General features: G+C 40.3%; 1 protein-coding gene across 2 annotated transcripts; it reads left to right on the top strand.

The window, feature by feature from the left end:
* Nucleotides 1–27515: 27515 nt before the first annotated feature.
* Nucleotides 27516–55642, top strand: NAT16 (N-acetyltransferase 16 (putative)). Of its 2 annotated transcripts, none has more exons than XM_063449672.1 (4): nt 27516–27586; nt 52745–53090; nt 53608–53832; nt 54032–55642. In XM_063449672.1, the coding sequence occupies exons 2-4, from the start codon at nt 52893–52895 to the stop codon at nt 54581–54583; spliced, it is 975 nt and encodes a 324-aa protein (XP_063305742.1). In that variant the 5' UTR covers nt 27516–27586; nt 52745–52892; the 3' UTR covers nt 54584–55642. The 2 variants fall into 2 exon arrangements, with proteins under 2 accessions (XP_063305742.1, XP_063305741.1); XM_063449671.1 differs by lacking the exon at nt 27516–27586 and adding an exon at nt 27658–27701.
* The last annotated feature ends 16447 nt before the right edge of the window (nt 55643–72089 follow it).

Here is a 72089-nt window from a genome sequence, read left to right on the forward strand (position 1 = left end):
TAGTGGATGCAGAGTGTGTGTTAGTGTAGTGAATGCAGTGTGTTAATGTGTAGTGAATGCCGAGGGTGTGTTAGTGTGTAGCGGATGCAGAGTGTGTGTTAGTGTAGTGAATGCAGAGTGTTAATGTGTATTGAATGCAGAGAGTGTTTGAGTAGTGGATGTAGTGTGTGTACAGTGATGTAGTGTGTGTTTGTGTAGTGGATGTAGTGCTTGTATGTACTAGATGAAATGTGTTTAGTGGATGCAGTGTCTGTAGTGGATGTAGTGTGTGTATTAGCCGCAGTGTCTGTGTATAGTGAATGCAGAGTGTTTCAATTTGTGGTGGATGTAGTGTGTGTACTGTGAATACAGGATGTTTGTGTAGTGGATGCTGTGTGTACAGTTGATGCAGAGTGTATGTTAGTGTAGTGAATGCAGAGTGTGTGTCAGTATAGTGAATCCAGAGTGTGTGCATAGTTAAGTGAATGCAGAGTGTGTGGTAGTGTGTAATAAATGCAGAGTGTGTGTTAGGGTGTAGTGAATGCAGAGTGTGTCAGTGTAATGAATGTAGTGTGTGTGTAAATTTGTAGTGAATGCAGAGTGTGTGTTAATGTGTAGTGAATGCAGAGAGTGTGTTAGTGTAGTGAATGCAGAGAGTGTGTTAGTGTGTAGCGGATGCAGATTGTGTGTTAGTGTAGTGAATGCAGAGTGTGTTAATGTGTAGCGAATGCAGAGTGTGTGTCAGTATAGTGGATGCACTGAGTGTGTTAGTGTGTAGTGTATGCAGAGTGCATGTTGTATTAGTGAATGCGGTGTGTGTATTGTTTTAGTGTATTAGTGTATGCAGTGTGTGTGTTAGTGTATGCAGTGTGTGTTGTATTAGTGTATGCAGTGTGTATGTTGTGTTAGTGTATGCAGTATGTGTGTTGTGTTAGTGTATGCAGTGTGTGTGTTGTGTTAGTGTATGCAGTATGTGTTGTGTCAGTGTATGCAGAGTGTGTGTTGTGTCAGTGTATGCAGTGTGTGTGTTGTATTAGTGTATGCAGTGTGTGTGTTAGTGTATGCAGTGTGTGTGTTGTATTAGTGTATGCAGTGTGTGTTGTATTAGTGTATGCAGTGTGTGTTGTGTCAGTGTATGCAGAGTGTGGGTTGTGTTATTGTATGCAGTGTGTGTTGTGTTAGTTTATGCAGTGTGTGTGTTGTGTTAGTGTATGCAGAGTGTATGTGTGTTGTGTTAGTGTATGCAGTGTGTGTTGTGGCAGTGTATGCAGAGTATGTTTTGTGTTAGTGTATGCAGTGTGTGTTGTGTCAGTGTATGCAGAGTGTGTGTTGTGTTAGTTTATGCAGTGTGTGTTGTGTTAGTGTATGCAGTGTGTGTTGTATTGGTGTATGCAGAATGTGCTGTGTTGGTGTATGCAGAGTGTGTTGTGTTGGTGTATGCAGAGTGTGTGTTGTGTTAGTGTATGCAGTGTGTGTTGTGTTAGTGTATGCAGTGTGTGTGTGTTGTCAGTGTATGCAGAGTGTGTGTTGTGTTAGTGTATGCTGTGTGTGTTGTGTCAGTGTATGCCGTGTGTGTTGTGTCAGTGTATGCAGAGTGTATGTTGTGTTAGTGTATGCAGAGTGTGTGTTGTGTTAGTGTATGCAGTGTGTGTTGTGTTGGTGTATGCAGTGTGTGTTGTGTTGGTGTATGCATATTGTGTGTTGTGTCAGTGTATGTAGTGTGTGTGTGTTGTGTTAGTGTATGTAGTGTGTGTTGTGTTAGTGTATGTAGTGTGTGTGTGTGTTGTGTCAGTGTATGTAGTGTGTGTTGTGTCAGTGTATGCAGAGTGTGTGTTGTGTTAGTGTATGTAGAGTGTGTGCTGTGTTAGTGTATGCAGTGTGTGTTGTGTTGGTGTATGCAGTGTGTGTTGTGTTGGTGTATGCAGATTGTGTGTTGTGTCAGTGTATGTAGTGTGTGTGTTGTGTTAGTGTATGTAGTGTGTGTGTGTGTTGTGCCAGTGTATGTAGTGTGTGTGTTGTGTTAGTGTATGTAGTGTGTGTGTGTGTGTGTATGTAGTGTGTGTGTGTGTTGTGTCAGTGTATGTAGTGTGTGTGTGTGTGTTGTGTTAGTGTATGTAGTCTGTGTGTTGTGTTAGTGTATGTAGTGTTAGTGTATGTAGTGTGTGTGTGTTGTGTCAGTGTATGTAGTGTGTGTGTGTGTGTAAATGTGCAATCTGGGTGGGAGGGGGAGGGGGAGGGGAGGAAGAGGCATTTTCATATAATTGTTTAAAAAAAAATTACATTAAATTGTTTCTCCCCCCTCCCTGCTTACCTTTGTCCAGGGAGGGGGGGGATTCCATACCTGGTGGTCCGGTGGGGGCCCCCCCGGCTCCCTGTTACCGCAGAGGGGGCCCAAGCAGCACACAGCTTCTTCTCTTCTCTCCTCCAATAACTCTCGCGAGACCCGCGGAGCATTGCCATGGCAACCGGGTCTCGTGAGAGTTATTAGCAGAGAGGAGAAGAGTAGAAGCAGTGTGCTGCCTGGGCCCCCTCTGCGGTAACAGGGAGCCGGGGGGCCCGCGGCTGCAAACATAGATAGTGATATTCGCTATCTATGTGTGCAGAGAGGGAAAGTGGGGCCCAGGACTGCCAGAGCAGCCCGGGCCCCCCAGGACCGCCGGGCCCGTGACAACCGTCATGGTTGTCACACCCTGATGGCGGCCCTGCAGGAGAGGAGTCATGGGGGTGGGGGCGATGAAAACCCACTAACAGTTTAAATTATATGCTTTCCTGAAGAGGTGTGTTTTCAAAGATTTTTTGAAGAAGTGGAGACTGGGTGAAAGTCTTACGAAGAAGGGAAGAGAGCTCCACAGAAAAAGGTGCAGCCCTGGAGAAGTCTTGGAGGCGAGCATCAGATGTGGGAGTACGGACAGAGGTATATGTGTGCATGTATCAGAGTGTATATATGTGTGCAAATGTATCAGATGGTTTATATTTGTGTGCATGTATCAGAGGGTGTATATATGTGTGTGTAAATGTATCAGATGGTTTATATATGTGTGTAAATGTATCAGATGGTCTAAATATGTGTGCATGTATCAGATGGTGTATATTTGTGTGCATGTATCAGATGGTGTATATATGTGTGTAAATGTATCAGATGGTGTATATACGTGTGCATGTATCAGAGTGTATATATGTGTGTAAATGTATCAGAGTGTATATATGTGTGCATGTATCAGATGGTGTATATACCTGTGCATGTATCAGAGTGTATATATGTGTGCATGTATCAGATGGTGTATATATGTGTGTAAATGTATCAGATGGTGTATATATGTGTGTAAATGTATCAGATGGTGTATATATGTGTGCATGTATCAGATGGTGTATAGACGTGTGCATGTATCAGAGTGTATAGATGTGTGCATGTATCAGAGTGTATAGATGTGTGCATGTATCAGAGTGTATATATGTGTGCATGTATCAGAGTGTATATTTGTGTGCATGTATCAGAGTGTATATATGTGTGTAAATGTATCAGATGGTGTATATACGTGTGCATGTATCAGAGTGTATATATGTGTGTAAATGTATCAGATGGTGTATATATGTGTGCATGTATCAGAGTGTATATATGTGTGTAAATGTATCAGATGGTGTATATATGTGTGCATGTATCAGATGGTGTATATATGTGTGCATGTATCAGAGTGTATATATGTGTGTAAATGTATCAGATGGTGTATATATGTGTGCATGTATCAGATGGTGTATATACGCGTGCATGTATCAGAGTGTATATATGTGTGCATGTATCAGAGTGTATATATGTGTGTAAATGTATCAGAGTGTATATATGTGTGTAAATGTATCAGATGGTGTATATATGTGTGCATGTATCAGATGGTGTATATACGTGTGCATGTATCAGAGTGTATAGATGTGTGCATGTATCAGATGGTGTATATATGTGTGCATGTATCAGAGTGTATATATGTGTGTAAATGTATCAGATGATGTATATATGTGTGCATTTATCAGATGGTGTATATACGTGTGCATGTATCAGAGTGTATATATGTGTGTAAATGTATCAGATGGTGTATATATGTGTGCATGTATCAGATGGTGTATATACGTGTGCATGTATCAGAGTGTATAGATGTGTGCATGTATCAGATGGTGTATATATGTGTGCATGTATCAGAGTGTATATATGTGTGTAAATGTATCAGATGATGTATATATGTGTGCATTTATCAGATGGTGTATATATGTGTGCATGTATCAGAGTGTATATATGTGTGTAAATGTATCAGATGTGTATATATGTGTGCATGTATCAGAGTGTATATATGTGTGTAAATGTATCAGATGGTGTGTATATATGTGTGCATGTATCAGAGTGTATATATGTGTGTAAATGTATCAGATGTGTATATATGTGTGCATGTATCAGAGTGTATATATGTGTGTAAATGTATCAGATGGTGTATATATGTGTGCATGTATCAGATGGTGTATATATGTGTGCATGTATCAGATGGTGTATATACGTGTGCATGTATCAGAGTGTATATATGTGTGCATGTATCAGATGGTGTATATACGTGTGCATGTATCAGAGTGTATATATGTGTGCATGTATCAGAGTGTATATATGTGTGTAAATGTATCAGATGGTGTATATATGTGTGTAAATGTATCAGAGTGTATATATGTGTGCATGTATCAGAGTGTATATATGTGTGCATGTATCAGATGGTGTATATATGTGTGCATGTATCAGATGGTGTATATATGTGTGCATGTATCAGATGGTGTATATACGTGTGCATGTATCAGAGTGTATATATGTGTGCATGTATCAGAGTGTATATATGTGTGTAAATGTATCAGATGGTATATATGCGTGTGCATGTATCAGATGGTGTATATATGTGTGCATGGGGAGGGGGGGGGGGGAGAGGGGGGTCCCCAAAGAGGAAAAGAGGAAACATGACTGAAAATGTGAGGGTGATATGATATGGGCAATGTTATAGTAATGTGGTTACATATGCAGTATACAAGGAGCAATAAATAGATATATGTATATACACAGATGACTGAGTGCATATGGAATAATGTATATGTGAGAGAGTAATTATTGTGCTGTTTGTGCATACTGAAATAATAATATGTGTAAACATTACTTTCCAGGACACCCAGTTTACTCGGATTATGGCAGTGTTTGTTGATTTGTGAATCCCTTGGTAGTGAAAGGGTTAAAGGGCAGAGTGACAGTTTTATACATAAGAAAACGTCACAAACGTCAAAATGAAAGCTGCGTTTTCTTCTATATAGCTTGATATGGTAAATAGCCTGATACAATATGTATTTAATGTATCACTATAACATTCTCTTACAGCTCAATTTCCGGAATTGTCTCTTTTATCTCTTCCATCATATCGCTTGGGCTGTATCTGTCCTCTTTCTCATAATTTCTTCTGCTCTCCAGCAAATCCTCCTCTCTCCTGCCTTGATTCCTCTCACCTCTAACCTTTCCCTCCCTCTATCTCCATCATTATATATCCACCTGCATCGATTAACCCTTTGACCTTTACACATGCCTTCCTCATAAAGATCCATCTCTTCAATAACTCTGTCTATCTGTGCTTTTCCTCTACATCCTCTGAATAATGTGTTGGTGCCCGGTTATTAACGTAAGGACATGAAAATAAAATATGTCTGAGCTTCACCTTCACCCAACAAACAAGCCTGATGGATCCTGAAAGTTTGCCAAATATGCCTTTCGATTAGCCAATAATAAAGGTATCCATTTTGTATTGTATTCTCTACATCGGGGTAGGCAACCTTTAACACTCCAGATGTTGTGGACTATATCTTCCCTGATGCTTTGCCAGCATCATAGCTGTATCAGCATCATAGCTGATGCATTATGGGAGATGTAGTCTACAGTAGCTGGAGTGCCAGAGGTTGAGGACATCACTTTCCAGCTTGCCTAGATTTAATTCACATTGACTCCTTTTGTTTTTCGACATGTTCTATACCATTGTTCCTGCATTACTTCCTTTCTCATTCATCCTTGTGTTTTCTTCATGTATGACTGATAGCACGTGGCTGTATCATGTTAGGTTAACGGGTACACACTGGGAAGACAAATTGAAACACACTCTCAATGACAACAAAATTAAATAATAATAATAATATAAAGATCAACATAAACATAATAAAGTTATACTCTAAGGAAGTGGGTGTAAACTCTTGGTTCATGACCCAAAAATGGGTACCAGTTTTTTGAACAGGCACATTATATTCATCAGGTCCCAGGCAGCTGCCTTCAATAAATAGTTACCATAGCAACAATGGGTTTCCTAATCCAATCATCAGACACTATACAACTGTGGGAGGTATGTGTCCTGATATCTGTGTATTAGAATAAGGTGAGAGGTATGTGTCCTGATATCTGTGTATTAGAATAATGTGAGAGGTATGTGATCTGATATCTGTGTATCAGAATACGGTGAGAGGTATGTGCCCTGACATCTGTGTATTAGAATACGGTGAGAGGTATGTGATCTGATATCTGTGTATTAGAATAAGGTGAGAGGTATGTGCCCTGATATCTGTGTATTAGAATGCGGTGAGAGGTATGTGTCCTGATATCTGTGTATTAGAATACGGTGAGAGGTATGTGATCTGATATCTGTGTATTAGAATAAGGTGAGAGGTATGTGCCCTGATATCTGTGTATTAGAATAAGGTGAGAGGTATGTGTCCTGATATCTGTGTATTAGAATACGGTGAGAGGTATGTGTCCTGATATCTGTGTATTAGAATAACGTGAGAGGTATGTGCCCTGATATCTGTGTATTAGAATACGGTGAGAGGTATGTGCCCTGATATCTGTGTATTAGAATAAGGTGAGAGGTATGTGTCCTGATATCTGTGTATTAGAATACGGTGAGAGGTATGTGTCCTGATATCTGTGTATTAGAATACGGTGAGAGGTATGTGTCCTGATATCTGTGTATTAGAATAAGGTGAGAGGTATGTGTCCTGATATCTGTGTATTAGAATAAGGTGAGAGGTATGTGTCCTGATATCTGTGTATTAGAATAAGGTGAGAGGTATGTGTCCTGATATCTGTGTATTAGAATAAGGTGAGAGGTATGTGATCTGATATCTATGTATTAGAATAAGGTGAGAGGTATGTGTCCTGATATCTGTGTATTAGAATAACGTGAGAGGTATGTGTCCTGATATCTGTGTATTAGAATAATGTGAGAGGTATGTGCCCTGATATCTGTGTATTAGAATAAGGTGAGAGGTATGTGTCCTGATATCTGTGTATTAGAATAAGGTGAGAGGTATGTGTCCTGATATCTGTGTATTAGAATAAGGTGAGAGGTATGTGTCCTGATATCTGTGTATTAGAATATGGTGAGAGGTATGTGTCCTGTTATCTGTGTATTAGAATAAGGTGAGAGGTATGTGTCCTGATATCTGTGTATTAGAATAAGGTGAGAGGTATGTGATCTGATATCTGTGTATTAGAATAACGTGAGAGGTATGTGATCTGATATCTGTGTATTAGAATAACGTGAGAGGTATGTGTCCTGATATCTGTGTATTAGAATAATGTGAGAGGTATGTGTCCTGATATCTGTGTATTAGAATAAGGTGAGAGGTATGTGTCCTGATATCTGTGTATTAGAATAAGGTGAGAGGTATGTGATCTGATATCTGTGTATTAGAATAACGTGAGAGGTATGTGATCTGATATCTGTGTATTAGAATAACGTGAGAGGTATGTGTCCTGATATCTGTGTATCAGAATAATGTGAGAGGTATGTGTCCTGATATCTGTGTATTAGAATAAGGTGAGAGGTATGTGTCCTGATATCTGTGTATTAGAATAAGGTGAGAGGTATGTGTCCTGATATCTGTGTATTAGAATAAGGTGAGAGGTATGTGTCCTGATATCTGTGTATTAGAATAAGGTGAGAGGTATGTGATCTGATATCTGTGTATTAGAATAAGGTGAGAGGTATGTGTCCTGATATCTGTGTATTAGAATAAGGTGAGAGGTATGTGTCCTGATATCTGTGTATTAGAATAAGGTGAGAGGTATGTGTCCTGATATCTGTGTATTAGAATAAGGTGATAGGTATGTGTCCTGATATCTGTGTATTAGAATAACGTGAGAGGTATGTGTCCTGATATCTGTGTATTAGAATAATGTGAGAGGTATGTGTCCTGATATCTGTGTATTAGAATAAGGTGAGAGGTATGTGTCCTGATATCTGTGTATTAGAATAATGTGAGAGGTATATGTCCTGATATCTGTGTATTAGAATAAGGTGAGAGGTATGTGTCCTGATATCTGTGTATTAGAATAAGGTGAGAGGTATGTGATCTGATATCTGTGTATTAGAATAACGTGAGAGGTATGTGTCCTGATATCTGTGTATTAGAATAATGTGAGAGGTATGTGATCTGATATCTGTGTATTAGAATAAGGTGAGAGGTATGTGTCCTGATATCTGTGTATTAGAATGAGGTGAGAGGTATGTGTCCTGATATCTGTGTATTAGAATAAGGTGAGAGGTATGTGTCCTGATATCTGTGTATTAGAATAAGGTGAGAGGTTTGTGATCTGATATCTGTGTATTAGAATAACGTGAGAGGTATGTGATCTGATATCTGTGTATTAGAATAACGTGAGAGGTATGTGTCCTGATATCTGTGTATTAGAATAATGTGAGAGGTATGTGTCCTGATATCTGTGTATTAGAATAAGGTGAGAGGTATGTGTCCTGATATCTGTGTATTAGAATAAGGTGAGAGGTATGTGTCCTGATATCTGTGTATTAGAATAAGGTGAGAGGTATGTGATCTGATATCTGTGTATTAGAATAAGGTGAGAGGTATGTGATCTGATATCTGTGTATTAGAATAAGGTGAGAGGTATGTGTCCTGATATCTGTGTATTAGAATAATGTGAGAGGGATGTGATCTGATATCTGTGTATTAGAATAAGGTGAGAGGTATGTGTCCTGATATCTGTGTATTAGAATAAGGTGAGAGGTATATGTCCTGATATCTGTGTATTAGAATAAGGTGAGAGGTATGTGATCTGATATCTGTGTATTAGAATAAGGTGAGAGGTATGTGCCCTGATATCTGTGTATTAGAATAAGGTGAGAGGTATGTGTCCTGATATCTGTGTATTAGAATAAGGTGAGAGGTATGTGTCCTGATATCTGTGTATTAGAATACGGTGAGAGGTATTTGCCCTGATATCTGTGTATTAGAATTACGTGAGAGGTATGTGCCCTGATATCTGTGTATTAGAATAAGGTGAGAGGTATGTGTCCTGATATCTGTGTATTAGAATAAGGTGAGAGGTATGTGTCCTGATATCTGTGTATTAGAATAACGTGAGAGGTATGTGTCCTGATATCTGTGTATTAGAATACGGTGAGAGGTATGTGTCCTGATATCTGTGTATTAGAATAAGGTGAGAGGTATGTGTCTTGCTATCTGTGTATTAGAATAAGGTGAGAGGTATGTGTCCTGATATCTGTGTATTAGAATAAGGTGAGAGGTATGTGCCCTGATATCTGTGTATTAGAATAAGGTGAGAGGTATGTGCCCTGATATCTGTGTATTAGAATAAGGTGAGAGGTATGTGTCTTGCTATCTGTGTATTAGAATAAGGTGAGAGGTATGTGTCCTGATATCTGTGTATTAGAATAAGGTGAGAGGTATGTGTCCTGATATCTGTGTATTAGAATAAGGTGAGAGGTATGTGCCCTGATATCTGTGTATTAGAATAACAAGAGAGGTATGTGCCCTGATATCTGTGTATTAGAATTACGTGAGAGGTATGTGCCCTGATATCTGTGTATTAGAATAAGGTGAGAGGTATGTGCCCTGATATCTGTGTATTAGAATAAGGTGAGAGGTATGTGCCCTGATATCTGTGTATTAGAATAACGTGAGAGGTATGTGTCCTGATATCTGTGTATTAGCATAAGGTGAGAGGTATGTGCCCTGATATCTGTGTATTAGAATAAGGTGAGAGGTATGTGCCCTGATATCTGTGTATTAGAATAAGGTGAGAGGTATGTGTCCTGATATCTGTGTATTAGAATAATGTGAGAGGTATGTGATCTGATATCTGTGTATTAGAATAAGGTGAGAGGTATGTGCCCTGATATCTGTGTATTAGAGTAACGTGAGAGGTATGTGCCCTGATATCTGTGTATTAGAATAAGGTGAGAGGTATGTGTTCTGATATCTGTGTATTAGAATAAGGTGAGAGGTATGTGTCCAGATATCTGTGTATTAGAATAAGGTGAGAGGTATGTGTCCTGATATCTGTGTATTAGAATAAGGTGAGAGGTATGTGATCTGATATCTGTGTATTAGAATAAGGAGAGAGGTATGTGTCCTGATATCTGTGTATTAGAATAACGTGAGAGGTATGTGCCCTGATATCTGTGTATTAGAATAAGGTGAGAGGTATGTGATCTGATATCTGTGTATTAGAATAAGGAGAGAGGTATGTGCCCTGATATCTGTGTATTAGAATAACGTGAGAGGTATGTGTCCTGATATCTGTGTATTAGAATAAGGTGAGAGGTTTGTGATCTGATATCTGTGTATTAGAATAATGTGAGAGGTATGTGCCATGATATCTGTGGATTAGAATAAGGTGAGAGGTATGTGTCCTGATATCTGTGTATTAGAATAAGGTGAGAGGTATGTGTCCTGATATCTGTGTATTAGAATAATGTGAGAGGTATGTGTCCTGATATCTGTGTATTAGAATAAGGTGAGAGGTTTGTGTCCTGATATCTGTGTATTAGAATAATGTGAGAGGTATATGTCCTGATATCTGTGTATTAGAATAAGGTGAGAGGTATGTGTCCAGATATCTGTGTATTAGAATAAGGTGAGAGGTATGTGTCCTGATATCTGTGTATTAGAATAAGGTGAGAGGTTTGTGATCTGATATCTGTGTATTAGAATAATGTGAGAGGTATGTGTCCTGATATCTGTGTATTAGAATAAGGTGAGAGGTATGTGCCATGATATCTGTGTATTAGAATAAGGTGAGAGGTATGTGTCCTGATATCTGTGTATTAGAATAACGTGAGAGGTATGTGATCTGATATCTGTGTATTAGAATAACGTGAGAGGTATGTGTCCTGATATCTGTGTATCAGAATAATGTGAGAGGTATGTGTCCTGATATCTGTGTATTAGAATAAGGTGAGAGGTATGTGTCCTGATATCTGTGTATTAGAATAAGGTGAGAGGTATGTGTCCAGATATCTGTGCATTAGAATAAGGTGAGAGGTATGTGTCCTGATATCTGTGTATTAGAATAATGTGAGAGGTATATGTCCTGATATCTGTGTATTAGAATAAGGTGAGAGGTATGTGTCCAGATATCTGTGTATTAGAATAAGGTGAGAGGTATGTGTCCTGATATCTGTGTATTAGAATAAGGTGAGAGGTTTGTGATCTGATATCTGTGTATTAGAATAATGTGAGAGGTATGTGTCCTGATATCTGTGTATTAGAATAATGTGAGAGGTATATGTCCTGATATCTGTGTATTAGAATAAGGTGAGAGGTATGTGTCCAGATATCTGTGTATTAGAATAAGGTGAGAGGTATGTGTCCTGATATCTGTGTATTAGAATAAGGTGAGAGGTTTGTGATCTGATATCTGTGTATTAGAATAATGTGAGAGGTATGTGTCCTGATATCTGTGTATTAGAATAAGGTGAGAGGTATGTGTCCTGATATCTGTGTATTAGAATAAGGTGAGAGGTATGTGATCTGATATCTGTGTATTAGAATAACGTGAGAGGTATGTGATCTGATATCTGTGTATTAGAATAAGGTGAGAGGTATGTGTCCTGATATCTGTGTATTAGAATAAGGTGAGAGGTATGTGTCCTGATATCTGTGTATTAGAATAAGGTGAGAGGTTTGTGATCTGATATCTGTGTATTAGAATAATGTGAGAGGTATGTGTCCTGATATCTGTGTATTAGAATAAGGTGAGAGGTATGTGTCCTGATATCTGTGTATTAGAATAAGGTGAGAGGTATGTGATCTGATATCTGTGTATTAGAATAACGTGAGAGGTATGTGATTTGATATCTGTGTATTAGAATAAGGTGAGAGGTATGTGTCCTGATATATGTGTATTAGAATAAGGTGAGAGGTATGTGTCCTGATATCTGTGTATTAGAATAACGTGAGAGGTATGTGATCTGATATCTATGTATTAGAATAAGGTGAGAGGTATGTGCCCTGATATCTGTGTATTAGAATAACGTGAGAGGTATGTGCCCTGATATCTGTGTATTAGAATAAGGTGAGAGGTATGTGATCTGATATCTGTGTATTAGAATGCGGTGAGAGGTATGTGTCCAGATATCTGTGTATTAGAATAACGTGAGAGGTATGTGTCCTGATATCTGTGTATTAGAATAAGGTGAGAGGTTTGTGATCTGATATCTGTGTATTAGAATAAGGTGAGAGGTATGTGTCCTGATATCTGTGTATTAGAATAAGGTGAGAGGTATGTGATCTGATATCTGTGTATTAGAATAACGTGAGAGGTATGTGATCTGATATCTGTGTATTAGAATAAGGTGAGAGGTATGTGCCCTGATATCTGTGTATTAGAATAACGTGAGAGGTATGTGATCTGATATCTGTGTATTAGAATAAGGTGAGAGGTATGTGTCCTGATATCTGTGTATTAGAATAAGGTGAGAGGTATGTGTCCTGATATCTGTGTATTAGAATAAGGTGAGAGGTATGTGTCCTGATATCTGTGTATTAGAATAAGGTGAGAGGTATGTGATCTGATATCTGTGTATTAGAATAAGGTGAGAGGTATGTGTCCTGATATCTGTGTATTAGAATAAGGTGAGAGGTATGTGTCCTGATATCTGTGTATTAGAATAAGGTGAGAGGTATGTGATCTGATATCTGTGTATTAGAATAAGGTGAGAGGTATGTGTCCTGATATCTGTGTATTAGAATAAGGTGAGAGGTATGTGATCTGATATCTGTGTATTAGAATAACGTGAGAGGTATGTGTCCTGATATCTGTGTATTAGAATAAGGTGAGAGGTATGTGATCTGATATCTGTGTATTAGAATAAGGTGAGAGGTATGTGTCCTGATATCTGTGTATTAGAATAACGTGAGAGGTATGTGTCCTGATATCTGTGTATTAGAATAAGGTGAGAGGTATGTGCCCTGATATCTGTGTATTAGAATAACGTGAGAGGTATGTGCCCTGATATCTGTGTATTAGAATAAGGTGAGAGGTATGTGATCTGATATCTATGTATTAGAATAAGGTGAGAGGTATGTGCCCTGATATCTGTGTATTAGAATAAGGTGAGAGGTATGTGTCCTGATATCTGTGTATTAGAATAAGGTGAGAGGTATGTGATCTGATATCTGTGTATTAGAATAACGTGAGAGGTATGTGTCCTGATATCTGTGTATTAGAATAAGGTGAGAGGTATGTGATCTGATATCTGTGTATTAGAATAAGGTGAGAGGTATGTGATCTGATATCTGTGTATTAGAATAAGATAAGAGGTATGTGTCCTGATATCTGTGTATTAGAATACGGTGAGAGGTATGTGCCCTGATATCTGTGTATTAGAATAAGGAGAGAGGTATGTGCCCTGATATCTGTGTATTAGAATAAGGTGAGAGGTATGTGTCCTGATATCTGTGTATTAGAATAAGGTGAGAGGTTTGTGATCTGATATCTGTGTATTATAATAAGATAAGAGGTATGTGTCCTGATATCTGTGTATTAGAATACGGTGAGAGGTATGTGCCCTGATATCTGTGTATTAGAATAAGGTGAGAGGTATGTGTCCTGATATCTGTGTATTAGAATAAGGTGAGAGGTTTGTGATCTGATATCTGTGTATTAGAATAAGGTGAGAGGTATGTGTCCTGATATCTGTGTATTAGAATAAGGTGAGAGGTATGTGTCCTGATATCTGTGTATTAGAATAAGGTGAGAGGTATGTGTCCTGATATCTGTGTATTAGAATAAGGTGAGAGGTATGTGCCCTGATATCTGTGTATTAGAATAAGGTGAGAGGTATGTGTCCTGATATCTGTGTATTAGAATAAGGTGAGAGGTATGTGTCCTGATATCTGTGTATTAGAATAAGGTGAGAGGTATGTGATCTGATATCTGTGTATTAGAATAACGTGAGAGGTATGTGTCCTGATATCTGTGTATTAGAATAAGGTGAGAGGTATGTGTCCTGATATCTGTGTATTAGAATACGGTGAGAGGTATGTGATCTGATATCTGTGATGTAGAATTATTAAAAAATCTTATTGTATTTATATTGAATTGCTGCTCTAACTCTGTATTAACCTGATACTGTGACAAATCCTCCATTTTGTCCTCATAACCTGACTTCTTCATATGAAAACTACATTACATGACAGAATTTCTCAGCACATCTAATACAATAGACAAGGACAGTATTCTCCATAAGGATATGACTAACCCAGGAACTGTTGAATTTCCTCTAACTCGCAACATAATATAATTTAAAGGCCATGAGAACACAGTAGTAATGAAATGTTCTATTCATAAGAGACCTTGCACCTAACCACGAGATTTGACATCACCGACCGAGTAAAATGACGCTCAAGACCCCTTGTCCCCCACCCGTGTCCGAAAAAGTACCACCTCTTGGTGGGTGGACACGGAACTAACCACTTAGCTTTTGATCCAATTAATTATAATGATAGGTGGACACTAACCCAGACACTTAACAATTAATCCAATTAATGATGTTTATTCACTGATATCTTGATAATCAATGATGACGAAAATGTCTCTTAAAAGGGCCTGCGCGCCCGCTGATTCTGCACTTGCCAATAAATTTCCTCGAAGTTATTTTAACCTGAACTCCGTGTGTCAGACTGAATTACTTCAGCGTATATACGCAATTCAATTCTCTTTAATTTGGACAGGAACAGATAGACACTTAAACATTTTGGTTTACTGAAAAAGTACCATAACAACTTTGGCGCCCGAACAGGGACTCCGGGCTATGTCTGGCCGGTGAGCCGTCCTAAGGAAGACAAGGGTGGACGGAGGAATCCAGGGGGAAGGAAAGGGAGACTGATCACCTCCAGTTACACGGTAGAGACTTCTGCAGAGCCACCGGTACGTTCCGGCCCCTTTGATTGACCCGTCCACGTGTCTGTGACTGCTTCCCGGGAGGACATCAAAGACAGGTAATATCTTGCCCGGAGTCTTATTACCCATTTGTTACCTGCATTTAGTCTATCTGTTGCCTGGGTGTGTCTAGTTTGGTTGCCCGGGCTGAATGTTTATTTGTTTCCCCTTTTTGGGATAAAGGGGGGTGGACCAGTGGTAGTTTGCTTGAGGGTCCTGTGTTTGTCTGTTTTCCCCTTTTTGGGATAAAGGGGGGGTGGACCCGGGGGATTTGCCTGGAGTCCTGTTGCCTGTTTTACTCCTTTTAGGAGCCACGTGTTTGTGGCTGTAGGGAAAAAGGGGGGTTGACCTGTGGATGTGTTCCTGGGGGTCTTCTTTGCCTGTTTACTTCTTTTAGGAGCCTCGTGGCTGTGGCTGTAAGGAAAAAGAAGTTTGTGGAATTGTGGGATCTGTGTAGAATCATAGTTTCCTGTGATCCAATTTTGTGTCACTTTGATAGCCTAGCTAGCTTCACTGTGCGCTTTCGGACCATCCAGCTCTAGTTGAGTTGGGGACGTCCTGACCCGGACCATCCAGCTCTAGTTGAGTTGGGGACGTCCTGACCCGGACCCTTCGGCTCTAGTTGAGTTGAAGGTCCACTGATTATTTTAACTGTGGTAGGAGACTTAGCCTTGTGGCAGGGGACTCAGTTTCCTGGGGGGATTCAGGCAGGCATTGCTTGTTTTCCGCATCACGTGGTAGTGAGACTTATAGAGTGGGTTTTATAAGGGCACTACGGGAGTGAGGGTGGCGTGGCCACTTTAAGTGGACTGCTGTAACGAGGGAGGCTAGAAAGGATTTCGGACCGGTGTTAGCTGTTATCCTTGGCCGCTGGTAGTGAGACTTGAGGAAGTCATTCTCCGAGCGGGGACACTACGAGGTTGAGAAAGGTGACTTTGGAGTAAGCACATGTAGAAGGAAAGGGATTACTGTTGATTTCATTTGAACTGTGATGCATGCACTGTATTTCAACTGTACTGTTGTCTTGTTTGTTTAATGTGGAGTCATTTAAACTCCTGTATCTGTCTCTAAGGATTTTCCTTCCCTTACTCTTTACCTTTTCTACACTTCCTGTACTATTGTACTATCCACTCCCATTCCTCTTAATAGAGAAGTGATTGGTCACACACTTCTCACCTCGCTCCAATCCGTGTCTACCACCCCGGGTAGGCGGATTCAGTGACTAGTCTACGTTTTGGGAAGACGCACTTGAGAAAGACCCACGATTCTCAGGTGGCAGTCGAGCATTGTAGACGTTCCGGTTCAATTTTCCTTATCTTTCCCTATATCTGGGACGCTGGTGTAGGGGAGAAGGGATCATGGGGCAGGATTTAAGTAAGCCCAGTAAGGGCTGGTTAGCATGTGATTTAGTTGATGACAGAGAGGGTGAGGAGATGGTTAAAGGTGTTGAAAAGATTGCAAAAGTTTGTAAAATAGCTGTGCCGACATGTGGTAGATTACAACCAGAAAGTTGGCGTAGATTGTTGATGGAAAAGAAAGGCAAGCTTGCAAATTATGATTTATTAAAAACAGCTGAAGCATGGTACAGAGTAGCAAAGGCTATTCAGCAAGAAGGTTGGGTTGAGGAAGAAATAATTCACAAGGGTGTGAAATTGTTTGTGTACCATAATAATTATGTTGCTGGGGCTCTTCCTCAGCCAGCGCCCCAAAATGGCGCCCGGGGGATGTCTATCCCAAAGGTCCAGTCAGCAATGGGAGATTGCCAGCTGACTATGTATCCCACTCCCAGTCCTCCCAATCCCCATCCCGTCACCTCTCCCGTTTGCCCGGTCCTAAATTCTGATGGATCCTACTTTTCCCCTTCTCCTTCCCTAACATTCCCATCATCCTCATCCATCCCCAAGCCACCTTCTGTGTCTAATGCTAACATCTCATCTGCCATTCCTTCCTCACACTTTGTCTCCGTAGATAATCCTACCCTCCCATCTGCATCTGCCCAGTTCACTAACCCCTCCTCTCCTGCCACTGTCAATCTTGCTGATCCCACTCCGGCTCCTCCTCCTTCAGGCACCTTTACTGACTCTTCCCCACCCTCTCCCTCGCCCGCCCCGACCACAGCCCAGTTTCCCACCCCCTCTGCTAATCCCTCCCCAACCTCACTGCCCACTCCAGGTTCCGCCCCAACTCCCACCCAAATGGCCTGGCCATACCCCTTCCCATACCCCTATCCTCACTGGCCATACCCCTTTCCCCAAGCCACTCCCCAGGTTCCGGTCATGCCCAGTCCGGTTCAGTCTGCCCCGGATGTGCCCACATCCAACATGGCCGCCACATCTTCCCTTAACCCCAATGCAACTTCCTTCCCCGCCTCCAATATGGCGGCCCCCAGCCATTCAGCACCCCTGATGCCGGTGCTTCCCGGTGATTACCGGTCCCAAGATTATGACCCAATGGCAACTCCCGCCTCCGGAGCTCCCTCCTATCCCCCGGCCCTGTCTCCTCAGGTGATCCCCTCACGCAGAAGGTCCCAGATAATAGAGCTAGATGAGGGAGAGGATGACAGGCTGTCCCAGGTTTCAATGGAGGCTGCGAGAGCCCACCGTTCTATTGAAGATCCCTTCGGCCATCAGGGTCGGGGAGAACAGGCCCCTCCTAAATATGTCGCTTTTAACCCCACACAAGCTAGTGCTTTAATGAAATCTCTCCCTGACCCAGAGAAACAGCCTATGCCTTTTTACCGAGGGATAGTTCAGATACAAAAGACTTATTCCGCCGCCTGGCGTGACCTACTGAGCATTTGTGCTATTAAAGCAGGGGATGCATATTGGCCCAGCATGGCCCGCCACCTCAGTACAGATCTGCTTACAAGTGATGTTGATTATCCCTCCGGAGTAACCTTTTGCAATCAATTGAGAGATTGGGCTAAGGATAAACTTGCAGATCAAGCTGCTGGCCTTACTGATGTTGTGCAAGACAAAGGAGAATCAGTGGAAAGGTTTCATGCAAGATTATATCAAATGTTTACAGATTTGGGATTTGATCTCACTGACAAAATTCATTCACAAATGCTATCAGGTGCGTTTGTCCAAGGTGTTAAAGATTCCATACGCAAGGGAATCATTGCTGCACGCCCTGAATACAAGGTTGTTCCCCTAGATACGTTACTCCTAGTTGCTAGAGGTTTGGAATCTGCCCAAACCCCCAGAAGACCCAATTCAGCTCCTCTCATGGTGGCCCGTGCCACCCCCATCACCCCTGGCACCAAGGGTGTCAAGTTAGAGGACGTAACATGTTTTAATTGTGGGGCTAAGGGACACTACAGAAGTGACTGTCCAGAACCCAAAAGGGAACCGGGGGAGCCCAAAAAGTTTCCTACAGGGGAGCCCAAAAAGTTTCCCAAGCCTGCCCCGGCCCCTAAGACCATGAAAACGGTTCCAATTGTTGAGGAACCAGATGATGATTAGGAAATTGGCAAACCTGTGTCATTAACCCCTGTCATGGCAGTGTTTACAGGGGATAAGGGAGGGGGGCCACTTGCCACAGTAACTTTACCCATTGAAGGCCAACCTACCACATTTCTTATTGACACAGGCGCAGCCCGAAGTGTTCTCAGAGAACAAGACCTGCCAGACCCATCTTTCTTGTCAAGTATTGATGTCTCCTGTGTTGGAGTGGATGGCCAACCGAGACACAGTCCTCTAACAACCCCTCTGCGGGTTGGCACAAGCTTACTTGCTCGTTTTGTAGTTTCCTCCACATGCCCAATTAACCTGTTAGGCGCTGATGTCCTTTCACGCCTGCAGGCGTCTATAACCTTCACTCCAGATGGACAGGTAGAAATGTCTACACCTCTATCTGTTTCTGACACTTCAGCCCTGTGCTCCATACCTTTGATGCTGCAATTAGATATATCCAATGAGCAAGCAGCAGAACCTAGGTCCAATTTCCCAGATGAGTTAAGAACTCAGGTGCCTGCTAAGTTATGGTCCTCAGGCCCAGAGGATATAGGTCATCTAAATGTCCCACCTGTGGTGGTTAAGCTTATCCCAGGAGCTAAGTTACCAAGGAAACCACAATATCCTCTAAAACCAGCACAGGCTGCAGCCATTTCTATTCACATCAAAGCGCTCCTGGAAAAGGGTGCTTTAGTGGAGTGTAAATCAGAATGTAATACTCCATTATTTCCTGTGAAGAAGAAGACTCTAAAAGGTGAGCCAGTAAAGTACAGGATGGTTCAGGATCTCCGTGCAGTCAATGAAGCCACTGTCCTGGACACCCCTCTTGTACCAAACCCCCATACCCTGCTCTCTGGCGTCCCACCTTCTGCAAAGTATTTCACAGTCATTGATCTAGCTAATGCCTTTTTCAGTGTTCCATTAGATCCATCCTGTCAATACCTGTTCGCTTTCACCCATGAAATGCAACAATATACATGGACTGTCATGCCCCAAGGGGCACAAAATTCTCCAAGTCAATTTGCCAAAGCCATGTGTACTATTCTTGACCCATGGCAAGCTGAACACCCAGAAGTTGTTTTACTCCAGTATGTGGATGATTTGTTGCTCTGTGGAGATGATATACCCACTACTGAAGAATGTTCAATTAGTCTGCTTTGCTATTTGGCAGAACAAGGATGTAAAGCTTCGCTTCTCAAGCTGCAATTCTGTCAACCTTCTGTGATTTTCCTTGGACATTGCCTATCTCAAGGTACCAGACATCTTACTCGGGACCGAGTCAGAACAATTCTGGACATTCAACCCCCAAGGACTTCAAAATCTCTTCATGCCTTCTTAGGCCTCATTTCCTACTGCAGAGCATGGATCCCAGAGGCCTCTCTGCTTATGCAACCTCTCTACGATGCACTCAAGTCAGATCCATTCGGCCTGACCAACGAAGCTCTGGACAATTTCAAATCTCTTAAGCGTGCCATTGCTTCTGCTCCTGCCTTGGGCCTACCTGATTACTCCAAACCTTTCAAATTATTTGTCTCTGAAAGACAAGGCCACGCAACAGGAGTTCTCACCCAAACTAATGACTTAAGAGGCCGCCAGAGGCCTATTGGATATTTCTCATGTCAACTGGACATTGTGGCCAGAGGGACCCCTTCCTGTCTCAGGGCTGTTTTTGCTGCAAGAGAGCTCATAGAAAGAACCTCAGACCTGGTCCTTGGCCACCCCCTGGTTGTTTTGGCCCCTCATGACATTTCTGCCATCATCAACCAAGTCCAGCTCAAGCACGTGTCTCCAGCCAGACACCTACGCCTGCAGTGCCATCTTCTTCTACCTGACAACATTTCCATCCAAAGATGTCAAGTTCTTAACCCATCCACTCTTCTTCCACTCCCTGAGGGGGGTATCTATTATGGATTTATCACAGATGAAACCTACATTTACCTGCTTTGTGGATGTATCAAGAAAGTCATGCATCCACATTTGACATTTTATGAAGATGAAAAGCCTCTCTGTGAAGGCCCAGATTACGCCTTCTGTACCATGTGGTACAAACCAGACATTACTCCCGAGCCTTGCTATGAAGATGAGCTCTACCATTGGACTGATGTTAAGCTCACTGCTCAAGACTTCTATTGTGACTCTGAAGGCAATAGCATGGTCTTGGTCCAATTACCTCAACAACTTAACTACCTTTACCGCCATTGGGATACTGCTATCCCACATATTCCTGTTACCAAATTGAAGACAAAGTCATGGAATGATCTTGGGCCCATGGCAAAGTTATGGGCCACCATGGATGAAGAACAGCTACAGGAAAATGGTATTGTCAAATACCCAACAACTGACCTTCTGGAAGCATGGCCACGCCACTTCCTAGAAAAAGAATTTAAAGACCTAGTTATAACAAATGACTATGACCCTGAAACTCCTCATGACTGTTTCGAACAGATGAAAATGGAAACAGTACACTTACCAACTGTGCATGAGAATCCATTACCGGATCCGGATTTTACTCTGTTTGTGGACGGTTCAAGGTATGCTGATGAAGAAGGAAAATACCATACAGGATATGCCGTAACCACAACAGGGGAAGTTCTCAAGTCATCACCTCTACCGCCAGCAATGTCTGCGCAAGAAGCTGAATTGCAAGCCCTGACTTCAGCATGCAAGATTTCCAAAGGAAAACGTGCCAACATCTATACAGATTCAAGATATGCTCTGGGTGTGGCACATGACTTCGGCCTCATTTGGAAGACAAGAGGATTTCTTACCACTGCCGGTACACCAGTCAAACACAGCTCTGCAATCAAGGAACTAATGGATGCCCTCCTACTCCCTGAAGAAGTGGCCGTTTTGAAAGTAAAGGCACATGGGAAATTGGATTCAGATGAAGCAAAGGGCAACCATTTGGCTGATCAGGCTGCTAAGCAAGCAGCCAGAGATTTGCAGGAAGTGGATGAAGAAGTGTCCGGTCAAGAAGAAGAAGTTCCTATCTTTACCTTACAAACTCTTCCTACTGACCTAAGAATTCTACGAGAACAACAAGCTATAATTACCCCTGAAGAAATCCAGAAATGGAAGAAGAAAGGAGCTGTCCTAAAGGACGGAATTTACTACAACAATTCTAAATTTTGCCTTCCAAGAAGCTTATACCCAGCAGTTGTCCAATGGGCCCATGGGCCTGCACATCTGTCAAAAGACCTAATGGCCGCCCTCATTCAAAAATATTATGAAGCACCTGGAATCACAACCCTGATCAACAGCTTCTGCAGGGCCTGTGTCATTTGTGCAAAATGTAATCCAGGAAGACCAATCAAGGTGCCTGCAAAGCACCTAGCAAAACCCATGTACCCATTCCAGAGAATTCAAATTGATCATATCCAAATGCCCAAGAGTGGGTCTCATGAATATGCACTAGTAATGGTGGATATGTTCTCAGGCTGGCCAGAAGCCTACCCTGTAGCCAATATCACTGCAAAAACAACCGCAAGACGCCTACTTACAGACATTGTATGTAGATTTGGACTTCCAGAAGTCATTGAAAGTGATCAAGGCCCAGCCTTTACAGCAACAGTGACTAAAGAAATTTGGACTGCTCTGGGAGTGACCCTAGCCTTCCACACCCCTTACCACCCACAAAGTAGTGGTAAAGTAGAGCGCATGAATGGCACTCTAAAAGCCAGAATGTTAAAAATGTCACAAGAAACAAAAATGCCCTGGCCAGAAAGTCTGTCAATAGCTTTGTTCAGCGTTAGGCACACACCTAGAGGGAAACACTCGTTATCCCCATATGAAATTCTATTTGGGACAGCACCCAGGCTAGGTTGTTATTATCCACAGCAGTTACAGCTTCAATCAGATGTTTTAGTAGACTATGTAACTGAACTTGCAAGTGCCTTGAACAAAATACATGCCCAAGTTTTCTCTTCAATTCCAGATCCTGATCTGAACACAGGTACCCATAACCTGCTTCCCGGAGATTGGGTTCTGGTTAAGAAGTTCGTGCGGAAAAGCTCCCTGGAACCAAGATTTGACGGGCCATTCCAAGTTCTCCTGATCACCGCAACTTCCGTCAAATTGGCCGGCAGGCCACATTGGATCCACGCTTCCCACTGCAAGAAGTCTCCTGCCCCAGAGGAAGCAGATACCGCACAACCATGTACCTCTGGTACATTGTCTCCTTAATTAGTTTAATTAAGGCCCAGCAAGTAGCCATCACTAAAGATGCTAGTGGGTACACCTTCTGGTATAATTCATCATGTACCCGTGTGGCTACCTATACCTTTGATTATTGTGACATCGTAGAATGCCCATTCACTACAACACAAATCCAGAATATCTATAGAGATATCCCTCATGTAAAAGATCCATATGTTTGTGTAGTTGACAAACAATGGGGGCATGATTGTGGCCATTGGGGGGCGGCGGGATGGAATGCCGGACCTTCCTGGGGCTACAAGCCAAAAAGTGCCTTATCTAAAGTAGATGATCATGGTAGGTCCCTCCTTCAAAGAATGACTCTGAGAAAGCCTGGAGGAGGCACACCAATGAAATTAATTCTTAATGTTGAGCATCCAAGCCCAACAGATGCAGACCAGTATGTATTGGGAATGTACTGGAAAAAGGGTTCCTATACTAAATTAGGGCATTTCTACCTTAAAGATATGTGTAATTCCCCTGAGTGGCAAGGAGCTACTCATATGGTCACAAACCCATTAAAACCACACATCCAGTCCTTTAAGGACATGATGGCCATTGCTAACCCCACCTTTGAAGATACTATGGCCGCTGAAACAGGTTTTAATGATGTTAATCTATGGTTAGAATGGATGAAATATAATGCCAACAAACATAACCGAACCGCATGCTATGTGTGTGGTGGTGCCCGGCCTCATCTGGGCACTGTACCTTTAACCCTGCCAGTAGATGAAGAAAAATGCATTTTAAGTCTTTTTGCCTACCAATATAATTTCAACAGGTCTCAATGTCAAGCATGGACAGCGGAGTATCCACTTATAGCCAAAAATGTAAGACCTCCTCATGGTGTTACCGTATATAAAGGTAATTACACTTGCTATGTCAAACATGATGGGATTGGTAAATTTGTGGGTAACTTTCCCGCAGGTTATTGTACTACATATAGAACTGTTCCTGTACGTTTGCTGCAGCAGCACACTAGGTCACTGGGAGATATTTACTGGTTGTGTGGGGATTTACAGTTAAGATCCAGAATGGACACAGAGTGGTGGGGGGAGTGTACATTGGCCAAGGCCATTATGCCTATACACATTATTTCTGACACACACACCAACACCCATGAGTCCAGCCACACTAAGGCTAAGCGTGAAGCCCCAGTAAAAGGAAGTTTTGACCCTCACATTTACATTGATGCCATTGGGGTGCCTAGGGGGGTACCCAATGAATTTAAAGCAAGAGATGAAGTTGCTGCAGGATTTGAATCAATTTTTACCATAGTTACTGCAAACAAGAACTTAAATTGGATAAACTACATTTATTACAATCAACAGCGTTTCGTTAATTACACTAGAGATGCCCTCCAGGGATTAGCCGAACAATTGCAGGCAACATCCCAAATGGCCTTCCAAAATAGAATAGCCCTGGATATGATCCTAGCCGAAAAAGGAGGGGTATGTAAAATTTTGCCCGACACCATGACATGTTGTACCTACATCCCAGAAAACACAGGTCCTAATGGTAAAGTTACATTAGCCATAGCAAAATTAAATGACCTCTCAGAAGAATTAAAAAGGAATTCTGGGATAAAAGATCCCTGGGACAGATGGTTTGGTTGGATGACGGGTTGGAGAAAGGCTTTAATGCATATTGGTATGGCAATACTAATTTCTCTTTTTATCTTTGCTCTTCTCTTTTGTTGTGTCTTCCCCTGCCTGAGGAAAGCTCTCACGAAGACTATTGACCAAGCGGCACCCACTTTCACACTACTTGATGTTGATGACCAAGATTTCCAGGATCTCAACTCACCCTGTTTGCCGCTGCAATCCATCCCTTTTGATGATAAAGTGCGAGAGTTCTAGGAAGGGACTAGATTAGGGACAGCATCTGTCGGTGAATGGTAAAGGCCCCATGTGGAGAAGTGGTGGGTTAGCTGCCATGGGATACCCTTGGGTGTGAAGTGTTCGAGAGCCATACTGACAGATGAGCTAGCCTAGTAGGGTCAGAAAATAGGGACAGACTTGCACTTTGCATTAACACCTAGCTAGCGGCCACGGGGTTTCTGTGCCTTTGGGCTAACACGTCTTCTGGTATTAACAAATAAAGTTTTTATCTCTTAGAATCTAACATTTCATAGGGGGGACTGATGTAGAATTATTAAAAAATCTTATTGTATTTATATTGAATTGCTGCTCTAACTCTGTATTAACCTGATACTGTGACAAATCCTCCATTTTGTCCTCATAACCTGACTTCTTCATATGAAAACTACATTACATGACAGAATTTCTCAGCACATCTAATACAATAGACAAGGACAGTATTCTCCATAAGGATATGACTAACCCAGGAACTGTTGAATTTCCTCTAACTCGCAACATAATATAATTTAAAGGCCATGAGAACACAGTAGTAATGAAATGTTCTATTCATAAGAGACCTTGCACCTAACCACGAGATTTGACATCACCGACCGAGTAAAATGACGCTCAAGACCCCTTGTCCCCCACCCGTGTCCGAAAAAGTACCACCTCTTGGTGGGTGGACACGGAACTAACCACTTAGCTTTTGATCCAATTAATTATATTGATAGGTGGACACTAACCCAGACACTTAACAATTAATCCAATTAATGATGTTTATTCACTGATATCTTGATAATCAATGATGACGAAAATGTCTCTTAAAAGGGCCTGCGCGCCCGCTGATTCTGCACTTGCCAATAAATTTCCTCGAAGTTATTTTAACCTGAACTCCGTGTGTCAGACTGAATTACTTCAGCGTATATACGCAATTCAATTCTCTTTAATTTGGACAGGAACAGATAGACACTTAAACATTTTGGTTTACTGAAAAAGTACCATAACATCTGTGTATTAGAATAAGGTGAGAGGTATGTGCCCTGATATCTGTGTATTAGAATAAGGTGAGAGGTATGTGTCCTGATATCTGTGTATTAGCATAAGGTGAGAGGTATGTGTCCTGCTATCTGTGTATTAGAATAAGGTGAGAGGTATGTGCCCTGATATCTGTGTATTAGAATAACGTGAGAGGTATGTGTCCTGATATCTGTGTATTAGAATACGGTGAGAGGTATGTGATCTGATATCTGTGTATTAGAATAACGTGAGAGGTATGTGTCCTGATATCTGTGTATTACAATAAGGTGAGAGGTATGTGTCCTGATATCTGTGTATTAGAATAAGATAAGAGGTATGTGCCCTGATATCTGTGTATTAGAATACGGTGAGAGGTATTTGCCCTGATATCTGTGTATTAGAATAAGGTGAGAGGTATGTGTTGCATTCCCCAACTTGGTGGAGACCCCAATAACACTGGGAAGAGTCTATTGAATCCATGCCTTGTACATTTTTTGGGTCTAAAAATATAAAATTGCAATCCGAAAGACACCCTGTTTCTCTGAAAAAAGAGTAAACTATCTTTAAATCTATTCAACTTTACTCATTCTCCTTCCAAATAACAATGTAACTTATCAATCCTACAATTCATTATCTGTTATTGTTATCTCAACTGCTCACGTCTTCTTCTTATACCCCTGCTTCTCTTACATTTCTACCCATGCCACCTACTACTAAACCTTCTTCTTCTACATCTCTGCTTATCAACCATGAACCCAAACCATTCCCCCACTTTTATACACATGGATGTTAAATTGACGTCAAATTGTCCTAATTCCATACAATTAAATCCATCTTTCATACACGTATACTCCCCCTCTATAACATTGTATCTCTTATCTATCGATATTTCTCCGTTATCCTTTGCTATCCATTTCTCCTACACCTATTATCTCTCTTTCTCTCTCCTACAGTACTTCTGTATCCCTTTTTCCAACAATGCACCCTTCATCTTTCTCTCCCTCCTACATTGTTACCATGCTCACCCACATCTCTCCCTGACCAATCTAAACAAGGGAGCTATGTAAGAATATGACACGTATAAAATAACTGCAAATGTATCTTCTTTCCCCTCTTTCTTTTTGTCTGTGTCTCTCCCATCGATGTACATTTTTTTTTTTAAAACCACCTCCATCTTCTCTCTCTTACATTCCTCCTTCACTTCTCTGTGCCCACGTGCCAGTCTCTGAGTGGGTACTGTGTGGGAAAAATAGGGGGAGGGTAACTGTTACCCGCCTGGGCTCATTGCCTTCTCTCTTTTCGATGCCTGGCACAAACATGAACACGCTTTCTTTATTATCTGTTGGCAGATTGGGCGGAATGGGGGGGGGGGGGGAGGGTGACATAGATTGGCACCAACTCAGTCAGGTGACAGATCAATGATTTCTCTTTAATGTCTCATATTTTAGATCATTCCTCCTTAATTTACCCTCTGCATCTATTCTGCCTTGCCTACAGAACCTTCTCTGTCTCCATCTCTGTGCCCATCTCTGTCTCTGGCAATTTGAGGCTGAATAAATGAATGTCTGTGGGAGGGATAGAGGGAGAGAGGGATAAGGAGAGAGAGAGAGAGAGATGACAGGAGGGAGAACGGTAGGGGGGGTCTAGATGTTCTTTCCTCCATAAAGGGGGAGGGGAGCAGAAAAAAGGATTTCTGATCGGGGAGGGCAGAGAGGGATGATATAGGGAGACAGATGCAGAGAGCAGAGAAAGAAGCAGAGAGAAAGAAAACGACAGAGAGAGAGAGAAAGGGAGAGAGAGAAGAGGATTGAGCTGGGAGCATCCATCCGGTAACTTGTCTCATGCTGTTTTATTACCATCTCATGTTTCTATATGTCTTGAATAGACTCCATTTATATTCCACAGAGGGACAATACTATGCATTAATTAGGGATGTGATGACAGGTATGTGACCTGATAACAAAGTACCAGTTAGAGGCAAGATGTAGGGATCCTGGTATCTGTGTGTTGCAATTTGAAGAGAGGTATGTGTCCTGATATCTGTCGATTAGGAGAGGAGACGTATGTGTCCTGATATCTGTGTATTAGAATAAGGTGAGATGTATGTGATCTGATATCTGTGTATTAGAATATGGTGAGAGGTATGTGTCCTGATATCTGTGTATTAGAATAAGGTGAGAGGTATGTGTCCTGATATCTGTGTATTAGAATAAGGTGAGAGGTATGTGTCCTGATATCTGTGTATTAGAATACGGTGAGAGGTATGTGTCCTGATATCTGTGTATTAGAATAAGGTGAGAGGTATGTGTCCTGATATGTGTGTATTAGAATAGGAGAGGTATGTGTCCAGATGTCTGCTATTGCAATAAGGGTACTGATATCTGTGTATTAAATAGAGGACGAGAGGTAAGTGTTCTGACAAATGTTTATTAGAAGGGGGGAGACGTAAGTGAATTAAATGAAGGGGAGATGTAAGTGTCCTTATATCTGTGTATTATGGGGTAAGTGTCCTAAAATATATGTTTTAGAATAACGTGAGAGGTATGTGCCCTGATATCTGTGTATTAGAATAAGGTGAGAGGTATGTGTCCTGATATCTGTGTATTAGAATACGGTGAGAGGTATGTGCCCTGATATCTGTGTATTAGAATAAGGTGAGAGGTATGTGTCCTGATATCTGTGTATTAGAATAAGGTGAGAGGTATGTGTCCTGATATCTGTGTATTAGAATAAGGTGAGAGGTATGTGCCCTGATATCTGTGTATTAGAATAAGGTGAGAGGTATGTGTCCTGATATCTGTGTATTAGAATAAGGTGAGAGGTATGTGCCCTGATATCTGTGTATTAGAATAAGGTGAGAGGTATGTGCCCTGATATCTGTGTATTAGAATAAGGTGAGAGGTATGTGTCCTGATATCTGTGTATTAGAATAAGGTGAGAGGTATGTGTCCTGCTATCTGTGTATTAGAATAAGATAAGAGGTATGTGTCCTGATATCTGTGTATTAGAATAAGGTGAGAGGTATGTGCCCTGATATCTGTGTATTAGAATAACGTGAGAGGTATGTGTCCTGATATCTGTGTATTAGAATAAGGTGAGAGGTATGTGTCCTGATATCTGTGTATTAGAATAAGGTGAGAGGTATGTGTCCTGATATCTGTGTATTAGAATAAGGTGAGAGGTATGTGTCCTGATATCTGTGTATTAGAATAGGAGAGGTATGTGTCCTGATATCTGTGTATTAGAATAAGGTGAGAGGTATGTGTCCTGATATCTGTGTATTAGAATAAGGTGAGAGGTATGTGTCCTGATATCTGTGTATTAGAATACGGTGAGAGGTATGTGCCCTGATATCTGTGTATTAGAATAAGGTGAGAGGTATGTGCCCTGATATCTGTGTATTAGAATAGGAGAGGTATGTGTCCTGATATCTGTGTATTAGAATAAGGTGAGAGGTATGTGTCCTGATATCTGTGTATTAGAATAAGGTGAGAGGTATGTGTCCTGATATCTGTGTATTAGAATACGGTGAGAGGTATGTGCCCTGATATCTGTGTATTAGAATAAGGTGAGAGGTATGTGCCCTGATATCTGTGTATTAGAATAGGAGAGGTATGTGTCCTGATATCTGTGTATTAGAATACGGTGAGAGGTATGTGCCCTGATATCTGTGTATTAGAATAAGGTGAGAGGTATGTGCCCTGATATGTGTGTATTAGAATAGGAGAGGTATGTGTCCAGATGTCTGCTATTGCAATAAGGGTACTGATATCTGTGTATTAAATAGAGGACGAGAGGTAAGTGTTCTGACAAATGTTTATTAGAAGGGGGGAGACGTAAGTGAATTAAATGAAGGGGAGATGTAAGTGTCCTTATATCTGTGTATTATGGGGTAAGTGTCCTAAAATATATGTTTTAGAATAACGTGAGAGGTATGTGCCCTGATATCTGTGTATTAGAATAAGGTGAGAGGTATGTGTCCTGATATCTGTGTATTAGAATACGGTGAGAGGTATGTGCCCTGATATCTGTGTATTAGAATAAGGTGAGAGGTATGTGTCCTGATATCTGTGTATTAGAATAAGGTGAGAGGTATGTGTCCTGATATCTGTGTATTAGAATAAGGTGAGAGGTATGTGCCCTGATATCTGTGTATTAGAATAAGGTGAGAGGTATGTGTCCTGATATCTGTGTATTAGAATAAGGTGAGAGGTATGTGCCCTGATATCTGTGTATTAGAATAAGGTGAGAGGTATGTGCCCTGATATCTGTGTATTAGAATAAGGTGAGAGGTATGTGTCCTGATATCTGTGTATTAGAATAAGGTGAGAGGTATGTGTCCTGCTATCTGTGTATTAGAATAAGATAAGAGGTATGTGTCCTGATATCTGTGTATTAGAATAAGGTGAGAGGTATGTGCCCTGATATCTGTGTATTAGAATAACGTGAGAGGTATGTGTCCTGATATCTGTGTATTAGAATAAGGTGAGAGGTATGTGTCCTGATATCTGTGTATTAGAATAAGGTGAGAGGTATGTGTCCTGATATCTGTGTATTAGAATAAGGTGAGAGGTATGTGTCCTGATATCTGTGTATTAGAATAGGAGAGGTATGTGTCCTGATATCTGTGTATTAGAATAAGGTGAGAGGTATGTGTCCTGATATCTGTGTATTAGAATAAGGTGAGAGGTATGTGTCCTGATATCTGTGTATTAGAATACGGTGAGAGGTATGTGCCCTGATATCTGTGTATTAGAATAAGGTGAGAGGTATGTGCCCTGATATCTGTGTATTAGAATAGGAGAGGTATGTGTCCTGATATCTGTGTATTAGAATAAGGTGATAGGTATGTGTCCTGATATCTGTGTATTAGAATAAGGTGAGAGGTATGTGCCCTGATATCTGTGTATTAGAATAAGGTGAGAGGTATGTGCCCTGATATCTGTATATTAGAATAAGGTGAGAGGTATGTGTCCTGATATCTGTGTATTAGAATAAGGTGAGAGGTATGTGTCCTGATATCTGTGTATTAGAATAAGGTGAGAGGTATGTGTCCTGATATCTGTGTATTAGAATAAGGTGATAGGTATGTGCCCTGATATCTGTGTATTAGAATAAGGTGAGAGGTATGTGTCCTGATATCTGTGTATTAGAATAAGGTGAGAGGTATGTGTCCTGATATCTGTGTATTAGAATAAGGTGAGAGGTATGTGCCCTGATATCTGTGTATTAGAATAAGGTGAGAGGTATGTGTCCTGATATCTGTGTATTAGAATAAGGTGAGAGGTATGTGCCCTGATATCTGTGTATTAGAATAAGGTGAGAGGTATGTGCCCTGATATCTGTGTATTAGAATAAGGTGAGAGGTATGTGCCCTGATATCTGTGTATTAGAATAAGGTGAGAGGTATGTGTCCTGATATCTGTGTATTAGAATAAGGTGAGAGGTATGTGTCCTGATATCTGTGTATTAGAATAAGGTGAGAGGTATGTGATCTGATATCTGTGTATTAGAATACGGTGAGAGGTATGTGTCCTGATATCTGTGTATTAGAATAAGGTGAGAGGTATGTGTCCTGATATCTGTGTATTAGAATAAGGTGAGAGGTATGTGTCCTGATATCTGTGTATTAGAATAAGGTGAGAGGTATGTGATCTGATATCTGTGTATTAGAATAACTTGAGAGGTATGTGCCCTGATATCTGTGTATTAGAATACGGTGAGAGGTATGTGCCCTGATATCTGTGTATTAGAATGCGGTGAGAGGTATGTGTCCTGATATCTGTGTATTAGCATAAGGTGAGAGGTATGTGCCCTGATATCTGTGTATTAGAATAAGGTGAGAGGTATGTGCCCTGATATCTGTGTATTAGAATAAGGTGAGAGGTATGTGCCCTGATATCTGTGTATTAGAATAAGGTGAGAGGTATGTGTCCTGATATCTGTGTATTAGAATAAGGTGAGAGGTATGTGTCCTGATATCTGTGTATTAGAATAACTTGAGAGGTATGTGCCCTGATATCTGTGTATTAGAATAAGGTGAGAGGTATGTGATCTGATATCTGTGTATTAGAATAAGGTGAGAGGTATGTGCCCTGATATCTGTGTATTAGAATAACGTGAGAGGTATGTGCCCTGATATCTGTGTATTAGAATAAGGTGAGAGGTATGTGTCCTGATATCTGTGTATTAGAATAAGGTGAGAGGTATGTGTCCTGATATCTGTGTATTAGAATAACGTGAGAGGTATGTGCCCTGATATCTGTGTATTAGAATAAGGTGAGAGGTATGTGTCCTGATATCTGTGTATTAGAATAAGGTGAGAGGTATGTGTCCTGATATCTGTGTATTAGAATAAGGTGAGAGGTATGTGATCTGATATCTGTGAATTAGGAGAAAGTGATAGGTAGGTGTCCATATGCATGTCTGTGTATCGGGTGCTCCTGGGAGCCAGTGGGAGATATATGCCTTTGCCTTAATGTCTGAATTAGGAAGACATGAAGGTGTGTGTCCCCTTATATATGTGTGTTAGGAGATTGCGGGATGTATATGTATATTGTATAAGGACGAGGTAAAAAGTATTCTGATGTCCGTGCATTAGGAATATGGAAGTCGTACCTGTCATGATGACTGTGAATTATGGGAATGTAAGAGCTTTATGTCCTTATATCTGTGTAGTAGAAAGATGGGAGAGGTAAGTGTCCTGAAATCTGTGTATTAGAAATAGGGGAGAGAGGTAAGTGTCCTGAAATCTGTGTATTAGAAATAGGGGAGAGAGGTAAGGGTCCTGAAATCTGTGTATTAGAAAGAGGGGAGAGGTATGTGTCCTGAAATCTGTGTATTAGAAAGAGGGGAGAGGTAAGGGTCCTGAAATCTGTGTATTAGAAAGAGGGGAGAGGTAAGTGTCCTGATATCTGTGTATTAGAAATAGGGGAGAGGTAAGTATCCTGATATCTGTGTATTAGAAAAAGGGGAGAGGTATGTGTCCTGAAATCTGTGTATTAGAAAGAGGGGAGAGGTATGTTTCCTGAAATCTGTGTATTAGAAAGAGGGGAGAGGTAAGTATCCTGATATCTGTGTATTAGAAAGAGGGGAGAGGTAAGGGTACTGATATCTGTGTATTAAATAGAGGACGAGCGGTAAGTGTTCTGACAAATGTTTATTAGAAGGGGGAGACGTAAGTGAATTAAAAGAAGGGGAGAGGTAAGTGTCCTTATATCTGTGTATTACAAAGATCGGACATGTAACTATCCTGATATAAGGCTGTGTATTAGAAAGGGGTGAAGATATGTGTTAAGCAGCTGTCTGTGTATTAGAGGTAAACGTACGTATCTTACCTAGAGATTTAAGGCAATGGGGGAAATGACTCTGGGTAAAAAACTTAACAGGAACTGTGACATTCAGCTTCACCTGCAAAGTCATTCATAAGTAGAAAATTTTTCACCCATCGTGCCATATGGGAACGGGAGTTATAACCGCATTCAATGCGCTACACTGAAAGAATGCAGATCTCTGCACTAAACTTCATTCGGAGTCTTCCGATTTACCTTTATTTATCCATAAACATATAATCGCACATATAAAGCACTCAAGGTAACAATGGTCAGTGTTTTTTGTAGATCCTTACTTTATTTATATATTTCTTATATTAATACAATTTGAACCTAAATAACGTTTTGCAATCCCTCACATTTATTTCTAAACCTTCTCCAAGGCAGAGAGAGGTAAAACTGGGTTTGCCACACATTTCAGTTTAACTAGAATTGTGATATCTGAGATTGGAATAGTATTTAGGGTTTGGGGTCCTTTAACATCGGGGTTTTACGGTTAGTTACGGGAGGTGTTCGAGCTTAATGTTAAGGATAAGGTTAAGGAGCAGCATTCGGGGATAATATTTACAGTTAGAGTTATATTGAAGACTATAAATTAAGTTTGTGGATGATATTTCGATCAAAGGGTTGAGCTAAACTTTATGTTTAATTACAGTATTTAGATTTTAAAAGATAACGGAAACATTTAGTGTAAAGATAATGGTTTTGGGTACAATTTTAGATTGCACCATAGTATTTCAAGTCAAGGTAACAATAGCATTTGGGTTAGAATTGAATATATAACTATGGGTAGAATGTAGAATTAGAGCTCACATTTAGGGCTACATTTAGATATAGATATTAGGGCTTGGGTTATAGGTGATACGTATGGGTACACTAGGGTACATTCAGGGTTTAGTATTTGGTATTTATGGTTTAGCTAAATATTTATATGTGGGATTAGCGATAAAAGTTAGAGGGCGTATTTAGGGTATGGGCAGTATTTAAGGTTGGGATTAGGGACATAAGTTAGGGTTAGGAATCGTAGATAGGTTTTGTTAAGTTATTCTGCATCTGTAAAGGAAATACAGGGAGAAAATGGAAAAGAGAAGAAACAAAATAGAATGAACAGGAGAACAATATGAAAGGAGAGAGAACTGGGAAAAAAATATTGTGCCGCAATGTTGAAGAGAGCAAGCGGTAAGGAGAGCAATGGGCAGGAAAAGAGAGCACAGCTAAAAATGTGGAGGAATGAAAAAAGAACGTTGAGTTAAATAAAGAGAGACAGAGAGAGCTGTGGAAAAGTTAAGAGAGCATGTAGAAGAAAGAAAGAGAGGTATGGTGAGCAAGTGAAAAGAAGAGGAGAGCAAGGGCACAACTAGAACATGGAAGAAACAGATGGACATTGAAGATAAAAGAGGAGTATTGAGAAGAAGACAAACGAGGAAAGGATGGATACGAGTAAGACAGCGTTGGTGGGAACAGTGGAACAAAGAGCACAATAGGTTAGGAAATCAACAGATCAACATAAAAGAAGGAAATAAAGGATGGGTCTAATATTGGAGAGCAAAGAGAAGAAGTTCAGAGGTCAAAAGAAAAGAGGGAGAGAACATGGAAGAGAAGAAGTAACATAATGGAATGAGGAAGCGGTGAATTGAAAGAGGACGTAGATATTGGAGGGCAGCATGGGAAAGCTATGAGGGAAGCCATCGAGAGCAGAGGAACATCATGAAGTGGTTTTGAAGTAACATGGTGCAATGGATATTTTAAGATCACTCCGAACTATACATTCTCTTGAACAAATGTTGCCTTTTAGGGTATCGTCTTATTTAAAAGGCCAAAAAATAAAATGGACTTCTAGATAACTCAATTTCTGATCCTATCTGCATGGTGACTTAATGTCAGGATCGGGACAGGGATCCAACACGCAGAGTACAAAGTGTAGTAGGTACGTATACCGGACCTTAGAATGGCCGGACTTAACGTAAGGAGTAAGTAGAGAATGGTCAGAGGCAAGCCGAGGTCGAGGGAACGAGAAGACAGGTAAGCGAGAGACAAGCCGGGTCAAAGGATAACAGAGATAAGCAGAGTGATACAAACAAGCCGGGTCAGAACCAAAGAGACAATAGACATACAAGAGCACTGAGTGACTAGACTGGCTAGAACCACAACAGGGCAATGAGCAAATGCGGCAAGCTCTAGTAAATACCCCGGTTCTAGGAGGTAATCACACCCCCGACGAGTCCTGGTTCGTGTTCAGGGTTTGAGTGACAGGTCGAGCCGGCTTGGCGTCATGACGTCGGCTACTGAGCGTCACGTGATAAAAGGGCGTGGATCCCTCGCGGCCGGCGTGTAACCGACCGGAGGAACCGCGAGGAACGGAGGAAACAGCCCTTCTGAACGGGAAAACGTCTAAGTCTCTCCTCTTATCAGAGGTAGAGACTACAGGTACCCTGACACTTAATGGCCTTGGTGTTGCCATCTTAAATCACCATAATGATACCACACAGAGACTTTTCTTGCTGTACTACATCTTGGCCCGAACAGTATTAGAAGAACAAAACTAGATCTAGATGTAACTACTTAGCTGAGTCCAGTTGTTGGTGTGGAAAGTTTGACGACATTGCTAGGAAGTGAGGCAATCAAATACAGAAAGTCTCTTCTGATCCGAACATCTGGGAGAAATTCTGCTTCAACGATATAGAAACAAGGTGGACGAGGAACACCAGAACTTGGTTTTCAAGTCCACCGAGTAAGGAAGGGTTTGACGAATAGCATTACACGAAAACACACATAAAACATTTCTGTAGATTCATCATATTCTATGAGAGTGATTGAACTAAATAGTACACAATTCACGTCTTGTAAATCACTCCACAGTTTTCTTTTTACTATTTAGTAATGCTTCTGTAAAGTCAAGACATGCCTACGTTGTTACATCATACAAAGTTACAATGATCGGTATATAAAGTCAGCGTATGGATGGAGGCGCATGTGGTGGTTTGTGGCAAGTTGAACAAGTAGCAACCACAAAAATGATAAAACATGAAAACAAGTACCTTGAAACCATGGGTGCAATATGTTCTTTATGCCCCTTGTGGGCATGTTGGGAACGGATGGTAAAAATGTACTCTGTAAAAGAAATGCATTAGAATACTTTTTATTTCAGCAATTTCCTTCCTAGGTCTTTTTTCTCAATAACTGCAAATTCCTGTCACTATACTTTACACGCACTTATCATTTCACACCACATCTATTATAACTCACATCTAATTGACCTCTCCAAAGCCCACACTCCCAAAACTATAGTCTTTCATGGAAGCTACTGACAGATCTACGTTCCTCACCCACCACTCCACGCACGTCTGCCATTTCTCATCCTTTCCTTATTGTCCCACATCTCTCAGGATCCAATTCAAAATACTAAGCTACAAAGCTGTCAACAAGTCTGCTTCTCATTATACATTCATTCACTAAGTCAATCCACTGCACCGCCAACTTTCTTTCATTTTCAGTTCACGCTTACATCGTTAATTCTCACCATCAGGATTTCTCAGTGGAAGCATCATCCCTAGGGAACAACTAACCTCATTTTCTCTGACCTCCTCTAGTCTCTAATCCTTTAAGAGATCTCTCATAACTCATCTCTTCTGGCAAGTTTATAATCTCATTAGAACATCCCTTTAGGGACACTCCACTGACCAAATAAAAAAAAAAAAAGGAATTATAACCAAATCACCATTTAGTAGATATGCCCCAATTGAAACAAGCAACATACCTGTATTTAATTATGCATTTTATCATTGGGGTATATCTACACCAGCTTGTAAAAGCTGCAGATCTATTGTCTGCAGCCTTTGCAAGTCCTCCCTTTTTTTCCCCGGCTTAGACTTTGTGTATCTGTCCAATCACAGACTTTGCGATGCAGCTCAATGACAAGTCTTTGCAACACAACACAGGTGCTCTGGGCAATTGCTGCCTCTTGAGTTACAATGACAGGAAGTAACAGGACCTGTTGTCTTATTGACAGCCAGGTGCTGTAACTAGGTTCGTTTATAAAAAATACCAATCTCTAAAATCAACACTCTTCACGTATAAAGCACATCAGCAAGCTAGAGAGCTCAAAGGGTTTGAAGTGTCCCTTTAGAAGCTTTGCCTTTGCTTATTATTGGACGGTAACTCCGTTTTGCACAATGTTTAGGCTTTATTGAAATAGTACTTTGTAATAAATTCCACTTCCCAATTTTTCTATGAACATCTTATTCAACGAGATAGAGGCTTTGTACCTAGTGATATTATTCCACTTTTTCAAATGTTCTTCCCTCGTAGTGAGAATTAGAGTAACCACGAAATAGACCGAGCTACTGCCTAGAGACTGTAGAAGTATTTGTCATCATCTCGTTGGACCTCCTGGACTACAGCCATCCATGTAGGGTTTACCCAATCCAAGGACATCATGATGTATTTTTTGGGGCGTGGGTTGGTAATTATGGAAAAAAGGAGATTCTATCGTCACATTTCTGATAAGGTGGCACCACGTAAGCCACAATTAATGAATTATATGTGGGACACTATATAAGTAACCATCCACACTAGCATTACAATACAAGGAATAAATGGGCTTAAAATACTGAGGCTTGATTTAAAATAATGAAAAAAATAACAAAAAAATTGTAATAATTACTTATCATTTATATTTATTTCTTCTACCATTGCACCCAAACATTTCTGAATTCACTGTGGTTTGCAACTTTGTTACGTCTGTAGATTTAATTCCGTAAACCACATGGCCTGCGTGGAACACGCTGTATACATCTTAGTATGTATAAACTTATTTTAAGCATTCATTTTACACTGAGTGGGAGAAGGTGTCACAAGGCTACCTAAAGGCAGCTCTTAGGATCAAATAGGAATACAGGGAACTGAAGAGTCTATCTAATAGGGTAGGGAACTGTAACTTTCCAGGGTTTCTAATATTATCTTAAACTAATTTTTGTTTATGTTTGCGAGGTTTCAAAAATAGTTTCGTGTTTTATTCCACGGTTCAACTGTTTAATATCAAGAAAAGTGACAGCTCACCTCCAAAGTGACATAAATAATGGGTACTTTAAGGGAACTGCCGCCAAGTAAAGTTAAAGGGTCTCTCTGCTCTCAAAACAATTTCATTTCAATTACTGGGAGCTGTCTTCCTTTAATGTGTTACACTGTTATTGATTGGTTAACACCTAGGTTGCTCCCCGTACTGTTTTCTAGCTTCTCAGCCAGGCCACCAAACTGAGCAAAGACGGGATTCATTCATTGCTGGTGATTGGTTGAGAGTATCAGCTGATGTCCTATCACTGGCCACTAATCGCAAACAACAGTTAATCTATTATTAAAATAAAATAATTCTTTAATGAAAATTATTTTTATTTACAAGGCACAAGCATTTTCTGCAACATAGAAACATAGAAACATAGAATGTGACGGCAGATAAGAACCATTCAGCCCATCTAGTCTGCCCAATATTTTAAAATACTTTCATTAGTCCCTGGCCTTATCTTATAGTTAGGATAGCCTTATGCCTATCCCACGCATGCTTAAACTCCTTTACTGTGTTAACCTCTACCACTTCAGCTGGAAGGCTATTCCATGCATCCACTACCCTCTCAGTAAAGTAATACTTCCTGATATTATTTGTAAACATTTGCCCCCCTAATTTAAGACTATGTCCTCTTGTTGTGGTAGCTTTTCTTCTTTTAAATATAGTCTCCTCCTTTACTGTGTTGATTCCCTTTATGTATTTAAATGTTTCTATCATATCCCCCCTGTCTCGTCTTTCCTCCAAGCTATACATGTTAAGATCCTTTAACCTTTCCTGGTAAGTTTTATCCTGCAATCCATGAACCAGTTTAGTAGCCCTTCTTTGAACTCTCTCTAAGGTATCAATATCCTTCTGAAGATAGGGTCTCCAGTACTGTGTACAGTACTCCAAGTGAGGTCTCACCAGTGTTCTGTACAATGGCATGAGCACTTCCCTCTTTCTACTGCTAATACCTCTCCCTATACAAACAAGCAACACTGTACTAAGGGGAACTAATTATACATGCAATTGCAACGGGACAATCTGATAAATAATAAAGAGGCACAGTGAGGGCCCACTGTGTATGGATTCATCTGGAGTAATATTTATCTATACTGTGACACCTTGGACCCTTTTTGGTGTCCCTCATTCTCATAGTTGCCAACTGTCCTGAGTTTGCCAGGACTGTCACATGTTCTGGGCTCCTATCCCAGCAATAAAGAGTCCCGGGATCTGTTCAACATTCCAATGGCGGAACTACCACCGATTCAGCCATTGTAGCCTCCCCAAGGTCCACAAAAACATGTCTAGAAATATGTGTGTATAATTGGGTGTTATTATGTCACTGTATGTACGTTAATTGGCCCCTTTGTGGTGTATTTGTTTTGTGACATCCAGATTTGAATGATATCCAGCACAACTCACTTTGAATAGTTATGATTAGTCGCACGCAAGAACCTATTCTGCAATGCAAATCGCATTGATTTTTTTTTTTTCTCTCACTACATACATAGACAAATAGAGGTTTCGAGTAGCTGAGTCAAATTCTATTCTCTTATGGGAAAGAAAGCACTATAGGTGTTTTTAGCCTCGCAACGAAAACATTGCCCCATCTACAAATCAGTGGTTTCACCTTGCAGGGTTAAAATGATAGACCCACTGTAGTCAGGAGATTATATTTGTGTCTATACGAAGTCGTACAGAAATAAAACAAAAAAAGGGATTAAAGTTATGAAATAACAAGGTAGGAAGATTATCAGCCATTTTAGAGGGCATAATGTAAAGGATAATCCAATCATCTAGTATGGTGTAAAAGGGGTTACAGTACCATAACATATAGAGGGGTTAGTAGTTCATCATCACCCCTAGTCAGAGCTCTGTGCCTCTGCTGCTCAATGATAAGTAACGTGATGGTTATAAAATGAGAAAAGGAATAGAATTTCAGTTTAATTTGCAACATTGCATTATTAATACAGATTCCTAACGTAAGTAGGTTGGTGTAAGATTATGCAATCCCAAATAATGTTTCAATAATTAAAAGTCTTAATTGGTTGAGATGTATTCAGTGCAGTCAGTTTCAGAGAATCTACATAAATTAAATATTCGCGGAAGTAGCAAAACCAAGTCGCTTAATTAGAATGTGTGCATAAATACATGTTGTCAAATTCTTGGCACATAAACAGATCATTGATAATGACAAATCACCCACTCATTGGATCCCTGTGAATATACAAAATGTGGGCTTCCACAGAGCCTAGGAAACGTGAACCCACACAAAAAACAACAACACACAATTGTCAGGGGCCACACGGGCTGTGAGAACCTTCGTCTCTGCATTTGTACAGACGCCTAACGATCTCAGTTTTACTTCTGAAACACATAGTTCATCGAGTAAAATGAACATAGTGACTCATCAACAACAATCTTAGAGAACGGGTATGCCAAGACCCCGAGTCCAACGCACATTGATTGTCACTAGTTGAATCTGCCATGATCAGCAGGCCAATATGCACATTACACATATATGTATTTTAAAAGGCACTTAAAGGTTAAAAAAAAATGTTTAGTAAATATATCCTCAGTGGAAACATGCAAGTTTTTAATTCTGCATTTTTTTTTTCATTGGGTGCATATATATTTATAAAAAAAAAAAAAAACAGCTTGCAAGAGCAGCCCTTGCAAACCCTCCCATTCTGACTCCGCCCAGACTTTCTGTGGCTGTCCAATCACTGACTTCCCAATGCAGCTCAATGAGAAGTATTTGTAAGGCAGGTGTGCTCTGGGCAATCGCGTTAAGCATCTGGAGTATCCCTTTAAAAAGCTTTGCATTCGATTATTACTGAAAGGTTGTTCGGTCTTGGCGAATTTTTAGACTTTATAGAAATATTACTTTATTATAATTTCCAGTATAATTCTAACAATATAAGCAACCCCTGTTTAGTTTCATCGAACATTTTAGAGAGAACCAGCTGATCATGCCTGTAATCCGATTGTTTTTAAAAGTTCATCGTGCAGAATAAAATAGAGATAATAGAAAGCAACAATTTTATTGATTATATTGTTTTTATTTAAATTTTTATCTTTCTGAAAGTTTTTCATTGATCAGAACCGCAAACTGGCGGTGAGATCCTAGCGATATTATTAGATCGCAGTTAAGTTATAAATATATTTTTAGGATTCCACAGAGATGGTGTTCTAAGGAAGATTGTATATTTCAGTAATTAAAAATCATCATTTACACAGATGGCTAAAGTCCAGAGATGTAATGAAATCCCATTCAAATGATGTATTGTTATAATTTGTAAAATGCAAATCAGGTCATGAAACCATACATTTAAATCAGTTTTAAAATGCAGCAATAAAGACATATGAAAATGCAATTCAAATACAGAGGTGAAAACGCACAGAGTTTGAGCATTACAAATCTATCACTCAATGTATTAAGTTTGTTTTCAATTCAATCCCTTTACAATATTTTAAAAATATATATATAATTATTAAATAAGTATTTATTGTATATTTTATAAAATATTTAATTTATTGAAAGCTTGCTGAAGTACTTTAAGGGTCAACAGAGTGTCCAGGATTTTCGAAGTGCCTATTTCAAGTGAAATCAACATTTTATGACGCTCATACGTTGCCATCTCCCAGTTCTCAATTAGGCAACCAATAGGGTGCTCATCTTAATTGCATTGCGCTCATTGAGAGACAGCACATGTGCAATGATCTCCTGGAGGCGGGGCTAAACTACAATGTGGGGCCCTCTTACTGCTGCATTAAAAGTATGTTAAAGGCTCACTTTAGACCCTTAGACGACTTTCACTCACTGGAATTCTATCTGTGTGAAGAGTGTGTCCTCTCTTTTCATTTTACAAAAAGTGGCGATTTATAGAAATTATAAATTAGCCTTGTTGCAGACAACTGTTCCTGTTACTTCCTGGTTTGGTTAGCTCAGTGGAGCTAAACACAGGAGGCAACAATTGCCCAGAGCACCTACCTTGCAAAGACTTCTCATTGAGCTGCATTGGGAAGTCTGTGATTGGACAGCCACAGAAAGTCTGGGCCGGGTTGTAAGGGGAGGGTTTGCAAAGACAGCAGATAAGAGAACTGCCACTTTTGCAAGCTGCTTTTCGATATACCCCTAATGGAAACTGAAAACTAGGGGGACCAGTAAGTATCTCTAAGCAATACACCTAAAATATACATATGTCTTCATGAAATCCTTAAAGATTGTAAGTTAGTTTGAGCAGGGCCTTCTTCAAGCTCTCTCTGTATTATAAATATAAAGCACTGCGGAATATGTTGGCCCTCTATAAATGCTAATAATAATAATACTTCTTTGGCCTCTGGTGGCTTCATGTGCGGAATCTTCCATAGATAGTCTTGTTCTTGTCCGGTAAGATGCCATGGGCATCTATCATATCATGAGACGATGCTTGTTCCTATCAGCTATTGCAACTAATAACTGATGGAAAATGGGGACAGAAAAACTATATCATTTCAAATAAATTACAAAAAAGAGATTTGCATAAAGATTATATCTTCATTAACAGCCCAAAAGTAACAGAGCAGCTCTAATGCCGAAAATACAGCTAACCTTTAGTTGGAATACTATGTATCGCGTATAATAAATCATATTAGATGTTTTGGCAGTTGTTATGGGTAAAGAGAAGCAATAAAAATGTACATAGTAACTTGGAATCAGTTAGACGTATCACAGAATTAAAAAGGCTATACAAACACTGGCTGCCAAAGGGAGAGTCTTACGAGAGAGGCTCTTGTGAAACATGAAATAAGACTCACTCCGAATACGTATTATTTATTACCAAATTGTATTTTACATGCCCTGTGTTTGCCACCTACCATGATTAGGCGTAACGTAGAACTACCTAGTTAGATAGAATTATTATAAACTGATATCATCTGATTTCACAAATCCTCCATACACCATGATTCATTATCAGTTGTTTCCAGAGACTACTTGGTCACCATGCTATCAAGAACATGCAGAACCTCAAACAACAGTAAAACAGTAAAAAAACGAACCGAACAGAAAGGAGAGCAGCATATTTCCATTCCTCAATGGGACATCGTAGTTTTAGAAACGGCAATGTTTACATTGGCTACCTTCCTGACAGCCACTGGAGGCCCTTCCACTGCACTAACCGAGTAAAACTCAGTGACGTGACACGGAAACCCCAACGATTTCCTATGCGAAAGCTTGGTTGCGCGTGCCAAACTTGCATGTGCATCAGTTTCCCAATGCCTCCTTGATGGCATTGCGGGAAGCGAAAAAAGTGAGTAAAACTGATTTTATGCATATTTATGGCACTTATCCCTAGTTCTAGAACTGTCCCAAGTTCTATATAGAACTAGTGACAGGACAGGGGCACTATAGTGAGGTGAAAAATAAAGTAACTAGTCCTTTATGTAAAAAAAAAAAAAAAAAAAAACTAAATAAAAACTAAGAATTTGGGTGGCCTTACCATCCACCACCAGACATTGTACAAAGAGGGAAGGTTCAAAGTGTACCAACCATTATTTCTCTAAAAATGTAATTGTTCTGTGATTCGCTCATGCAATACACGTGTTACTAAGAGTTTGTGAGTTTTATTACTGTGGATCTTTGAAATACATTCGTACACTGCACATTACTGAGAGCTGTATTGATGTAGGCATTTCGGATCTGTACTGCCCGTATGGGTGGGACCAGTCTGATATGTTTCAAATACGTTCTCTCTGTAATGGCACAAGATGAGCAAAAACCAGCTAGAGATCTGAGCGGAGACCCACTGAAGGTCAGGCTATTTCAGCTGCTGCCCGTTCTCAGTATACTCTTGCGACGCTTTTTTTTAGGGCTCTGTGATACATTCATACAGCGTCAATAAGTTATATATATCGAATGGGCAAAACTGAGAGGGACACAATAAAAGAGACACATTTGTTATTGGGGTATAGAGGTGTCAATGGGACACATAATAATTAGTAGCCAGAGAGAGTGCAGGAGATACCCTGGGAGAAGGGATGCAAAGAGAGAGAGTTAAACTTGTGGTGAAAGGAGATTTGACAGTTTTATAGCGAACTCTATTGAAGAACAGAGAGCTGAGTAACTCGCTTTGTCAGGAATGTCAGAATCGGAAAGATTAACAAAATTGGTATCCTGAAAATAGCCCAAGCTAAAATCATTCATAAGGGAAGGGATGAAAGCCGGGGCAGAGGGAGAGAATTGCCTACCAAAACAGGCCTGGCAGAACAAGCAGGGGGAAACAGCCTCTGCATACTGCCACCAGCGCCCCCAGAGGGATTGCCACCAGCAACAAAGCACGACCTGCAAATTCTATTACACGGTTTTCACAAAATTCTATCAAAAGAACTAGCAGGACTTAAGGCAGACCTACAAAGCACAAAGGACAGAGTACAGGCCACGGAGACTGACATAGCCGAAGTCTCAACTAACCTAACCAATGTACAAGACATAGTACATAAGCTCCAGAAATCTCACCACAACATGGCACTACACCTGAATGTCCTTGAGAACAGTCACAGACGCAACAACATCAAAGTTAGAGGCATCCCTACCACTTTTGCTGCTGAAGAGCTGCCGCACTACACAAGAAGATTGCTGGCATCTATTTTACCCCCAGCAACAGCCCGCAAACTGGTAATCGATGGCATATACAGGGTCGCAGGCCCTCCAAGGGCCTCATCACAACCTGCTAGAGATCTTATACTGCGCTGCACATCTTCCTCTGAAAAGGGACAATTAATGGCGGCACTGCGGGGCAAAACCCCACTAACGTTTGAGAACTTCAGCCTTACCTTTTACCAGGATCTAAGGAGGGCAACCCTCCAATGGCGCCGATCGCTTCACCAAGTGACCCAACAACTACGAGCAGCCAACATAACCTACAGGTGGGGGACACCGGGCACACTCCTATCAATTCCTAATGGGACTACCCACATATTGACCTCGATTGCAGACGCCTCATCCTTCCTTGAATCACTGGGACTTACCACTGCAGACACACTAACACCAGAAGGACGGGAAGAACCTGAAAGCTGAACCCCACTGGCATCCAGCTCCGGCCTGATCCACCGCCTGGCTGCTTGCTATACAAGAAGTGACTGTTTCGTTTTATATTGTTTTCATGTTAGTATGCTAAATGTGTTATTTTAAAGGTACACTTGTCGTACACTGTTGAGTAGGTTAGGTTTCCACCCTGGGCGACAGGGCACTTCGCCCACCCCCCCCAAACTAATTAAGAACCCTCATAAGGGCACCCGGATATACCTCAGACATTGCCCACTGAACCTGCACCCACACAGCTAACGGCGAGACCGCAATCCCCCCCCCCGCAGCCCCCTTGGTTAGGGGCACAACCACCACACTAAGGAACGGTGGCCTAGACTAATGACGACATTGTAATAAAAAAAAATCACCCTGCCTCCGAACCTAGCCGCAGACCCACAACCTAAAGCTTCAATACCTCCCATGAGTACTGACATGCTTAATGCACCCTGAAAGGCACCCAGTCAATCTCTGACATGTCCTATCCAACGCTGCGGATACATAAAAAAGTGCTGTATTATCATTAGAAACTATTACTGTTTTTCTTCTATATATACCTTTGTCACACAAATGTATATCTGTATATACCCTCACTCTGCTGTTGTGGCAGACGAGGTACAAATGTTCAATTTGCGCACAAATAAATAAAGAATTGAAAAAAAAAATACATTTCTCGAATTTTCATGCTCGTTAGAGCGAGCGTAGGTAACCTTCAGTACTCTATATGTTGTGAACTACAGCTCCCATAATGCATCATAGGAAATGTGGTCCACAACATCTGGAGTACGAAAGTTACCTACCCCTGTTGTAGAATACAGATGCTGTAAATTCACAGCTCAAGGGCATCTATACAGTTTGATAGCACAGTGTCTATAGACAGTGAGTTCTGTTCAATTTCCACTAACTGATTCAAAGAGAAGGTGCGTTTTTGATGCATAAACACAGATGACCCTGCAACCTTATTATTAATGTCGAAATAGCTTTTCGTTATTTTATTTGCTCTTGTCCCTGGTGTTCCTTGCTCACAGCATTACATCTGCTGCAATGTAATGTTATTTACAGTGTCACAGCTCTGATTTGTCACATTCTGAAAATCAATATGCGCAAGATATTGCAAGAACACACTTGTGCCAGTTCACTATTCATATATCTTTGCCACCGAGTGATGAATAGTGTAGAATTCAATGGCATCTCTGTATGCAACAAGAACAATCACAGTTTCTCTGCTTCTGTGTGTAGGAATGTCTAAAGGTTGTACTAAAAGATCACCTTGGGTTCTCAAGGTCAAACAAACCAGAGCTGTGAAACAATTTGATGTTTCTCGATCGGTTCAATTTCAACATGACCAAAGGAAGTCCTTATTCTAGAGTTTATATCAACCAGTTTAAAACAATTCAAGTATACGGTATGTATTGCATTAGAAAACTCTGGTGGTAAACAGTTTTTGAATACAAGTAGTGAAGACAAGAATGAGCTTTTTGGTCCAATGATTGGAAATCGTGGCATGATATTGGTTGGTGAATGTAGTCTACGATGATACTCTGCCAGATTTTAGCCAACACAAATTAATATATTTAAGTTACGTTATATTTAAGTTAGCATCAGGTGGGAAAAGGTTTACAGAAGTGGTCAACTGGCTCAATAATTCATTAGTGAAAAGAAAAACATTCTGAAGCCCTAAAAGGTTAATGAATACAGGGAATAAAAAAGAAATGTCAAAATAAGGGGAAAAATGAAAAAGAATCTATATAAAGGAGCGATTATAGAGTAGGCACATACCTACTTTGCCCTCAGAAAAGCTTCATTCTTGGAATTCTATTGTACAAGTCTACAGCTTAGAGTGTTTGTAGACATCTTCAAGAAGAAGAGTCTCCTCAAATCATCCTCAAATATAGAAAATAAGATGAAAGACGACCCATCCACAGCTCATGGTCCCTATTTTGTGCTCCTAACTCCAGGCTATTTATACGTTATCTGTGTTTTATTTTTAAAATTTTTTTTTATAAATTTCCAATAGTTGTCATAATTCTGTGTTCATTTTAAAGGCTTTACTTTTTGACATTTTGCTGCCAATCTGTGATACCCCTATTTATTTATTTTTTAACATGAGAACACTGTCCAGCTTTGATTATGCATATAGTCTAAGTGTGGCATATGCTGTTATTAAGAAACAATTTCCTTGATACAATGGATTATTTCGTTATTTAAGCAACCCATGCATTGCAATTTGACCACTTACTGTTTGGTCTCTCCTGGAATTCCAGTTGGCTAATGTAATGCCATAAACTCATACCCATGTGATAGTGATAATTGTCAGACCTAATGTACAGCTGACTGTACTGCTAATTGGCAATCAACTTAATATGGTTCAGTTTTGCAGAGTTATTTATAACGCTGATTTAATTACATCAACGTTAAACTTTTTTCTGTGTTATTTTTTTTTTCTGAATGCTATATGAGTTTTTCAGGCTTTTTATAATTTCGTACTAAAACTTTGAAGAACATTAGGCTTCGAGGAGTCACAGGAACACGGAGTAAGATTGTAAACAGTATGCGGTAAGATTGACTTCCGAGTCCGTCTCCCACCCATATTCTAGAAAATCTATGCACAGTTTACAGGAAGACAAAGAGTTAATAGACAAAATATTTTTTAACATATAATTGTGAAACGAAACATTGTTATAACCTAAAAGAAGAAAGAAGTGCAAAAAAAGTGAGAAAAGGGTTTGTGCATTATTACATTATAAAATAACAGGAAGGGACAATGGACCGACTTGTCTGTCATTTGTGTGTCTTGTTCGTCCACTGTATAGTGCTGCAGAATAGGCGGGCAAGAGAAAATATTCCAAAATTCATATCCATGACTTTGACAAGCATAATGTATAATGTCCTTTAAAGTGTGACAATGTCATTGTCTTTTTTGGAGGGAGGGGGAGTTGGTGAGTCATGTACTGTACGAGTAGAATGTCATCATAGATCCCCCGTGTGGCCATTTAGCAAACTGCAAGCAAGGTAAAAAGTCATTTGGACATACACCACATTTATTTTGGCATAACAACTGCACATCAATTGTTATTCAAAAGTTAAGTAAATCTAGTTTTATGTAAAATGATGGTCAGTTATACACAGAACAGTGCTATTTTTAGAATATACATTCTCAACTATATTTTGATCTCAGCTATTCTGCCAATTCTCTTTTTTTAACTTTAACTTATAACCCTTTAACCCCTTAAGGACACATGGCACGTGTGACATGTCATGATTCCCTTTTATTCCAGAAGTTTGGTCCTTAAGGGGTTAAACGTGGCTGTTAGGCACTGTACCATAGTACAGATATTTCAAAAAAAGCATCGCTATGAACTCTCTTTAATCGGTGAATGCAGTGGAAGCGCCTCTAGGGGCTCTCAGGAAGACAGTCACCCGAGGTGGGTGGATTTTAACCCCGCAATGTAAACAATGCAGTTTCTTAAAGACTACCATGTTTTACATTGCGGGGTAAAAGGACAGGACCACAGGCTGAGACGAAGTGATCAAGGTGACCTTAGTGTCTTATTAGGCCACATTGGTTTTAATGATGCTATTTTACATATCTTTCCCACTGGTATACATGCTAATTGTATGTTTAGCTTAGGGATCACTACATGATACATGCTCCTCATCCTCTGTAATTTTTACCCCAAAACAGTGAATCCCACCCAGTGAGTTGTGCAGATGCCGTAAACACGGGGTATAATGGAGTGACAAGCAGCAGCCACTGTCTAATGCAGTGACATGAAAAGTGTCATAATAATGCAATCTGGAGGCCCAATTTCATGTAGAACCAGGAAATAAACGATTGTTGGGATTTGCACCAGTATTTGCCTCCATTTTAATGAAAGCAGCTGAAATACTTACTTCCCAATATTTGGAGGTATGAAATTAGAACAGGATGTATATGGGTCTAATGGGGTGCTCCAGTAATGCCAGTAATGTAAAATGTGTCATTAGCGACATGTACAATAGGTGATCACACAAAAGGTGGGTTCAAGTCAGATGGGGCATGTCTGTCTGGTATAAATATCCTGGCTGGGACCACTCAGGGTGGACCAATCACAGAGCACTGCATAAGCACTGTGCACATGGTTAGAATGCTGACCCCATTGGCAAAAGCACAGGAGCATCATTGCGCTTTCTGGGCACAGATTCCTGGTGTCACAAGATGCAGGGCACAAGGGAACAAAAGCAGGATGGACCCTGAAACCTGGATGGTCAAGCCAGATTTAGCACCGTCCAAGGAAATAGCTGCCACATGGGACTATATCTTTCAATAATCCCAGGCAGGGACATTTCTAAAGATATCGTTTCACACTGTATGTATAAAACGGCTCTCTGTATATTACAGAGTGATAGTGCTCTCTGTATAATGACAGAGCTGGCAGTGGTCATTTTATAATGGAGCGTATTGTCAGTGCTGTGCACAGTATTTAGGACAGCGTGATATGGGAGAGGAACAGATTGGTCTGTGGGAGGCAGTAATGAGCTCACTAATTAGCCTGTTCTGGGTTATATTTAGCTTTCATACTACCATGTGCAGCTGTCTGGGCTGAGATATACTGTGTAATCGGAAGTACCATTGTTTCTCTCTGAGACCCAACTCCCGCTCCCCGTGCAAGAAATATCTAATATTTAGCTCCATTAAACCCATTATCACGGCTTCTTTGTGTTAAAAATTTATTTATTTTTGGTATTTACTTCTGACTATATGACTATAGGATCCTGACATTCACTATTAGTTTTCATTACTATGACTGATTATTAACTTGTATTAGGTGAAGGATTCGTAATCTCACAGCAGAGAGGACCTTAGGTATAACCCACCACATGATAGAGTAGGTTTGTACCTAATCTGAAGGAATACCCAGAGCCCCAGGGATTCTTCTTTTCTTGTTTTTTGGTGAAAGGCTAACTTGTCAGTTGTTCCCCAGTTAGTAGGAGGTCCTGGTCCCATTCTCTGTTTTTCAGATAAGGGGACAATTTGCATGTCCCATCTGCTAATATTGGGACATTGTGAACACAGCATGTATGTTTACATTAGGTATTGCGTACCTACATTGGGAGGTATGAGATCCGGACGGGTGAGCCTTGAGGGGACGTCACGTGTGACACAACTTGCTTCACCCTGAAAACAAGGCACAATGAAGGGACATGTTAGTCTGGCATCAAGCATGCAGGTTGACAGATAGCTTCCCGACTCCCAACATACAGGACCATGAAGAAAGTATTGCTGACACACTTTCTGCATGGTCCTTGTACTGGGCTAATGCGCTGGCACCGTGCCGCTCAAGGACAGTTTCCTGGTTTTATTCCTCAGATGTGGGACACAGGGAATAAGATCAGGAAGGCTGGACAGAACCCTGAAATCTGGACTGTCCCTCCGAAATCGAGAGACTAGTAGGAGTCCTAGTATTGTATGCCAGGAAGGGTTTGGCTTCGGATAACTGAGGGTATTGGCAGCTTATTACCTTTATCTCTTTTCGATAAGTTATCATCTTATGGTCCATCCATCGGGAATAATTACCACACTCATAATTTTAGGGTGTGTTTGGAGCCCAACTAATCAGCAATGAAATTTCAGGTAGAGGGTTAAATATGGAGTCAGAAAATGCAGTGCTATCGGTTGGAGGTTTGTAAAAAGATTGTGGGTTTCTATTGGGTCACATTAAATCTGGGACTATGGGATTAGGTTGAAAAAGCAATTCTGGGCTCAAATTCTAAAAGGCGAGCAGTCACCATGGAAACCTTTTAGAATGTTCCTGTTTAGACACATTTTCCGAACCATACGTTTTTCTCCTGTAATCCATAGCTATTTATCACCCCTCGTTCTCTCATCTCTCTCCTGGGGATTTATAGTCTCACTCCTTCCCTCTCACTTTCACTTTCCCCCTTTCCCATTGATCACTCTCCCTTTAATCCCCCTCCCCCTTACCTCTTTAAGCCCTTGACCCAAATGCTTTCTATTTTTCCACCCCCAAACACCTCCTGGGGTACCCAGAGGCTCTGACCCAATTATCATCTTTCAAATAAAAATCAAGAGAGAGCTCAAACAGCATAAACAGAGTGACTGAAGTCTATAATTATTAGCAAGCAGATTAACCCTATGTGTTCCCTCTCAGTAGGAATCCAAGACCTAAATCAGTTAAGAAAGGAGTCACTCAACTCGTTTAAACCAGAGCTTTCAAAGTCGAAAGACATCTTGGAGGGAATACTGCCATTAGCAGCGAGAATGTCCTCTTACCGCTTTGCAATAAAGGGTAATGTTAGGTTTGAGAGTATGCAAGATATGTGTTTTTTTTTTTTTTTTATGAATTCATATTAGTATTTATATTCAGTCATACACTGGAAATTTAATTATTTTACAATAAAAAATTACAGCAAGAAAAGGATGATATCTCCCTAAAACTAAGTGTGTATTAATTTATAGTTGCAATCAGCAGGTTTACAATTTCTTTTCAATACAGCTTCAATCCACAGGCCTATTAATTCTTTAATACATAATTATATTGCCCTATTTCTTTAATGTGGGAGGATTAAAGCACGTTTTAGCTGTTAACCATTCCACTTTTTATACATATCCCAGCAACAAGCACCAACCTATTCATTTTGTAGGCTCAGGGAGTGAAACAGTTCATATCTATTAGTGTTTCCAGTTTTGCTGTAGTTTCTGCATCTATTAGGTTAATAGGAAAGGGACATAATGCTGAACTAACTTAATAGTCACAGGATCTGGAGCCCTAATTAGGACCGGTTGAAGTGTTTCCATTATAATGAAAGGTTTGTTTCATTCCAGTCTTATCCAACACATACAGCAAAGGAAGGAAACGTGTTTTGAGCAGGGACTGGACGGAAAGCAATCATCAAGTGGCTACAAAACTACAATTTATACTTCTATTAAAGTTTGGGATCTGTGTTTTGGCCATCCATGTACTCAAAGCCCCAACTTCATGTAGTCACTCAAGTTAAAGTCATAAACTCCAAAAGTACTCAATATCACGATATGTCACGATATGTCCAACTGGTCTTTTATTGCTCCACCATTGAGGTAGTTGTTCAAACACTATGTAGGTTCTTCTAAAGCTTGTAGAAGACAAATGTGTTTCTCTCTGTGGGGAGTTATGATATTTATTTGGACATAAACACTCTGGCAATGTTTGGTCAAAGGTAACATACCACTACTACTTTAATTATATATGTATGTTATCTCAAGGGTATAAAGAAATCTAAATATTTTTTTGCCAGTTTACCCTTAGTGATTATTCAAATCTTTTCTCATAAAACATGCGTACGGATGTAAGAAGGGATCTGGTGTAGGTTCTTCACTAGCTGGTCACAACATTCATTAATAGTAGCACACACATCATTGTTCATGACCTTTGGTACAAAACGTTCTGCATTGTATTAGCTACATAACCTGATCATAATCAGATTTTCAGTAACATCTGTGTTAGCAGAAGACTGATCTACGCCAAATATGTCTGTATATTCTAAATATATCCTTTTTTTGTTTCAGCTCTCCTGTGACTGTTGGTTGGTGACTTCCTCTTTTGCATTCAGAGTCTTCCAGTGTAATCTGTTCTGGTGGTGGACTCTTGACTCTGGGCTCTTTGTTTGGCTCACTTTCTCTGACCACTGGGTGTCCTTGGATTCTAAAGTTCCACATGAAGTTAGAGGCAGTCCCTGGTGCCCCCCAGGATGGGGATTTGGAATTTGTTTTGGCCACTGACAAGGAGTTTGAAGAGATCGTATCTATGTCCCATGGCATTTATGGGGGTCTTGATTATTTGCCGAGTAGATACCACAGCTGGATCGGTGAGAAGGACAGGATGGTTGTACTTGCAAAGAAAGGAGGGAATGTGGTGAGGGGATCTACCTATATAATCTCTATTTCAAGTATCATTTTGTTGACAATTTCAATCTCTTTAAATAACTCAACTTGATGGATGCATGTCTCATTTCAACTATGTAATTATGTAATCCCTACTCCATCTCACTTGAATATATGGTCACTGCTGTAACCATCTAAAAATTATAAATGTCCTTGTTTATCTCCCGTTTATGTGTATTTTACCAGTTTTCCATTTCTCTGTCACATATTACTTGTGTTTTCTGGCAACCTTCTTCTCTAATATCCTCTGACCTCACCATCTGCTTGCTTATACCCTCGAACTGGCACACTGCCCAACTGCTGGCTCACCACTTCTGTCCAAACCCATGATCCCTATGTAATCTCTTGGCATCAGAAACATAGTGTCCAAATCATTTTATTCTGTTTCTCTTCCTGTTCAATGAGCTACTGTCACCTTGAATCATTTTGTACTTTTTTTTAACCCACTAATCATGTTCCCCCATATAACTGAACTATCTGTTTTGCAGATTGCCCTTCTCTCCATGTTTATTGTGGATGGAGGACAGACGGCTCTTCTTGAGGGGCTCCGAGTGGCCCCGTGGGAGCGTGGTAGAGGTGTAGCAGGGGTATTACAGAGGTTTTGCTGCCAACTGGTGAAGCATCGATATCCATCTGTAAAAGTGATGAGGTTGACGAGGGACGACAAACTAACGGCAAAGGAACTGACCAAATACAGAGTTATTGCAAAGCAGGTAAGGAAGGGAACATTACATGGGGATTAAGCCATTAAAATAAGTTGATACATTGTAAATGTAATAATACAAACTATGTGACAACTTTTTTCTTTCTCCCTCTTTCTCATCCATCCCTCCTGCTCTTCTTGTTCTTTGTTCTCCTTTACCCACTTTTCTTGTTTGCTCGTCCTTTTATTTTCCCGTGATTTGCTCACAGGGCATTCTGCTTCTCCAATTCAATGCACCTGAACTTTCTTCCCGTCTCTCATCCCTTCCTTTACCTCCTGGGCCTTCTTGCCCACTACCCCCCATTCTCCTGAATCCTGATCATGTCCGTAGTGTCTTCCTGGAAAGAGGAGGCATCTTGAAAGACCTCCTCCCCAACCAGACCGTCATCCAGGACTGGCAACCGTTTCAGGCACTGCCTGGTAACCATGACCTACTCCGTCGCAAATCCCTGCGCTGGATGGCGGATGATCTTGCACAGCCCCGGGTGGCTACTGTCTGCACTCCACCTTTCCCAGTCCCTGCAGGGCCCCTCTGCTTCTACCTCAACATTGATGTCTTCGGTTCAGGGCTTCGAGGTACAAAAGAGCAGCTTCTTTCCCACCTGGCAGCATTTGCCCCGTCCCTGCCAGGTGATGTTAAATGCCAGCTCTTCTTACCTCCAAGCATGTGGAGGCCCATGGCTGATTTCTGCACCTCTGTTCTGGGATTTCATTTGGAGAAAGGTTACACAGAGCAATACCTCCTCGAGTCTGATATGTAGAGGATTGTGGGGTAACACTCCAAACACTCCTCAGCTAGAATGGGCAAGTAAGCCTTCTTCCCTAGATATTTACTGCTTCCCCTTTGCTGAGACGTTCCTTCTTTTTACATTTGACTCCCCTCAGCTGGTACCCTCACCACACATCCATATTTATATATATATATATATAGCCCTTCCCAAGAAAACAAACCCCCGCATCATGATCATCACCCATATATACGTATATATGCTATAAAGGATGCTGCACTGTACATAGTGGAAAAAAGTGTGTATGTATAATAATATGTTATAAGCAGAAACCGAAAGACACCTACACTTAGATATTTCTGAAATTAATTAGGGTTCTTCTCAAAAGTTACTGCTTTCATCAGTCTTGCTAAAACTTGTCAGTACCTTATTTTACTAAAAAGCTTTAAAGGAGCACTATAGGGTCAGGAACACATCAAGCCACCCTGGTCCCCTCATGTCTCCCTAAATATAGTAACATCTTACTTGTATTCAAGCCTGAAGATGCAGGCATTGTCCCTGTTTCCTTTAGACCTGCCCACTGCTTGCTGACATGAGCAGAAGCGGTAGCCTGATCCAATCACAGTGCTGCCCCATAGGATTGGCTGACAAAGAGGCAGATCAGGGGCAGAGCCAGCATGATTCAAACACAGCCCTGGCCAATCAGCATCTCCTCATAGAGATGAATTGAATCAATGCATCTCTATGAGGAAAGTTCAGTGTCTGCATGCAGAGGGAGGAGATACTGAATGTTTGGATGCATTTTAGGCAGCCATGACCCAGGAAGGATCTCTAACAGCCATCTGAGGAGTGGCCAGTGAAGGTATACCTAGGCTGTAATGTAAACACTGCATTTTGTCTGAAAAGATAGTGTTTACAGCAAAAAGCCTTAAGGTAATGATTCTATTCACCAGAACAAATACAATAAGCTGTAGTTGTTCTGGTGACTATAGTGTCCCTTTAATTTGCTACTAGCTTATATTTTGCTTCCTATTGAAGGAATTAATAGCATTCCAAAGCTTTTAGATGCAGCAAGACTCACAATCAAAATACAAGCCACTTTATGCTTTTTCATGTTTTGTAGGCAGTCATTTTGTCTATTTGTAGTTTATATGTTTTTATTTTTATTTTTATGTATTGACATTTCCAATATGTTTTTTTTTAGAAAATTGTGTTAATTTAAACAAACCAAAAGCCAATCTTCGGTTTGCCTTTGCATTTGGACATTTGGACCACCTATGGTGGCAACATTCAAAACTCTTTAATGATATATATCATATTTTTGCTAGGGCAAACATAAACTAGCCTTCTTACCAAAAAAATAAATATAAGACAAAACAGTAAAAAAAAAAAAACAAATACCCAAGTAAAATATAAGCATAATATTAATTTTAACACTAGTACTAAGCTTTATCCCAACAGTAGCTTGATAAAAGACAAAAAAAATATAAACACATTAATATTTACAGTAACAGCCAATGATTCCAAATAATAGCCAGAGTTAGATCTTATCCGTAACATATTATTATAATTACACACTTAAAGCATAAGTGAGAATATTGTTATTTCTCCTAAAAAAAAAAATTGCTAACGTTGCACTCTATGTGTGAGAGCATGTCTATGTATTTGTCTGTGTGTATCTGTGTGAGCGTGTCAGTGTCTGTGTGTGATTACGTGTATATATATATATACATACACACATCTGGGAAAGGGGTGTGACATGGGTTACATAGGGGTATGGGTTTTATACTCTGCACTAAGATATTTGAGTGTGTGATAATATATTTATATATTTATTGCACTTTTTTATGGAAAGAGGGGGGAGGGTAATGTATTGCACTGTGTATATATACATACACATATGTGTGTTCCTGTCTACATACAGACATATTTTAATACAGTTATCTTTACACATGTGATGTGTGAAGGTATGCAATAATTTGCACTGCAGATAATGGTATTGATATTATAATATTTAGTTTTATTGTAAACAGTGATCACATGCACTTGTCGGGATAGAGATTCCTGACCCCAAAAAATCAATGAATTCTCAAAGGATTATGAAGCATGACCTTTTTAAAGTGAACACCAGCAATGGATTTGTCCCCAAAAAACCCTCTTAGGCAGACTCAACATCTTTGGAACCTTCTATGACCCATAAATGAAATATGAGTAAATTTCTACTCGAACCAAAACACAGTGTTTTCATAAAACACAGTTTTTGGTCACAGTGACCCTTGCTGTGTTGGTCACCCCTCTGCCCCGCCCCCCTAAAAAGGCTAAAAACTTATATTTGTTTTAGCGCTGAAGTCAAGTCGTCCCTCAGGCGATCCACTTCCACTGATGTCATGAAGTGATGTCATGGAGCACGATCTGAGGGGACAGCATGGGTGACACGGAGGTGGGTCCCTGCTGCCATTGAACGCCTGTTACCAACACGCTGTGTGTGCTGATGTCAGACGCCCAATATGCACAGAATTCATATTAGTCAGCCAGAACTGTTGTTGATGCAGCAGAGGGGTTAAACTCAGTATGTGCAGCATTTCTTAGCAAAAGGCAGCACACAGACTCCAGACACCACAACCACTTCAAATCACTGAAGTAGTCATGATGTTTGGTGTAACCCTTTAATAGGACTACATGTTTTATACTTGTAAGTTTTACAGAGTATAAACAGGTCAACAAAACAAAAATGAGTTATATAAATTCATCTATGACATGAGGCCGGCCAAGAACCCACAGATTCTAAGGAACACAAAGGTTGGCCATGCACTTGCTTAATTATTGTTAATATTTTTCATAATATTGTTCTATATAAAGTAACAGAGCAGTACAGGGCATGCCCCAAGGTCAGCTCAGCTGGAATTAGATTGGGGTACTTTGTTTAAATTAGTCTAATATCCAGCTTTTATTCTATAACACTTGACATTCTACATACCCAGCTTGTCCCCAGCACCCATATAATGCCCCAAAAACCACTGAGTGAACTGTACACCCAAATTGTGCCCAGTTAGTCATATTGTGCCCCAGTACCCATTTAGTGCCCCAGTACCCTTAGAGTGACCCCCATAGTAAACAAAATGTAAATGCAATGACAACAGACCATACTGAATATACCCATTACATAAAGTCATAAAGCAAAAATAATCAACCTACAGATAATATATCTGCTATATACACTGACCCACAAGAAAAATATAAACAGAGAATATACCTGCTATATACACTGACCCACAAGAAAAATATAAACAGAGAATATACCTGCTGTATACACTGACCCACAAGAAAAATATAAACAGAGAATATACCTGCTATATACACTGACCCACAAGAAAACTATAAACAGAGAATATACCTGCTGTATACACTGACCCACAGGGAAAATTATAAATTCATAGAGAATATACCTGCTGTATACACTGACCCACAAGAAAAATATAAACAGAGAATATACCTGCTGTATACACTGGCCCACAAGGAGATTATAAACAGAGAATATACCTCCTGTATACACTGACCCACAAGGAGATTCTAAACATAGAATATACCTGCTGTATACACTGACCCACAAGGAGAATATAAACAGAGAATATACCTGCTGTATACACTGACCCACAAGGAGATTATAAACAGAGAATATACCTGCTGTATACACTGACCCACAAGGAGATTATAAACAGAGAATATACCTGCTGTATACACTGACCCACAAGGAGATTATAAACAGAGAATATACCTGCTGTATACACTGACCCACAAGGAGATTATAAACAGAGAATATACCTGCTGTAAACACTGACCCACAGGGAGATTATAAACAGAGAATATACCTGCTATATACACTGACCCACAAGGAGATTATAAACAGAGAATATACCTGCTGTATACACTGACCCACAAGGAGATTATAAACAGAGAATATACCTGCTGCATACACTGACCCACAAGGAGATTATAAAGAGAGAATATACCTGCTGTATACACTGACCCACAAAGGAAGTTATAGATTCACAGAAAATGTATCTAATGTATACACTGATCCATGAGTGAATACACTTTTATTGAGTATATGCCACATTTAAAATGTTTTTGTCTTTATAGATGGCATCTCTCTCTCTCTCTCTGTGTGAACACCAGAAGCACTGGTAATGATATAAAATAGACATTTTTTCAAATCCTGCAGTCATCATCTTAACATCTAAGCCCAGATCGTTATACACTATTCCTATGTTCCTGTTTGATGCTCACCTCTGCTGTCTCCTTTTGTGCTTTTTTGTTTTGGCTTCAAAAGCTCCCCTTTGTATTTGATGTTACCTTCAAACACTGCTATTTTTTAGAAACTCCAATTTCCCAGAATTTGTCCCTAATGATAGGCCCTGATATCTCCAATTTGGAGGATGTTCCATTGAACCAAGAAAGTTCCATTATACACTGACATTTTTTGTGTGTGGCTTTAGAGACTTTGTCTTAAATGAAGCCTCTGGTGGCATGCTCACTGGGTGCTCAACCTTCATAAGCCATCTATTTCTATTACCCATGAGCTGTCATGGTTCCAATATTAATTTTAGTTTGAGCATCTTGTTTGTATTGTCACTTGCATATTTTTTTTTTCTTTAATATCTGCATTCCTTTTCCTTAAGCTCACCGTAGATGTCAAAACCGCTCAGTAAAGATGTCAAGCTACTGTGCCATCCAACAAGACTAACTTCACCTCTCGCCCTTTACCCAAACAAATGCCATAGCATAATCATGAAATGCAATACACCCAATAAATATACCAAACAATTAACAGGCAGTACAAATCACACTTTCCTTGTTTGCATGGGAGCCATATAACACAAAACAAACACTCCTTCTGTGTAAAACGACAATAACACACAAAGGAGAGACTCACGTGTACACAATTAGAATACAACACACATACACTTCATATATACAACCGTAATACAACCTCATTTGTGCTCACTGCTGATATGAAACATAATGAACTCTTACTTTGCATAATTATACTATTCTATTATCATATTAATTATTGTTTGTAAAACATATTCACCTCTGGTGTTCGTAATTACCAAAGAAACACAACTACGCACCCTCCGTGTACTTAAAAGAAATTACTAAACAACACAATGACACCATACTTTGTGTACACAATATAAATCGTCCACTCATTGTGCGTTATTTCGCTAGAACACAACGTAATCACTGCTTTTCAGAACCACCTCTTGATTATGGAAATTACAGATAGATTATGTTCCAGCCCAGCATTGCCAAGGCTAAATTCCAAAATTATATTTTGTGGCAAAAAGTAAAAACTAGTATTAACTAATGACAACTCCATCCTAGCGCAGTTGACTTTACAGCTAACATGTCTCGATAATCACAATTCTGTGATTTCGATAATCACAATAGTTCAAATGAAAGGTCTTGACTCTCATCCCTGTGTCAATACATTTCAACTAATTGTGTTGGTTGCTAGAAGTTCCAGGGTTAAGTACCAGCACTATGTAAACACAATTTCGATCTTCCAGTGGATTCCACAGTGAATCAACTCCTTGTAGATATCCTTCATTTTAAACCAGTATTTGCATCTAGTGTGTATACTTATAAAAGATGAGAGCCTTAAAGTCTTGCCTGATAACAAAATATTACAAACGGGAATTAAGGTTTTAGCACGGATCAAAAAATGCCCAAATATATTGTTTACAATTCATAAATTATAAATTTAGCAATTTTGACAATATTGGGAAAAGTAAAGAAATTAATATATATATATTTATCCTGAGATTAAGAAAAACAAACCTATCATGCGCATCAGGTCCTCAAAAATAGAAATTAAGTTTTCATAAGTGTGTGTATTGCCTTTTAACATGGGCACACATTTATTTACCAATTGTGTTATATATATATATTTACTCACTGTGTACACTCAAATTGTAAAATACTAAATACTTACCTAATATGTTCACAAATACTGTAAAACAAGTTATATTTATCCATTTTACTGTAAAGTATTTATCCACGGTGTACAACTATATCGAAAATCGTTAAAACCTTTACCCACTGTGCACATATACTGTAAAACAGAAATATTTATCTACTGTGTACACACGAAAATGTAAAATAGAAATATTTACTTACTGTGTACACATATACTGTAAAACAGAAATATTTATCAACAGTGTACACAAAAACTGAGAAAGAGAAATATTACCCACAATGTACACTTATACTGTATAACAGAATGATGTCCTTACTAAGTAAACATATACTGCAAGACAGAAATATGTACCCACCATGTGCACAAATACTATAATACAAAACATATTTCCCCATTCTGTATGCTCAAGGTGTTAAACATGAAATATTTATACACACATACTGAAAAGTATTTATCTTCTGTGTACACGTATACTCAGGGCCGGATTAACATAGGGGCTGATGGAGCTGCAGCCCATGGAATAGGCCCATTAAAAAAAAAAAAAAAATTTCACACTACTCTTAGGTTTGCCTCCTGACTGGTATTTTACTGACACAGCCGGTATTTGAGGCTTCCTGGCTGTGCAGGTATTGCAGTAATACTGGCAATACAAATGCAGGTATTTTTCTCAGTATAAACAGAGATTACTCTGCAATACCAGCACGAGCCAGTAGGGGTCACTGTGTGTGCAGAGAGGCAGGGATAGGAAGTTACAGCTACACATCTACTGTAAAACAGAAATTAATTTACCCATTCGGTACACTCAAGTTGTTAAACATAAAATATTTAGTCACTGTGTACACACATACAGTAAAACAGGTCATATTTACCTGTTTTATACTGTAAAGTAGTAATATTTACCCACTGTGTACACCATGCCCAAACATAGTCCTGATCTAATTGGAACAGTGCTGATTTCAGGGTCATGTCCTGGCATTCTTATTTAGTTTCCTGGTGTCCCACATCCAGGGATACCAGGGATCTGTTGTGGGTGGCACAGGTCGAGCACATCATTAGTCGAGCTTGCGCTGTGAACAGACGCCAGGACCCCTTCAGTGAGCCCTTCTTTTTCTGGTCAGTCCACCCCATTTTGGGAGTCACTAGTGACGCAAACTGCATCACTGATAATGCCCCTATTAGGGCCCACCAACCTGTCTCAATCCCATACTGCCCAATGTCGAGTGGTATGGTGTACACGTATACTGTAAAGCCGAAAATGTTTACCTATTTTGTACACGCATCATGTAAAATAGAAACCATTTACTTGCTGTGTGCACAGAGACTGTAAAATAATATTCACTCACTGTGTGCACCCATACTAAAACCAGAATGTGCTTCTTCTCATTTTGCACAGATATTTACCCATTGTGTATGCAAACTGTAAATAAGAAACAATCTATCCATTGTGTGCACACATACTGTAAAACAGAAAAATAATCCCCTCTGTGTGCACATATACAAACAGAAAATATGTATCCGTTATATGCACAAAGTTAACGCACTCACTGTATGCAATCATACTATAAAAGAAAAAATATTTACAATTTTGTACAAACGTACTGTAAAACAGGAAGTATTTGCACAATTTGTACACACATAACTTAAGACAGAAATGATTTACCCACTGTGTACGCATATACTGTAAAATATTATTTACATATACTAGAAACCAGAAAGCATTCACCCTGTGCTCACCAACTGCAAAACAATACATAGAAACAGTAATTCAATAGAAAGTTTTTACAAACATACATAGATGTACAAACATACTGCAAAGCAGGGAATATTTACACATTACTGTGCAAAATGTATTTAATTATTATGCAAGCATTGATTTTTCTTTCTATTATTGCCTTACAGGTAAAAAAAACAAAAAAACATAAACATCTCTCTTGTTTATAAGTATACTCTAGAAATCACGCATTTCCCACGAAAAAAAACCCAGATGCATCCGTCAATAACCCCTTGCTTACCAAGTCCATTTAAAAGAAATTACAGCAACGTTTCTATCTCTTTGAAACACGCGGTACGTAGTTAGAACATTACCTTTGGCTATTACAACAGGATTGCTGAATACTGTTCAGAGATACCTAATAAAGGTTACAATTACACAATTTCAGTTTTTTTTTACACTCATTCTTTCCAGATAAATTGAATGAGATGTTTGAAAACTGAAAAAAAGAAAGCATTGGGAAAAAACCCACAAAAAAAAAACAATCACTTCAAAATATGAAAGACTAGCTCAGGGTCAGACGTTTTAGGCACATACCGTAAGTGAGTGCAATACAAATAGATCAAGTGGTCAAACACCTTGCTTCTAACTATTTGAATGGAATCTGCTGGTATGTTTGGGACTGCAACTTCCTAAACATGCCACTGCAAGATAAAAGTAATGTCTGTATGTGGGCAATAGCAATGACACCATTCATAACGTGCCACTCAAAACCTGTTTGCAACTCATTATTGCAAAACATGCCAGTATGGCCTGTGCAGGCTTTAGAATATAGGCATAATGTGTAACGGAGAAATATGTACAATATTCTAGCACATTATCATTTGTTTTCCTAATGGTACACAGGTTCTCCGTCTCTTACTTATTCAGAAAACACATTCATTTAATTATATCATAGTACTAATGTCTAAATTACACAGAACATGGTGTCTGGGAATACACTGCTTGTAAAACACCTGAAGGCTTACAGAACATTATGGGCTGCACTGTAGAGGAGCATACCTGCTAATCTCTTGCTAATTATAACAATTTACCCTTATTGTGTCCAATTTCCAGTGATGGAACCAAGCAACTTCTTGGACACTTCTAGGTCTGTATGAATTGCAGGGTGTCAGTGATCCCCATAGGGAATATACCTGCCATACACACAGTGACTGCAGGGTGTCAGTGATCTCCATAGGGAATATACCCGCTATATACACAGTGACTGCAGGGTGTCAGAGATCCCCATAGGGAATATACCCGCTATACACACAGTGACTGCAGGGTGTTAGTGATTCCCATAGGGAATATACCCGCTACATACACAGTGACTGCAGGGTGTTAGTGATCCCCATAGGGAATATACCCGCTATATACACAGTGACTGCAGGGTGTCAGAGATCTCCATAGGGAATATACCCACTATATACACAGTGACTGCAGGGTGTCAGTGATCCCCATAGGGAATATACCCGCTATATACACAGTGACTGCAGGGTGTCAGAGATCTCCATAGGGAATATACCCACTATATACACAGTGACTGCAGGGTGTCAGTGATCTCCCATAGGGAATATACCCGCTATATACACAGTGACTGCAGGGTGTCAGTGATCCCCATAGGGAATATACCTGCATACACACAGTGACTGCAGGGTGTTAGTGATTCCCATAGGGAATATACCCACTATACACACAGTGACTGCAGGGTGTAGGGAATATACCCGCTATATACACAGTGACTGCAGGGTGTCAGAGATCTCCATAGGGAATATACCCACTATATACACAGTGACTGCAGGGTTTCAGTGATCCCCATAGGGAATATACCCACTATATACACAGTGACTGCAGGGTGTCAGAGATCTCCATAGGGAATATACTTGCTATATACACAGTGACTGCAGGGTGTCAGTGATCCCCATAGGGAGTATACCCGCTATATACACACAGTGACTGCAGGGTGTCAGTGATCCCCATAGGGAATATACCGCTATATACACAGTGACTGCAGGGTGTCAGAGATCCCCATAGTGAATATACCCGCTATATACACAGTGACTGCAGGGTGTCAGAGATCCCCATAGTGAATATACCCGCTATATACACAGTGACTGCAGGGTGTCAGTGATCCCCATAGGGAGTATACCCGCTATATACACACAGTGACTGCAGGGTGTCAGTGATCCCCATAGGGAATATACCGCTATATACACAGTGACTGCAGGGTGTCAGTGATCCCCATAGGGATTATACCCGCTATATACACAGTGACTGCAGGGTGTCAGTGATCTCCATAGGGAATATACCCACTATATACACAGTGACTGCAGGGTGTCAGTGATCCCCATAGGGAATATACCCGCTATATACACAGTGACTGCAGGGTGTCAGTGATCCCCATAGGGAATATACCCACTATATACACAGTGACTGCAGGGTGTCAGTGATCCCCATAGGGAATATACCCGCTATATACACAGTGACTGCAGGGTGTCAGTGATCCCCATAGGGAATATACCCACTATATACACAGTGACTGCAGGGTGTCAGTGATCCCCATAGGGAATATACCCGCTATATACACAGTGACTGCAGGGTGTCAGTGATCACCATATGGAATATATCCGCTATATACACAGTGACTGCAGGGTGTCAGTGATCCCCATAGGGAATATACCCGCTATTTACACACAGTGACTGCAGGGTGTCAGTGATCCCCATAGGGAATATACCCGCTATATACACAGTGACTGCAGGGTGTCAGTGATCTCCATAAGGAATATACCCGCTATATATACACAGTGACTGAAGGGTGTCAGTGATCTCCATAGGGAGTATACCCGCTATATACACAGTGACTGCAGGGTGTCAGTGATCCCCATAGGGAATATAACCGCTATATACACAGTGACTGCAGGGTGTCAGTGATCTCCATAAGGAATATATACCCGCTATATATACACAGTGACTGCAGGGTGTCAGTGATCTCCATAGGGAGTATACCAATGTCTCATCCCTTAACATAGAGAATATGAAATACTTGGTTTGAATTTGTCTGCTTTGGTCAGATCTCCAATATTGGATATTTCCAGTAAGTCCCATTCAATACCCAATTCTATCATCTCAACATGACATGTTTCTATTCCCTGCCCACTTTATCCCCATTTCTCACCAATCCAATATGGACCTATTCTCTACTTTTCTTTCCCAAATGATTGTGTACTTGAGGAACAGAAACATGGGGTATTGTGGATCACAATCCGAAAATGCTCCATCACCCATTGTCCTCTGATACCACAGCTTCATACAAAATAAACCGATGGATATTATGAAATCTACGAGCACATATTGCTTCATAGAGTCACAAAAACATACGTAAAGACTCTATTGGAGCAATATTGGTGCTCTTCAATCGTTAGGACTTGCTTTTGGCTAGCAAAGGTTTTCAGGAAATGTAGTTGACAACAACTGGACTGCCAATGGTTAGCCAAATTATCATAGGGTGGGATAACAAGAAGACCAACACTAGACACAGAAAACTCTCACGTTTTGACATTATCTTCTAAGTCTACTGATCCATGGGACACCATACCAGAACATCATTACTGTACACAAGCCGCCATTTTCGTTCCTATTGCCCATCACGTCCACTCGTGTGTAATACCTATACCTTGCAATCAGCCCCGATAGATTGAGTCTAATTAACAGCAGTGTGTAATTAAGTTAACGAGGAGCTAATATTTATATATAGAGAGGTGTAGTTAATATATAACCTAAAGTAACACAGTCTCTTCTTCACTATGAATTTCTGTACATTAACTTATACTTTGCTTTACAGAGATTGCTACGTATCTATCTATATACCTACACACTTACATTCTGGATTGGTTCATGGCTCAGAGGAAAAGGGGTGTTTTTATTTTTAGGGTGTGTGAGGTGCACTCGTTGAGTAATTGTGATGGTCAGACACACTTGACGGTAACGACCCCTTACTACCATGTGACCATTGACTGCCAGTTAGATTACCCGACTGCAAGGGGTTAAATGACAGCTAATAAACATATATGCCCTTCAACGTGTGGCGTAAATCCTTGGCAGAGGAAGACACGTGTGTGCCTCTTCTTATACATGATTTATATGTGTTATTTATGTAGCTGTACTGCTATCATTCCTATACTGTTTCCCATGTTGTATAGATGATTGTTAGTCTTTCCAATTAATCCCAAGGTGAGGAAGGATGGATGTTTTGAATGTAACACATCAGCCAGACACAAATTTATTTAGTAAGCCAAGAATTGTGAAAAACTGAGATGGGGATTGTACAATTTAGGCCAAAATAGCTCAACTTCAAAATTATCTGAATTGAAGAACATTTCCAAATGAGCTATTTTGACTTATAATTCGCAATGTCTTAGTTAATTCTCCAACATTTCCAGTTTAGTAAATACATTCCAATGTTATCATTAGGAGCAAGTATAGTAATTCTGTATAATAAAAAAAAAAAAAAATGTAGGTTAGATCGACAATATGCAAACATTGAGGAAGGTTTTCCAAACTGGGTATTTTTCCTAAATTGTGGAATTCACCGATAGATGGATAGATACATAGATAGATAGATAGATAGATGGATAGATGGATAGACTGATAGAAAGATAGATAGATAGATAGATAGATAATGGATAGATAGATAGATAGATACATAGATATATAGATAGATAGATAGATAGATAGATAGATGGATGGATGGATGGATGGATATATAGATGGATAGATGGATAGACTGATAGAAAGATAGATAGATAGATATATAGATAAATAGATAGATAGATAGATTTTCTACCACTTGATACATTTTCTTGTTAATACATAATATAATACAGGGCTCGTTGATGGAACCCTGACTGAATCCTGTGCTTCCTGTACTCCTGTATTCAAGTAATGTGCTTGATCACGAGGACTTTGAATTGACATCTCAATATGCATCATGATAACTCTCAGACTTCCTATTGAAGGTCGTTCATGGAGCTGCAGCAATAATGACAGTTTGACCGTTCTGTGCCTCTTTCCGAAAAGTGGTATCTCGGCTCAGGGCCAAACATGCATTGAATGTTCTCATTTCCTTAGGCATTCAATCTGTTTCAACAGGAATAGTAAACATTAGCAGTGTATAGATACTCTGTGCCGTTATATAGAACAATAAGAAATGCGAGGAGGGAGGGTGAGAGAAGAATGCTGTAGAACGTTGTGAGCAGACTGAAAATGTCTGAAAGAGAATGACTGGGAGAAAGGAAGGTAGGAGGACGTGTGAAATGGGCGTAAAGGAAGAAACAAGATTGATGAAAAGAATTGAGAGTATAGAATAAACGAAAATAGCTGAATTGGGGCCTACTCTCCACTTATCCAGCCATCAGGATTAATCAAACCCTTTGGATGCATATCACAAGGTTACACTGTATATTACAACAAACAAGGTCTCAAAACATATTTGCTTCAGAGTGCTTTGATGACAATACTGAGATTGGATGAAGCATTTTTACTTAGCCCAAAGCCTCTCGCTCACTCAAAATCACTGTGAGTACGAACCAGACTTGGAGACTTGGGACATCATAGTGGCACTGTGCTTGCATTGGGTTATATAGGAATATATGAAATATATTTCGTCAAGGGATTCATTTTTAAAAGGGGCTTGAAGGCTTTATGGACAGTGAAAGTGGTTGGTATGAAAAATATTTCATAAGATTCTATGCTCTACCTCCAAGTCTTCCTCTTGCTCACAAATACTATCAGTCAGAGTGATTTTTAGAGGGCCCTTCGATCTTCATAGTTTAAAGTTAACAAGGGAATAAACCTATATGAGAAAGAGGGGTGTTTCGACACAGGGCTGGAGAAAGAGATGTAAAGAAAGTCCCCCAAGACTTTGTGTCATTCATGGTCTTTGGCAGAAAAAAAGCAAATTGTAGAACAAAAAGTGCTATTAACATTCTTCAGATTAGATTGGATTAGTTCAGTGGGATTCACTGCTGGTGACCCACAAGAGAAGACTATTATATCTCGTAGTTAAACACCAGGTTGAAAATTACTCCATCCTCCATTCAGTTATTGGGTACTTTGGAACTTGATACAATCTGCTACACATCACATAAGAAAGATGGAGATGCCCATGGGACATATGTTGTAGGTATCTCAATTTATTTGCTTGCTTGCATCCCCCATTTTCAAAACCTATTTCAACAATTATAATGGTGTGGAACACCACTATAAAATGAGTGCTGGGATAACAAGAGTTCTTGCAAATCTCATGTCAGGAGCTTCATTCTAATGGCTACCTGTGCTCCAACCATTTCAAGCTCGTTTCTGTCTTCTATGAAGTGCCTAACCCATCACTGATTCCTAAACACTTTGTATGTCTATATCAGGGGAAGGCAACCTTTGGCATTCCAGATGTGGACTACATCTCCCATAATGCTCCCATAATGCTTTTAAAGCCATTATGCTATCAAAACATCAGGATAGATGTAGTCTACAATATCTGGCGTACCAAATGTTGCCTACCCTTGGTCTATGCAAATGTTTTAGCCAGAGCTGGGAGGATACTGCAAAAAAACTTGAATTTAAACCATGTTTAAACCTTGAATCCATGAAAAGGTTTTCTCTTACTTTTATTTCCGATCGCATACCATTATCCAAAAAAGAGGGGACTTATTTTACAGATAGCAAGAGTTGGGTTTATTTTGTTATAGCACATATATTCAACCACAATGGTATTTAATCCCTTTAAGTTAGTTTTTTTTTTTTTATTAAAGTGTGTTGAGGTTTTTAGTAAATAATGTAATTATTTTTTGCTTTTAAAGGACAAAAAGCAGATTTCCATGAAGTAGCCTGAACGCTAGCCTCCACAGAATGCTAGTGCAGATGAAAAAAAAATGGTTATAATGATTTTCATATATTTTTAGCAGTTATGGTTTATATATTACAAGGAGTGCATCACTTTTCTAATCTAGGCATGTCTAACATACTCTATTTTTGTGTCGGTGTATTTTTTTTACACATATACCGAAACACACCCACATTCAGATGACATAGCATTTTCTCATTACACGTCGTATGTGTGCTAAAACAACACATTTTGATGCTTTCAAACTTGGAATTTTTATTTCACAGTTTTTTAAAACACAATCAACAAAGAAACTAATGGTTTTTCCCATTTTATTTATTTTTATTATTTTAATACTAATTTCTGCTACATATGTTTGCTAATATGTTTGCTTATTTATATTTAATCTGTGATTGCTATAGTCCAAAGTGTGAATCTGTGATTCTGCAGGGAATTTACAATTTCTTTGTGTTCCATTCCTCTCAATAATTGCACAGCCCACCAGTGTGCTAATCTTAGTTTGCAATATCCTTCTTTAAGCCCGATGACTTCAGCTGCATATTAAAATATTTATTTTATTGTTTATCCCTCACCTAGCAATCACTTCTTTTGAAACATCTTCTCCTTAACACCCATCACAGATACCTAAATGGAAGAAGAAATGAAAAATAATCCATAGAGGATTATATATTGAAGGTGTAATTGTCCGCAACGAATTTGTTGAAACCATAGAACAATTTGCAGCTACTGAAGGCAATCAGGAGGTTAAAATTCGAATGAAATTAATTAAATTCAGTATCATCTTAGTAAGATGAGCTCTCTATTGATTTGAATCAGGCACATGATAGGGCTGAATTGTATTCAGAATAATTATTGATCCTTCCCTGTCCCTGACATAAACCCATCTTAGAAAAAAAAAATACATTCAAACAAACAAACAAACAAACAAATAACTACATTTAAATATTATGGAGGCATTCCAAGGACACTCTATAAGTAGTTAGGGGCTACTGAATTGCGTATCTCATCCATTCCTCATTCCGCAGCTATGTGAGAGATATTGTTAGAGATGTTGGCTTTGAAACTGCAAAACGACTCCTTGCCTAATGTGCAATGATGGTATAGGGATTATTTCAATAACAAAAAAAACCCCAAAACACTCCAAACACCATAACCACTACCGGGCACATTGGCGGATCCAGGGGGGGGGGCAACGGGGCAATTGCCCCCCCCGAGATTCTCCCCTGCCGGCTAGTGCAGGGCTGGCATTGCCCAAGCGCCAGCCCTGCAATGTGCCTGCGGACCGGGGAGGGAGATCAGTGATCTCCCTCCCCGGTCCACAGGCACATTACTGACAGCCGACCGGAAGGGGAGGGTGAGAGGACCCGGGAGCTGTTACCAGCAGCTCCTCCGGGTCCTCCTCTCGCGAGATTTGGAGCGTTGCCGCGGTTACCACGGCAACGCTCCAAATCTCGCGAGAGTGAACTCTAGCCCTGAAGCGCGGGCTAGAGTTCACTGGAACCACTGGACCACCAGGGATTCCCCACTGGGACCACCAGGGATCCAGAAATGTCCCCCCTCCTCCTCAATAAAGGTAAGAAGGGAGGGGGGACATAATATATTTTATTAAATACATTTTTTTTTTTTATTTATTAAAAAGCCTCCCTTCCCTCCTCCCCTCCCCCCATACACACTGCCCCCATATACACTGCCCAACATACATTGCCCCCATACACACTGCCCCACATACACTGCCCCCATACACACTGCCCAACATACACTGCCCCCATACACACTGCCCCACATACACTGCCCCCATACACACTGCCCCACATACACTGCCCCCATACACACTGCCCAATATACACTTCCCCCATACACACACTACACACACTGACCCCATACACACACTGACCCCATACACACACTACACACACTGACCCCATACACACACTACACACACTGACCCCATACACACACTGACCCCATACACACACTACACACACTGCCCCCATACACACACACTGCCCCCATACACACACTGCCCCCATACACACACTGTCCCCATATACACACTGTCCCCATATACACACTGTCCCCATACACACACTGTCCCCATACACACACTGCCCCACAAACACTGCCCCATACACACACTTCCCCCTTACACACACTGACCCCATACACACACTGACCCACAAACACTGCCCCACATACAAACACTACACACACTGACCCCATACACACACTGCCCCCATACACACACTGACCCCATACACACACTGCCCCACAAACACTGTCCCCATACAACACTGTCCCACAAACACTGTCCCCATACACACTGCCCCACAAACACTGCCCCATACACATACTGCCCCGCACACACTGCACACCTATACACACACAGTGCCCTACACACCCTGCTGCCCCCCCATACACACATTTCCCCAAACACACACACACACGACCCCCCCATACACACAGTGCCCCACACATACATACAGTGCCCCCCCACACACACACTGCCCCACACAGACATACAGTGCCCCCATACACACACTGCCCCCTAACACACACACTGCCACCCTTACGCACTCACACTCACTTCACCGCTCACACACACACTGCACCTTTCACACACACTTCACCCCTAACACACACCACTTCTCCTATGCCCTATATCCCAGCAGACCCCAGGTAAGTTGTCAAACTGTTCTTAAACGGTATGACTACTTACTCCGGGGTGGGATCCTGGCACTACTGGCACCATAACTACTACACTGAGCTGTAGTGGTTATTGTGCTAGGATTATTTTTTTAAAATAATCTACAAGTGCCCCTCCCGAGATCAGGCTCTGGATCCGCCACTGACCGGGCACCCTAGTGGTTATGGTGCCTAGTGCCTGGTGTAGCCTAGATCCCCTACATTG

Source organism: Pelobates fuscus, chromosome 3 (genome assembly GCF_036172605.1).
Source record: "Pelobates fuscus isolate aPelFus1 chromosome 3, aPelFus1.pri, whole genome shotgun sequence".
Lineage (NCBI taxonomy): Eukaryota > Metazoa > Chordata > Amphibia > Anura > Pelobatidae > Pelobates > Pelobates fuscus.

Bases quoted from the DNA above. Each gene is read 5' to 3' on its own strand.
- NAT16 (XM_063449672.1), top strand. From the start codon at position 52,893: ATGAAGTTAGAGGCAGTCCCTGGTGCCCCCCAGGATGGGGATTTGGAA. The intron at 53,091-53,607 runs GTGAGGGGATCT...TCTGTTTTGCAG, and splicing joins CAAAGAAAGGAGGGAATGTG to ATTGCCCTTCTCTCCATGTT. The intron at 53,833-54,031 runs GTAAGGAAGGGA...ATTTGCTCACAG, and splicing joins ACAGAGTTATTGCAAAGCAG to GGCATTCTGCTTCTCCAATT.